The sequence below is a fragment of the Anomaloglossus baeobatrachus genome, chromosome 3 (genome assembly GCF_048569485.1).
Source record: "Anomaloglossus baeobatrachus isolate aAnoBae1 chromosome 3, aAnoBae1.hap1, whole genome shotgun sequence".
NCBI lineage: Eukaryota > Metazoa > Chordata > Amphibia > Anura > Aromobatidae > Anomaloglossus > Anomaloglossus baeobatrachus.
The window spans coordinates 606,360,657-606,432,745 of NC_134355.1; positions in this window are offsets into that span (position 1 = coordinate 606,360,657).

Sequence of the window (72,089 nt, forward strand, 5' to 3'; positions counted from 1 at the left end):
GGTGTTTAACCCCTCCACGGGTAGGGTGATACACCAGGACTCGGTGATGATGGTTGGGATGTGCTGCTGGGGGAGGTAAGGGTCACGTTCGTACTCAGTCCAATAACGCTGACACCGACAACTGTAGTTAACCAAAGTTCTGGGCACCGCTGCCGCTGAGGGGGAGCATGCCTGGATCCCGTGCCCTTTGGTGTCGCTTGTTAGCCTGTGACCTTTAACCTTGGCACCTGTTTCCTCTTGTTGGTCCCTTTAGCTTGAAACGATCGGTTCCCGCTCACCACTATGGCAACTGGGTGAGCTTGCTCTCAGGGTTCACGCTTGGGATTTTCTGGACCGTGTAATGGGAAAGTCCTATCTCCCTCGTTGCGCTAGTACCCCGATTTTGGAGCGGGTGGAGAACGGATCTTGAAGGCTCCGTCCTCGTCGAGTAAATTGTCAGGACGCCTGAAGCTACTCCCTAACCTAGGGTCCACGTACCCCGTCGTGCCCTGGCCCCTGCCCGGTGATGGCACAAGGCCGCCGGCTGTCCTCCTAGAAAGTCCGTGCCCCTTGTCACGATCACCTGCGACCGGGGTTCCAGCTCCTACCAGGCCCAGACCAACGTCCGCCACCTAGTAGTACTAAGGAGCCCTGTTCCTGACCTCCTCTCTCTTTCACCTCCAACACTACACTCTCCTCCTCCACACTCCTGACCCCTCCCTTTACCAACCCCCAGGTGGGCGACCCTATTCCACTCAGGCTGTCCCCTGGTGTGTCTGGTGGGTGTGGTGCGGAGTATTCCTAGGATTTTAATCAGCTTGATCTTAGCAACACCAAAGGTTAGTGATCTGTAACCAAGGAGGAGATGGGTACTGTACAGAAGGGCAGATTGCACAATACCCTGTGACGTCCTGATAGGCCAGGGCATCACACATGTCTGCATGGGGCCCACAGAGGCTCTTTCGCCCAGAGCCCATGAAAACCTGGAGCCGGCCCTGCTTCTGAATATCCTTTTTATAATGTGGAGCCCAAAACTGGATTCCATATTCTAGATGTGGCCTTACAAGTGATTTATAGAGGGGTAACAATACGTTGGGATCCCGGGATCTAATTTCTCTTTTTATATACCCTAATATCTTGTTTGCTTTTGCAGCTGCTGCCTGACATTGAGTGCTGCTGCTCAGCTTATATGTAACCAGAATACCCAAGTCCTTCTCTTGTTCTGTAGTCACGAGTTTACTTCCATTGAATGTATACGCAGCTATAGGATTACTCCGTCCTAGGTGCATTACTTTACATTTATCAACATTAAATCTCATTTGCTTCCCCTCATCTTCCCTCTCTCACACACTGGTCTCCATCATCGCCCCTCTCGCACAGACCACTTCCCATCATACCCGCTCTCGCACAGACCACTCCCCATCATCCTTCATCAATCCCAGACCGCTCCCCATCATTCCCCTTTGACAAACTACACCCCATCATCCCCCCTCTCTCACAGACCACTCCCCATCATCCCCTCTCGTGTACAGACCACACCCCATGATCCCCTTCTTTCACAGACCGCTGCCCACTATTTCCCCTCTCTTACATACCGCTCCCTATCATCCCACTCTCTCGTAGTCCGGCTCCCCATCATCCTCTCTCTCACACAGTCTGCTCCCCATCATCCCCCCTCGTGTACAGACCACACCACATCATCCCCCTCTCACACCACTCCCCATCAAACCCCTTCTTGCACAGACCACTCCCAATCTCCCATCTAACACAGACTGCTGCCCATCATCCTCCCTCTCGCATATACCACTCCCCATCATACCCCCTATCGTACAGACCACCCCCCATTATCCCCCTCTTGCACAGACTGCTCCCCATCATCCCCTATCAATCCCAGACCGCTTCTCATCATCCCCCGTCTCTCACAGGCCACACCCCATCATCCCTCCTCGTGCACAGACCACCCCCAATCATCCCCCTCTCTCAAAGACCTCTCCCCATCATCCCCCCTCTCTCACAGTCCGCTCCCCATCATCCCCCCTCTCTCACAGTCCGCTCACCATCATCCCCCCTCTCTCACAGACCGCTCCCCATCATCCCCCCTCTCTCACAGTCCACTCACCATCATCCCCCCTCTCTCACAGACCACCCCCATCATCCCCCCTCTCTCATAATCCGCTCCCCCATCATCCCCCTCTCTCACAGACCGCTCCCCATCATCCCCCCTCTTGCACACAGCGATCTCCTCCTCTCCTTCCCTCGTGACAGAATGTGAGGGAATAAATAACACCGGACCCTCCAAAATCAAGATGACATTTCTCCAGGTTATATTTTAGATTTTATTGTAAGGCAATCCACCATGGAGTGTAACGTTTCTGTCCTATGTTTGGATCTTCATCAGACACTATAAAGACAATATACAATCAATACAACAGGAAGAATCAAAAATATATATATACTAAAAATCTCTGCAAATATATACTAAGATAATAGCTCCTGGCAACATCGTCTAATAAGATTTATAGGTGACATATATCATACATAGAATTCACATAGCAGAGGTGTAGCTAGGGGTTCAGCTCAGAGGGGGCGAAACTTCTGAATGGGCCCCTAACCAGGTAACCATATTTACAACTATGGTGTTGTGACGCCCTGGCGCCGCCAGGTGGTCACAGAAGGGTACTACACTCTACATAACACCTTCCCACACCAGGTCCCACCAGCCACAAAATCCTAGCCACCCCCCTCAGGGTAAGAAGGACACACCAGTGGGCAGGACCAGGCGGATTTGGAGCACCCACCTAGTGGTCTTGAGGATCCGGGGGCGTAAACACAATAGATTAAGTTTGGAGTTGGAAGTGGGAGGTCAAGTGGAGAGGAGTGACAGTGACAGACTGTCAAAAGGAAAGCTGAGCCTAGTGGAGGGTAGACAGGGTAGTGGCCCTGGTCTACTGGCTAGGTGGCAAGCAGTGGACCGTGTCCAAAGGTGATGTGAGTCCGGTCGCGGGAAATCCAAAGTGGACTGGGGCAGGGTTGGAGCCCGCCGGTACCGACAGCGGAGATCCGGTCCGGAAACCGTGCACAGACGGGGTACCTGGACCCTCGTTAGAAGTTGGTTGCAAGACCCTTCTCTAATTCACCAGGCCGGGAGCAAGGTTGCAGGCCTTGCTCCAGAAGTGTTAGCCCAGATAGAGCGAAACGGCAGACCACCGCGGGGGATAGGGTATCCGCAAACACCCACTGAAATCACAACGGGCAGTTTTCGCAGGCACATCTCCCAACCAGAAGATACCGAGAGCGGACTTCCCCGTTCCATACGGAGTTGTCCAGAAGTGAAAAAAAGTACAAAGTGCCGGAGGAAAGGATATCGGTACACCAGCCGGGTGTGGGACCCGAGTACAACCGAACGTGGCAGCTGGCCACTGACACCTTGGTTTACCAACAGACTCGTGTGCGATTATTCAACAGAGAGTACACCAACATCCCCCGGTCCGGCCCGGCGCGCTACCTCCAGCCCACATCGCTCCCCATATCTTGGACCATGAGCCCCGGGGCATCCACCCCTACCCACGGAGTCGGGGTCACGTTGTTAGTGACGCACATCCGGCGTCATTAACGATATCGCAGAGTGTGATACTTACCAGCGACCTTAAGCGACCTCAAAAATGCTGAAAATCGTTCACCATGGAGAGGTCGTCCCAAAACCAAAAATCAGTAATGGTTGATTATCGATGTTGTTCGTTGCTCCTGCGGCAGCACACATCGCTGTGTGTGACACCGCAGGAGCGAGGAACGTCTCTTTACCTGCCGCCGGCCGCAATGCAGAAGGAAGGAGGTGGGCGGGATGTTACGTCCCGCTTATCTCCGCCCCTCCACTTTGATTGGCCGGCCACTTAGTGACGTCGCGGTGACGATGCTGTGATGCCGAACGTCCCTCCCCCTTGAGGGAGGGATTGTTCGGCAGTCACAGCGACTCCGCCGACCAGGTATGTGCGTGTGACGCTGCAGTAGCGATAATGTTCGCTGCAGCAGCGATCACACGAAATCGCATGCACGACGGGGGTGGGTGCTTTTGTGTATAATATCGCTAGCAATTGCTAGCAATATCATAGCGTGTAAAGCCCGCTTTAGGGTGGCTTTACACGCTACGAGATCGCTAGCCGATGCTAGTGATGGCGAGCGTGATAGCACCCGCCCCTATCGTTATGCAGATATGTGAAGATCGCTGCTGTAGCGAACATTAGCACTACGGCAGCGTCACACGTACTTACCTGCTCGGCGACGTCGCTGTGACTGGCGAACCGCCTCCTTTCTAAGGGGGCGGTTCGCTCGGCGTCACAGCGACGACACTAAGCGGCCGCCCAATCAAAGCAGAGGGGCGGAGATGAGCAGGACGAACATCCCGCCCACCTTCTTCCTTCCTCATTGCTGGCGTGTGGCAGGTAAGGAGAGATTTCTCGTTCCTGCGGCGTCACACGTAGCGATGTGTGCTGCTGCAGGGATGAGGATCAACTTCGGCCAAACAACAGCAGCGATAATTGGAAGAGGACCCCCATGTCAACGAGGAGCGATTTTGGACATTTTTGCAACGATCCAAAATCACTCCTAGGAGTCACACACAACGAGATCGCTACAGCGGCCGGATGTGCGTCACAAGATCCGTGACCCCAACGGGATCGCTGTAGCGATTTCGTAGCTTGTAAAGCCCACTTAAAGCCTCATGCAGATGTGGCTAGAAGTATGCCAATCGCACTCTTGTGGTCACATGACGGCCGCTCTCACCACCAGCTCTGGAAAACCCTGACAGTGCACTGTGCGCTTGCTATGAGGATTCACAAGTCTGCAGTCACAGGCCATTAAACAGCTGGTGATCGGCTTCATATAACCAAACAATCCACTATCATTTCAAGGGAATCTGTCACCAGGTTTTTGCTCTTTTATCTGAGAGCAGCATCTCTAATGTGTCTGTGTGTGCATGTATGATGTGTATCTATGTATGTCAGTGTGTCTGACTGTATAGATTTATGTCTGTTTATCTGTATTTTTCTTAATTTCTCTTTAAATACCGTATTTATCGTTTTATAAGATGCTTCCCAAATTTGGAGAAAAAAATAAAAATATGGGGTCTGTATTAGAATCCAGTGGTGTCTTACCAGGAAGGGGGGCTGGTAGAGGAGCCGGGGGCGGTACTGGAGTACGGCGATGCTGTGAGTGGTACACAGAGGGGCCCAGATACTCACTGCATGGCTGCTCTGTGCGGCGGGCGGTAAGGCACCGGCCATCCCAAAGATGTTGGCGGTGAGGGCTTCTTCAAATAATGATGGGCGGAGTCCGCGTGTGCGCAGATGAGAGCTTGAGCCGAGACCTCCATCTGCGCACGAGACGACTGTAGGCTTCAGAAGCCCTCACCGCCAACATCTTTACAATGGCCGGTACCTTACCACCCACCACACAGAGCAGCCCCGCACAGAGCAGAGCCGCAGTGAGTAGAGCAGCCCCGCACAGAGCAGAGCCACTCTGCACAGAGAAGAGCCACACTAAACAGAGTAGAGCCACCCCGCACAGAGCAGAACCACACCAAACAGAGTAGAGCCACCCCGCACAGAGCAGAGCCACACCAAACAGAGTAGAGCCACACCAAACAGAGCAGAGCCACACCAAACAGAGCAGAGCCCCGCCGCACCGCACAATGCAGAGCTGCGCCGCACAGAGCAGAGCCGCACAATGCAGAGCGAGCAGCACAGAGCAGAGCCGCACAATGCAGAGCTGCGCCGCACAGAGCAGAGCCGCACAATGCAGAGCGAGCAGCACAGAGCAGAGCCGCACAATGCAGAGCTGCGCCGCACAGAGCAGAGCCGCACAATGCAGAGCGAGCAGCACAGAGCAGAGCCGCGCCGCCTGACGCACAGAGCAGCGCTGGCAGCACACCGCATAGCATTGCCTCTGCCTTCTTTGACTCCTCTCCCCCACCTCTCGGTAAGCTACATTCGAATTTTAAGACGCACCCCTCATTTTCCACCCAAATATTTGGGAGGAAAAGTGTGTCTTATAATCCGAAAAATCCGGTAAGTATATACGTATGTCTGTATGTGTATGCATCTATATTATTATAGCGCCATTTATTCCATGGCACTTTACATGTGAAAGGGGTGTACATAATAGGGACAAGTACAATAATCATAAACAATACAAGGCACAGACCGGTACAGGAGGACAGAGGACCCTGCCCGCGAGAGCTCACAGTCTACACGGGATGGGTGAGGATACAGTAGGTGAGGGTATGTATGTGTGTGTGTCTGTGTGTGGATGGGGCCCACTGAGACTCTTTCACCCGGGGCTCACAAAATCCTGGAGCCGGCCCTGTCTGCATCCCTATATGTGATCAGCCAGTACCCCAACTTATCCTTCTCTCAAACCCCCTGCACCCCTTCACACCATAATGCCAGAGTCTGCACCTCTCATATGCACTCTCCATCTTCCCTCATTACCAGTCAGGAGTTCCCATCTCCTTCAGGAATCAGTATCTCCTTGCTTTCTATAAGGCAAAACTGTAGCTCCTCCCACTCGGTCACATGGGCATGACATCATCGCAGGTCCTCTCTACAACACTAGGGTGTAGTTTCGTCATCTGGGCAGGAGTTTCTGCTCTGCCCCTGCAGCACTCACAGGTGAAAGCTCCTTGTGGCCCCCTCTGAGCACAGGGTAGCTACGCTACTGTATAGGAGTCATATATCTGCTCAGTGGTGTAACTAGAGTTTGATGGGCCCTGGTGCAAAGTTTGGACCGGGGGCCCCCCTCCACATACATCGACACTTAGGGTACGGAATAATGACACTGACACTTGGGTCATGGCACAATGACGCTGACACTTGGCTCTTACCCTCAGCACCCAGCTTTCCCATGATCTGAAATCCCTCTATCAGCACCCAGCTTTCCCATGCTCTGATATCCATCTTGTTCTTGGCACCCAGCTTTCCCATGCTCTGCCATATATCTTTCCCTCAGCACCCAGCTTTCCCATATCAGAGCATGGGAAAGCTGGTTGCTGAGAGAAGATGTACAGCAGAGCATGGGAAAGTTCTCCAAATACTATAATGGCCCCCACATAGCCTTCCATATAGTATAAAGGGTCCCACATAACCCTTCATATATTAGAATGCAGCCCCATAGTCCTCCATATATTAGAATGATTCTCCCATAGTCCTCCATATATTATAATTCACCACATAGTTCTCCATATTTTATACTTCACCACACAGTCCTCCATGTTTTATAACACACCCGCATAGTCCATGTATAAGGTAGCCTCCATAGTCCTCCATATATTATAATGTAGCCCCCATAGTCCTATATGTATTATAATGCAGCCCCATAAATGTTCATATTGTATTATGCAGCCCCATAATCCTCCATGTATAATGTACCCCTATATTCCATGTATAAGGTGTCCTTTATTTCGTATTATGCAGCCCCATACTCCTCCAGGTATAATGCACACCTACTCCATGTATAAGGTGTCCTTCATGTTTATTATGCAGTCCCATAGACCTCCATGTATCATGCAGTCAGCACCCCCAGGGCCTCCATGTATCATGCAGCCAGCCCCCCCAGGGCCTCCATGTATCATGCAGCCCCCCCAGGGCTTCCATGTCTCATGCAGTCAGCCCCCCCAGGGCCTCCATGTATCATGCAGTCAGCCCACCCAGGGCATCCATGTGTCATGCAGCCAGCCCTCCCAGGGCCTCCATTTGTCATGCAGCTGGCCCCCCCAGGGCCTCCATGTGTCATGCATCCAGCCCCTTCAGGGCCTCCATGTGTCATGCAGCCAGCCGCCCCAGGGCCTCCATGTGTCATGCAGCCAGCCGCCCCAGGGCCTCCATGTGTCATGCAGCCAGCCCCCCCCCCCCAGTGCCTCCATGTGTCATGAAGCCAGCAAAATAAACAAACAAGTACCTCTCTTCTCCTTCCGACCGCGGTAGTTACGCCCCTGCCCTCATACAGCCTGCACCCCCCATATCACACACACTACACCCCCATATGTCACACACCCTGCCCCACATATCTCACCCTGCCTGTACCCCAACTCGCCCCTCTCTCAAACACTCTGCACCCCTTCACATCCTTCTGTCACAGTCTGCAGCCCTCATATGCCACTCACCCTGCACCTCCCCTCATGTCCCCCCTCCCTCTCATGTCCCCTCTTTTCTTATTACCAGTCATCATGTGTCCCAATCTCTTTAAGAAATCGATATCTTCTGGTGCTTTCTGCGGCAAACCTGTGTCTCCTCCCACATAGTCACATGGGCATGACATCATCGAAGGTCCTGGCAGGATGGATTCCGTCTTCTGGGCAGGAGCACTTCTGGTGGGCCTCTCCAGATCAGGGGCCCCTCTGCCCCCTGCTGACATCGGGCCCCCCTGACTCACAGGCCGGCCCCCTGGTAGTCGGCCACTACACAGCGCATCTCCTCTCTTACAGACAGGAGCCGGCTCTGCAGAGCGGCTGTCGGGCCCCCATAACCCTGCAGGCCCACTTGCAGTGGCGACCTCTGCGACTGCGGTCGTTACGCCCCTGAATAAAACGTCAAGACTGGGCCAAGAAACATTTTAAGACTGATTTTTCAAAGGTTTTATGGACTGATGAAATGAGATTGACTCTTGATGGGCCAGATGGATGGGCCAGAGGCTGGATCAGTAAAGGGCAGAGAGTTCCACTCCAACTCACACGCCAGCAAGGTGGAGGTGGGGTACTGGTATGGGCTGGTATCATCAAAGATGAACTTGTGGACCTTTTTGGGTTGAGGATGGAGTGAAGCTCAACTCCCAGACCTACTGCCAGTTTTTTGAAGATAACTTCTTCAAGCAGTGGTACAGGAAGAAGTCGGTATCGTTCAAGAAAAACATGATTTTCATGCAGGACAATGCTCCATCACATGCATACAACTACACCACAGCGTGGCTGGCCAGTATAGGTCTAAAAGATGAAAAAATAATGACATGGCCCCCTTGTTCACCTGATCTGAACCCCATAGAGAACCTGTGGTCCCTCATAAAATGTGAGATCTACAGTGAGGGAGAACAGTACACCTCTCGGAACAGTGTCTGGGAGGCTGTGGTGGCTGCTGCACGCAATGTTTATCGTAAACAGATCAAGCAACTGACAGAATCTATGGATGGTAGACTGATGAGTGTCATCATAAAGAAAGGTGGCTATATTGGTCACTATAATTTTTTGGGGGTTTTGTTTTTGCATGTCAGAAATGTTTATTTCTCAATTTTGTTATATTGGTTTACCTGGTGAAAATAAACAAGTGAGATGGGAATATATTTGTTTTTTATTAAGTTACCTAATAATTCTGCACAGTAATAGTTACCTGCACAAACAGATATCCTCCTAAGATAGCCAAATCTAAAAAAAACCACTCCAACTTCCTAAAATATTAAGCTTTGATATTTATGAGTCTTTTGGGTTGATTGAGAACATAGTTGTTGATCAATACTAAAAAAAATCCTCTAAAATACTATTTGCCTAATAATTCTGCACACGGTGTAAAATAAAGAAATTGAATAAAGAAACGTATTTGGTGTCACTCCATCAATAACAGTCATGTTTGTCAAAATATAAAATTAATCAACCCATATTATAAACAAAATGAAGATATAAAAATCAAACTGCAAGAAATGGGGTTCTTTTTGCTCACAACTCCCTAAAACGTGCAAAAAATATCAAAAATGTATCTATCCCAAAATGCTATTAAATAATGATGGGTGGCCACAGGACAATGGACCCGCAGATATATCCGCAGGCACGTCCGCAGGTTTACCGCAGCAGCTCCACGGAATCCGCAGCTATCCATTGCTGCAGGATTCCAGCGAAATATCTGCTGTAAACCTGCGGACATTTGTGCGACTTACCTGCAGATGTCCCGCCCTTTATCTCCATAGTAGAAAGGCGGAACCTCCACAGCTATTTCTGTAGGAATAATTGACATGCAGTTACGAGCGGCTGCGGGACAGCAGCATATTCCGCAGCCGCACATTCCGCAGCATTGATACAGCACTCCCCAAATCCCAAAGGATAACTAGGATAACATGGGGAGTGTCTGTACTTGCTTAAACCTGCGGATTTATCTGGAAAATCCAGATAAATTCGCGGGTTTTCGGAGGCAAAATATGCGTGTACATCTCCCGTGGGCACATAGCCTAAAAGTCCAGATTAGCGCGGTTTCAAAGGTATTCGAGTGCCGGGCCTGGAATTCCACGTATTGTTTCGGACCCGGTAACTTGGGAAATTAAAAAAATTAAAGAAAAAATAAAGAAAAATAAAAATTAATCAATCACTGCAGACTTACCAAGTCTTCGGCGTGGCTGTAACTGCTTCCGCGGCCGCACATTCACTTACAGGGCTGCTTATTATCACTCATCCACTCATATGCAAAGCAGTGCATATGCAATGAAGGTAAATGAGTGGCCCAGGAAGTGATTGAGAGGCCACAGGAGAGTTACAGCCATGCTGGAGACTAGGTAAGCATGCAGTGCTTACTCTTATCCCCCAATCCCTAAGTTCTACCACCATTTTTAATCTCCAGATTCTGGTCCCCATAGACTTATATGGGGACCAGCATCTTGCCCGGTACCGGACTTTTTTTTAGTCCTGGTTATCTGCGAGTCCGTCCATCAATTTATTCAATTAATAAAACCATTAGTTCAGGGCATAAAAAACAACCACAACTCCACTGACAGCAAAGTAAGTACGTTATGGGTCTTGGAAATATAGACCAACATTTTTTTTTATAAACTTTGACATTTTTTCATTATTTAAATAAAGGAAAAAAAAAAATCTAACTTTGGTATTACAGTAATCATGCTGATTTAGAAAACCATTTTTCTTGGACATTTTAACCATTAAATCGAAGTTGTAAAAACAGAGCCCAATATTCAAGGGTGGAAACGCAAATATGGCCATGTCAACGGTAAAATAAAAAATAATATGGCTCTTAGAAGAAGAAAAGGGAAAAATAGAAAGACAAAATAAAAAAAAAAATCATTATCTCCTTAAGGGGTTTTAAAAATGTGTATGCTGCCAAAAAAGACAAAAGTATTGTAGGAGTGATACCTACAGTACAGACCAAAGGTTTGGACACACCTTCTCATCTTTAGGACAACTGTTAAGAGGAGACTTTGTGCAGCAGGCCTTCATGGTAAAATAGCTGCTAGGAAACCACTGCTAAGGACAGGCAACAAGCAGAAGAGACTTGTTTGGGCTAAAGAACACAAGGAATGGACATTAGACCAGTGGAAATCTGTGCTTTGGTCTGATGAGTCCAAATTTGAGATCTTTGGCTCCAACTACTGTGTCTTTGTAGAAAAGGTGAACGGATGGACTGTACATGCCTGGTTCCCACCGTGAAGCATGAAGGAGGAGGTGTGATGGTGTGGGGGTGCTTTGCTGGTGACACTGTTGGGGATTTATTCAAAATTGAAGGCATAGAGAACCAGCATGGCTACCACAGCATCTTGCAACGGCATGCTATTCCATCTGGTTTGCGTTTAGTTGGACCATCATTTATTTTTCAACAGGGCAATGACCCCAAACACACCTCCAGGCTGTGTTAGCGCTATTTGACTAAGAAGGACAGTGGTGGGGTGCTACGCCAGATGACCTGGTCTCCACAGTCACCAGACCTGAACCCAATCGAGAGGGTTTGTGGTGAGCTGGACCGCAGAGTGAAGGCAAAAGGACCAAGTGCTAAGCATCTCTGGGAACTCCTTCAAGACTGTTGGAAGACCATTTCCGGTGACTACGTCTTGAAGCTCATGAAGAGAATGCCAAGAGTGTGCAAAGTAGTAATGAAAGCAAAAGGTGGCTACTTTGAAGAACCTAGAATATAAGACATATTTTCAGTTGTTTCACACTTTTTTAAGTATTTCATTCCACATGTTTTAATTCATAGTTTTGATGCCTTCAATGTGAATCTACAATTTTCAGAGTCATGAAAATAAAGAAAACTCTTTGAATGAGAAGGTGTGTCCAAATCTTTGGTCTGTACTGTATATTGGCTGACCAGAAAAATTATCTTTGCAAGGTTTCGGGGCACAGAGGCTCCTTCTTAAAGCAGGTTACAAATAAATTAGTGAGTCAAGAGCACAACATTTAAGAGATGTTACAACCGGACATTTGTGTATGGGGTGGATGGGGTGGTGCCTTCTAAAGATAAAGTCATAAAATTAGATGACACTAGTCTTTTATGGTCCAAATCATGTGAGAACATGACCTCTTTCCAAAAACCTCACCCCTCTCCGCTGCCATGATTACTTGTTGAGAGAATCACAAAAAATGTCTAAAACACAAAATCATTGCGACTATCAAAGTTTTTTGTTAAAAATTGCCCCAGAATTCTTCTTAAGTCTTGCCTATTGAATCTTGATTGTGATAGAAATTGAAAAATTGTAAAAAGAGGCCTCTGTATGGAGAACTGAGCAGTTTTCTTTCCCTTTATGTTGCGAAATATATTAATATATTTACAAACATTTCATTTGGCAAAGTTCCATGTTACCATGGTAACCGCCGCCAGTCTTTAACCTACAGCCTGGATGTTGGTGCTCAATGTACTAAATTCACAAATCTGTAAAATGAGTAGACGGGGCATCCGAGACCGTGGAACCATGTTTAATTGAAATGTCAATCTAGCTTTACATCCTCAAGTGCATAGACTACTGCTTTGTACTTTGTTACGACCATTTAGGAATACCCTTGCTCTGAAAAGCTGCACTAGTAGTCTGTACAATATTTAGAAAGGTGTTATGTGTCAAAGTAACATTCACAATAATGCCATGACTAGGGATGAGCAAACCCGAACTGTAAAATTCAGGGTCCGTACCGGACACTTTGTGTTCAGTGCTGAACAACGAACACAGACTTTTGACTGTACGTGCAGTTCCTGTTTGGGTTTGTCACCCAAATAAAGCTTGTTGAAAGATTGCAGAGCAGCCTATCAGCAAGCTTTTAGGCTGTGGACAGTTCCGGAGCCTTTGCAGTCATTCTAAATATTGGCATGGCTGTGACTGGCCGGCGCACCCCGTGACTCGGCCTGTGTAAAGGCAGTGCCATTTTGCCTTCACAAGAATAGAGGGAGTATGCTGCTGGAGTGAGGGACAGTGATAGGTGCATGTTGTCATAAAAACAAATACATTGTAGGGATAGGACACTGTAGAAGTAAGGGACAGTAATAGGTGCATGTAAATTAAAATCCAGCACAGCGCTGCAAAACAGCAGTGTACTGGCCATGTAATCTATTAGCTCAGTCTTCCAAAATTCATAGTGTGAACAGCGTACCTTGCTGTGGCAATATCTCTGCAACTTTATACTGCGTTGCATCTCTTACAGGCTTTTCTATAATCATTCTCTGTATACAGGCCTTGAATTAGTCTGAATTTGTTTGTGTGCCAAAGAATGAGGAGAACCTGTAATAGGGGACGTGGCTGTGGTGATGCTGCTGGTGGCGTAGCTGCTTCAGGGTAAGGACATAGTAGATGTGTTCCTGCTATACTCCAAACTGAAACACCTTCCTCCTCTGCACTCAGGCTGCAGGCCGGTCTTTGTAATTTCTTAGGCCCGAGAGCCACTGCATGAATGGTGAGGCCAAAATGTTGTGGTGGTTTTATACTATATGGCTACCAGTGCCTTTAGCTCCATTGCATTGTTTTCCATCCAGTCCACACCTAAAAGCTCAGTCGTCTCTTATGTTCCATGGTCATCTTTCTTGCACCTCAACCCATTCAAAATCAAACAAGCAGTGGGAGCCCCAAGTAATGCAGCAGTCACTCATTCTTTTTGGTGACTCTGATGGCTGGGGTCCAGTGGCCCAATCACTTGGCCCTGGTCCAGAGGTGGAAGGGACCGAGTGCACCGACGCCCAAGCACTTGTTGTGGCAGAGGATGAGTCCGTGGTAGGGCTGTCTTCGGACCACCAGAGCACATTTCAGAGGATGATGAAACACAGGTGCAAAATACTGTGGCTTTCGTCAGTGTGCAGACTGGAAAGGAGGGCAGGGCTAAGGCATACCTCCCAACTTTTAAAGAAGGAAAAGAGGGACAAAGTTTGCGGCGCGCGTAGCGCGCCGCGGCAAATTTTTAGGCCACGCCCCCTAACCACACCCATTTCACAGTCACGCCCATATCCACTCCCCATCCACACCCATTCAGCACAAACACGCAGGCAGCCGGCGGGCCTCCAGCACGGACACGCAGGCAGCCGGCGGGCCTCCAGCACGGACACGCAGGCAGCCGGCGGGCCTCCAGCACGGACACGCAGGCAGCCGGCGGGCCTCCAGCACGGACACGCAGGCAGCCGGCGGGCCTCCAGCACGGACACGCAGGCAGCCGGCGGGCCTCCAGCACGGACACGCAGGCAGCCGGCGGGCCTCCAGCACGGACACGCAGGCAGCCGGCGGGCCTCCAGCACGGACACGCAGGCAGCCGGCGGGCCTCCAGCACGGACACGCAGGCAGCCGGCGGGCCTCCAGCACGGACACGCAGGCAGCCGGCGGGCCTCCAGCACGGACACGCAGGCAGCCGGCGGGCCTCCAGCACGGACACGCAGGCAGCCACAGTGAGGCGGCCGGTCGCCTTCACAGACAGGCGGCCGGCCGCCTTCACAGACAGGCGGCGGGCCGCCCGCACAGAGAGGCGGCCAGCCGCCCGCAGAGAGAGGCGGCCGGCCGCCCGCACAATGAGGCGGCCGGCCGCCCGCACAGACAGGCGGCGGGGGGCGCCCGCACAGACAGGCGGCAGGGGGGCGCCCGCACAGACAGGCGGCAGGGGGGCGCCCGCACAGACAGGCGGAAGGGGGGCGCCCGCACAGACAGGCGGCAGGGGGGCGCCCGCACAGACAGGCGGCAGGGGGGCACCCGCACAGACAGGCGGCAGGGGGGCGCCCGCACAGACAGGCGGCGGGGGGCGCCCGCACAGACAGGCGGCGGGGGGCGCCCGCACAGACAGGTGGCGGGCCGACCGCACAGACAGGCGGCCGGCCGACCGCACAGACAGGCTCCGGCCGGGGGTGAGGGGGGAGGGAGGGAAATCAGCGCTGGGGAGATTAGTTTACTGTACCAGCAGCAGCACAGGCAGCGCTCCTCTCTATGCCACGTCTACTAGGATGGTAGGAGGGAAAAGCAGGGAGGCGGAGAGTGGGTGGGCGGAGCCCGGGAGCCGGCCGTCCCGCCCGTGGCAACGGGACAAACAACGTAAAGCGTGAAAGTCCCGCTGTATCCGGGACGGTTGGGAGGTATGCAGCATGTTAGAATGTGTACATAAGATCCCGCTGGTGGTGGCCGCAGCTTATAGGCCCCAAATCTGGTGACAGGTTCCCTTTAAAGTGAACCTGTCAGGTGCAATATGCACTCAGAGCCAGGAGCAGTTCTGGGTGTATATTGCTAATCCCTGCCTAACCGTCCCTGTATACACTAGCATAGATAAAGAGATCAGGAACAAATATTTTTAAAGATCTTATATCTTATGCTAATGAGCGCGGGGACTAGTCACAAGGGCGTTACTTCACTTGGCTAGTCGGCTCGCATAGCATGTTAGCATGTTATTACGCCCCTGTGTGAGTACTAACACGCTATATGAGCCGACTAGCCAAGTGAAGTAACGCCCTTGGGACTAGTCCCCGCGCTAATTAGCATAAGATATAAGCTCTTTAAAAATACTTTTTCTATAGATGCCTTTATCTATGCTAGTGTATACAGGGACAGTTAGGGAGGGAATAGCAATATACACCCAGAACTGCTCCTGGCTCTGAGTGCAGATTGCACCTGACAGGTTCCCTTTAAAGGGAACCTGTCACCAGAAATTTAGCAAAAAAAATAAAAGATTCCCCCTCTGCAGCTCCTGGGCTGCATTCTGGAAAGGTTCCTGTTGCTATTGTGCCCCCTTTGAGACCTAAAATAATACTTTATGAAGTCTTACCTTTTTGTATGCAAATCTGTTTTTATGGTCACGGGGGCGGGCTGCCTGGCGTCCGTTATTCCCCCTCCTGCTGTTGTACGCCGTCCCCCATTGCTCATTTCCATACATGAGGACGCCTTCCTCATGTAACTGTCCTCCTGAAGTTTTGTGCATGCCCAGTGCCACTCTCGCGGGAGTGAGCACTGTGCAAAGTGTGAACGCTTTTGAGGTGATTGCGCAGGCGCGAGATTATGGGCGGCGCTGTGATTGTCATCAGCAGCGTCATCCAAGTACCTGCCCATAATCTCGTGCCCGCGCTTCTCACTCTGCCTCCACCGTTATGCGCAAGCACTGGCCATATGAACCACGTTACCTATTACCATGGGCGCGAGATTATGGGCGGCGCTGTGATTGTCATCAGCAGCGTCATCCAAGTACCCGCCCATAATCTCGTGCCCGCGCTTCTCACTCTGCCTCCACCGTTATGCGCAAGCACTGGCCATATGAACCACGTTACCTATTACCATGGGCGCGAGATTATGGGCGGCGCTGTGATTGTCATCAGCAGCGTCATCCAAGTACCCGCCCATAATCTCGTGCCCGCGCTTCTCACTCTGCCTCCACCGTTATGTGCAAGCACTGGCCATATGAACCACGTTACCTATTACCATGGGCGCGAGATTATGGGCGGCGCTGTGATTGTCATCAGCAGCGTCATCCAAGTACCTGCCCATAATCTCGTGCCCGCGCTTCTCACTCTGCCTCCACCGTTATGCGCAAGCACTGGCCATATGAACCACGTTACCTATTACCATGGGCGCGAGATTATGGGCGGCGCTGTGATTGTCATCAGCAGCGTCATCCAAGTACCCGCCCATAATCTCGTGCAAGCAGTAATAGGTAACATGGTTCATATGGCCAGCACTTGCGCATAACGGTGGAGTCAGAGGGAAAAGTGCGGGCACGAGATTATGGGCGGGTACTTGGTTAACGCTGCTGATGACAATCACAGCGCCGCCCATAATCTCGTGCCTGCGCAATCACCTGAAAAAGCGTTCACATGCGCAAAACTTCGGGAGGACAGTTACATGAGGAAGGCGTCCTTGTGTATGTAAATGAGCAATGGGGGACTGCGTAAAGCGGCAGGAGGGGGAATAACGGACGCCAGACAGCCCGCCCCCGTGACCATAAAAACACATTTGCATACAAAAAGGTAAGACTTCATAAAGTATTTTTGTAGGTCTCAAAGGGGGCACAATAACAACAGGAACCTTTCTAGAAGCAGCCCAGGAGCTGCAGAGGGGAATCTATTACTTTCATTGTGAAATTTCTGCTGACATGTTCCCTTTAACTGGTAGGGGAGCCAGGATAAAGCAGAGCTGAAGCTGTTGGGAAGCTAGGACCCAGCAGCTCTACAGGCAGGAGACCACTGATCGGTAATAGAAGCCTGCAGATGCCACTCTGCATAGGTTATTGTCACTGCTATCTGCAGGAGAGAGGAGTGCTGATTGCACGGTCTCCTCAGCTTCCTGATTCCCGTGTATCTGCAGCAGTGAGAAGCCGCACACGGGGAGTCAGAGAACAGCTGCAGAGAAACGCAGGCTCCGGGACTGGGGGGGGTCGGCTCTGGTGCAGGGGGGGGGGCTCTGCTGCAGGGGGGGCGGCTCTGCTGCAGGGGGGTCGCTCTGCTGCAGGGGGTGATTCATACCTCAGCAGCAGTCACAGGAGTAGGTGCGCGCTCGGCTCTGTAATGAATAGTAGAAGGGAGAAACAGCGAGGCGGGGCTACAGTGGGTGGGTGGAGCCGGGACAATCAGCCTCACGGGCGGGGCCCGGGATCAAAGGCTCAGAAGAGGGACTGTCCCGCTGTATCCGGGACGGTTGGGAGGTATGGCTAAGGAGTGGGGGAAGTCGATGCAAGGGCTAACGACAAGGTGCTTGACCCCAGCTGGAGCAAAGCCATGATAGTGACATGTGCAGTGCCAATGAAGAGGAGGCGTACAGGCAGACGAAACAGCAGCACAACAAAAGAGGGAGCAAGGGACAAAAGGCCTGTGGATGGGACCTAACTAGTAAGTCGGCTTCAACCACCCGTCATGCTAGTTCAAAAGAGTTACCTGGTATGGCATTAGTTCCAGGAATGTCCTGATGACAAGTGAGTGTTGGTTTGCAAGATTTGTCATGTCATACAAGCCTGAAGCGAGAGAAAAATCTTTTCAAGCTGAGCACCCCCTGCATGATGCATCATCTGACTTCCAAACACGAGTTGCAGTCAAGTAGTTTCCTCGTAGGAAAGAACTGAGGCTCCTCCTGCTCCCTCTTCTGCTGAGCTGTTGACCTCTTCAGCTGTGGTGTCAGTATCATGCATCTGCACACGATCATCAGGGCCACCTTCCTCCCCACAAGCAGATGATGTGGCAACAATAGCACCACCTCCAGCATCACCTATTATATCCACACTGTCCCATGGAAGTCTGCAGCTCTCCATCTCCCAATCCATCAATATAAATGTGCTGCCCCCGTGCCAGCAGCCGGTGCTGCTCAGATCCGGATCTACGGTGCGGCTCGAGGGGTTCTCCGGACCAGGGGGTCACGCGGACACTCTGAATAAAAGGGGACGTATTTATACGGGGTTGGTTGGAAAATGTCTGTGACGCCACCCACGGTGTGTGGTGAGATGTAGCACCACTGCTGCCGTTGCGGGCCTTCCCGGGGACGCTGGGCTGGCAGCTGGATGTTAACCCCTCTATGGGTAGGGATGGATGTCCCGGGGCCTGATGCCTCTATGCCGAGGAGGGTGATTGCAGGGGCTGGCACACCCTGCCAGGCCGGGGATGTTACTCACAGTCAAGTCAAGCACACAAGTCTTGTGGTAAACCAAGGTGATGGTGACCGGCTGCCGCAGATGGGTGTATCTGATCCCACACCCGGGCTGGTAGTCAAAGTCTCTCTCGTCTGCACTCAGTGTTTTGTAGGTAGGATTTCCCGGTCTGAAACGCGGGAGTCCGCTCCCGGTCCTTTGGTTGGGAGCCGTGCCTGTCTGATGCTGACCCTTGGGATCTACGGGCCCTGGCGGTTGCCCTATCCCTCTCTGTGGGTGGTTGTCCTGCCCTCAATTGGTTAATTAGCTAGGCCGTTGGTGCCGGTCCTGGATTCAGGGTCCATGTACCCCATCTGTGCACACGAATTCCAGGTTGGTTCTCCGGTGTCGGTATCGGCGGGCTCCAACCCTGTCCCGGTCCAACTCGGCAACTCCGCGCAGGAATCTTCCCGTCTCCTGCAGACTCTGGCTACCGTCTGCCACCTAGCCAAGGTGTCAGGGCTCTGACCCTGGCACCTGTCAGCTTGCACCTCCACTCCAAACTTAACCCTCAACTAATCTGACAGTTTTCCCGCCCCGGGCTCTCCAGACCCCTAGGTGGGGTCTTCCCTGTCTTTCCCTGAGGGGAGTGACTAGGGTTTCAGGTCGGCTGATTTAACCCTTCGTGGGATTGGTGTTATGCGGGGGCTTACATGTTCATCTACCTGGTTTTCCAGGGCGCTACATTCCCCCTTGGTTGAATACAGGCCGTCCGTGGACTGTCCGACCACCACCATTTATTTTTAGCGGGAACTGAAAAGTAGAAAAGACAAATTTACAAGTATAATTACATATTTACATTTTCTTCCCTTACAGGAGGCACATTTAAATGGAACGGGAGGGACCAGGCCACCTTCTTGTTGCTCCCACCCAAACAAACCTGACCCTGGTGCCACCCCTAAGAACTGGGTGACACCCCTTTTCCCAAGTCCAGGAACGGGTCCGGGTGACGCCCACACGGGCCGGGTAAAAAGTTCCTTACCCGGCAGTCCTTGCAAGGGGTTCCCTAGTCCGGGGACCCCTGGCCTGGAGGTTAGTCACCGGTTTTGGTGGTGACTGGGCCTCGGCCGACTCTACCACAGGCCCTTCCTCAAATCTGCCTCTCCAGTGGCTGCCGTGAGCAAGAAGGGTAGCCATGAATTTAAAGCTTGTAAATACCACTGCTGGGACAGCCTCCTCCTGCAGCTTTCCCATGGTTCACTGTCGGTCAGCACAAGTCCCCAATGCCACCTTCACTCACGGGCGGCACTGTCCAAAAGACTCCGTCTTCAGCTTCCGACGGTGCGGGTACAACTGCTCCTCTGGACCGGGCTCCGCCCTGCACCTGGGGCTCCGACCCCCGATGGCCTCTTCACTTTCAACTTGCAGGGGTGAAGACATTCAACAAGAATGGAACGCTGCATCATTTAATTTCTCAACTGCCCTGCCACCCCCACCTGCTGTTGTCGCGAGTGGCGGGGCGCTGCGCTCGCTAACGCTCGGGTCCGGCGCTGCTGCTGCTGCTCGGTAGCTCGAGCGGTGGGCCGGATCCGGGAACTCGAGCGGCGGTCCTCGCCCGTGAGTGAAAAGGGGGTGGTTTGTTTGGGGATTTAGTCCGTGACGCCACCCACGGGTTGTGATGAAGATGGGCACCACCGCTGCTGGTGACGGGGATCCCGGGAGCGATGGTAGGGAGCAGCTGGGATGTTGTTTTCCCCTCCATGGGTAGGGGTTGGTGGTGCCGGGGCCCGGTGGTGTGACGGGGAGGCAGGGTCGGTGAGGTGAAGGGTTGCAGGGACAGCGAGGCGCGATGCCGGATGGCACGGGTGTACTCACTCAGCAATGGATGCACAAAGTCTCCGGTAAACCAAACGGCTGGATGGACGGGTCCCGCAGCCGGCTGCAGTGTCTCTCCCCGGACAGGTGATGGTGGCTGTCTCTCCCTGCACCTTTGTGTACTGTGATGATTCCAACGGCTTCCCAACGGTAGTCCGCTCCCCGGTGTACAGATACCGGAGGAGCCCGTTTTGCCCGCAGGCGCTGGCCCTTGGACTTCTAGCCGGTGGCGGTGGCTGTATGTCCTCACGGTGTGAGTGGTTGCCTTCAATCGGGACTTGGTTGTTAGGGAACCCCGGGGGTTCCTGTCACATTCGGATTTGACTATTGTCGTTGGCTCCAAGCCTGGTCGGGGTCCGATGGCACTGCCTGGGTGTGCCTAGCTTCACTCCGTTCCCCGGTCCGGTACCGGTGGGCCACCACCCAACCCCGGTCCTTACGGTTCTGTAGAGTTCCACCTACTCCTGCAGATGGCCAACACCGTCTGCCAACCTTGCTCTCAGTGCCTGGGCTCCAACCCAGACACTTGCAGTACGTGACCTCTCACTTTCACCTCCTGAACTATCTGCTGCTTTTCCCGCCTCCAGGCCTGTGAACTCCTCGGTGGGTGGGGCCAACCGCCTGGCTCCGCCCCACCTGGCGTGGACATCAGACCCTGGAGGGAGGCAACAAGTGTTTTGGCTCTGACTAATGTAACTGTCCGGGGGTGGGGGGGTGTGTGTGTTTTGTCTGTAGCTACCTGGCTAGTCCAGGGCACCACATACCCCTTGGTAAAATGCAGACCATCCGCGGGCTGCCCGTCCATCACCGGTTTTATTTTTCTTCAAAAACTGTAAAAATATAAATAACATGTAAACGGTAAACATATCAACATAAGCATTCTTCTGGTCACTTTAATCGTTGCACATATAAAACACTTTTAATACTGACGGACGGACGGACGGATGTCTTCCGCTCTCCCACCCAAACAACCTAGCCCTGATGCTTCCCCTAAGAAGTGGGCAGCACCCCTTTACCCCAGTCCAGATCCAGGTTACCCGAGTGGGAACGGGCACGGTATCTCGCACCTGGCTGTCACTTCAATGGACCCCACGTCCAGGGGGACCCTTGACCCCCGGAGGATGGCTACCGATCCTGGTGGTGGCCGGGCCCCAGTATGCTCTGCTTCGGGCCCTTCCTCCAATCTGCCTCTCCGGAGGCGGCAACGGTATCCATCCCACAACATTATTTACAGGCCCACAAGTTTGTGGGTAGCCTGCTAGTTCTCGGCCATGTCCATGAGTAGTTCCTCATGTGGGTATGGGGGTGAACTTATCAACAGGGCAACTCCAGTCCCAACGGGGACGGTTCTCTTCTCGGACGGTAATCAGGTGATTTTTCAGATTGATTAACTGTGCTGAGGGTCCCAACGGGGGACAACAGGGTGCAACGGTGGACCGCTGCCTTTATTGCTCACTTCCGTACTCCTCACCCGGCTCCAGTTGAAGAAACACGGGTTCCAGCCCCTCCAGCGCATGGCAGGCGCGACGAGGAAGGGCTGCCCGGTATCCATTATTTTCGCTCTGAGGGATGTAAGTGGCCTCCATGTCATACAAGCCGAAGATTCCCTCCTCCTCCAAGACAGGCTCCGTATCAGCCCCCGATCTGCTGTCATCTGACTCCAGGGGGTTAATGACGGGACCCGGCAGGACAGCAACGGTTTCTAGCTGAGCCCAGACTGGTGGTTCTTCTAAGTCAACCGCTCCAGCTATTGATTCGCTGGTGTCCTCTCGGGCATCCGGGCCCTGGCGGGGCAGCACGGACTCCGCCACCTCCATCGGGGATGTCGGCCTGAGTGGGGCCGTATGGGCAGCCAGCACGGGTGATGGAGCGGGCTCTGCTGGGACAAGAGGTAGACCGAGTCCTTCAGCCGCAGCGGCCGGTCCCTCAGGGACACAATGGCGTGGGTCACTCACCAGCTCTTCTAGCATGGCCTCTATTTCATGCGCCCGCACGACCGCAGCCAGCTCCTCCATCTCAGCGGTCCAGCGATCCAGCAGGTCCCGTACCTGGGCCCGGTTACGACAGCACAGCAGCATCACTTGCATTTTCAGCCACGCCGCCGTCCCGGGGGCAGGCTCCAGAGACTCAGGCCTCTCAGGTGGTACGGACATGTTGTAAGCTGCTTCCAGGAACCGGGTATATCTTGCAGAGTCCTGGCGTCCCCGGTCTTCCCGGCCTCGGCTACATTAGGCAGGTTTTTCACCCGCCCCCCCTTGGTTCTCTTTAGCACTTCCGCTTGTTGGGGGCGGGGGCTTCGCTTTTCGCGCCTTCCCTGCTCGGGAAGACGCTCGAGCGGGAAATCTTCGCGCCAAAGATGGCGGCGCTTCAAATTTTTCAGCCGGTCGCCGCCGGCGGAGACCACAAGGAGCACTTCTACTGGTAAGTAGATCGTTTCTATCCTGTTCGTGACGCCAAGTTGTCGCAAGCGGCGGGGCGCTGCGCTCGCTAATGCTCAGGTCCGGCGCTGCTGCTGCTCGGTGGCTCGAGCGGTGGGCCGGATACAGGGACTCGAGCGGCGGTCCTCGCCCGTGAGTGAAAAGGGGGTGGTTTGTTTGGGGATTTAGTCCGTGACGCCACCCACGGGTTGTGGTGAAGATGGGCACCACCGCTGCTGGTGACGGGGATCCCGGGAGCGATGGTAGGGAGCTGCTGGGATGTTGTTTTCCCCCTCCATGGGTAGGGGTTGGTGGTCCCGGGGCCCGGTGGTGTGATGGGGAGGCAGGGTCAGTGAGGTGCAGGGTTGCAGGGACAGCGTGGCGCGGTGCCGGATGGCACGGGTGTACTCACTCAGCAATGGATGCACAAAGTCTCCGGTAAACCAAACGGCTGGATGGACGGGTCCCGCAGCTGGCTGCAGTGTCTCTCCCCGGACAGGTGATGGTGGCTGTCTCTCCCTGCACCTTTGTGTACTGTGATGACTCCAATGGCTTCCCAACGGTAGTCCGCTCCCCGGTGTACAGATACCGGAGGAGCCCGTTTTGCCCGCAGGCACTGGCCCTTGGACTTCTAGCCGGTGGCGGTGGCTGTATGTCCTCGCGGTTGCCTTCAATCAAGACTTGGTTGTTAGGGAACCCCGGGGGTTCCTGTCACATTCGGATTTGACTATTGTCGGCGGCTCCAAGCCTGGTCGGGGTCCGATGGCCCTGCCTGGGTGTGCCTAGCTTCACTCCGTTCCCCGGTCCGGTACTGGTGGGCCACCGCCCAGCCCCAGTCCTTACAGCTCTGCGGAGTTCCACCAACTCCTGCAGACGGCCACCACCATCTCTCAACCTTGCTCTCGGTGCCTGGGCTCCAACCCAGACACTTGCAGTACGTGACCTCTCACTTTCACCTCCTGAACTATCTGCTGCTCATTCCCGCCTCCAGGCCTGTGAACTCCTCGGTGGGTGGGGCCAACTGCCTGGCTCCGCCCCACCTGGTGTGGACATCAGACCCTGGAGGGAGGCAACAAGGGTTTTGTGTCTGACTAATGTAACTGTCCAGGGGTGGGTGTGTGTGTGTGTGTTTTGTCTGTGGCTACCTGGCTAGTCTAGGGCGCCACACTGTGCAGATGGCCTCCTCCGGGAAACATGAGGATGTTCAACAGGGGTGACGGGTTCTTTAAACAGTTAACTTTTAACTTTAAACTTGTAACTTTGTGGGTAGACTTACGGGTTCCGCTACCACTGCTGCATAGGGCCATATGGCTCACCCAACGACCTGGAAACAGCATCCCTGGACCAGTTGCAATACATCCTGGGACTGTGGACCTCCATCGGGAATGATGGTGGTACCGCTGGTGATACCGTCTCTTCCAGGTGTCCTCCGGTCACATCGGGGTATGGCTCTGGCTCTGGGCAGGTCAGCGTGGCTGGAAGGGTCTGCGTTCCTTTCTCTTGACGCGATGCCGTCTGGACTGATTGACTCTCGCGAGCCTATACCACGGCCACCATCCTCTGGACCTCCGCTTTCCAATCCAGCACCTGTTGCAGCGACTGGGCTCGCACCCGGACACAGAACCTCGCTAGTTCTCGCTCCAGCCAGGCGGCGGTCCCCTGTGGTAAGCGGTCTGATTCTTGCTCCTCAGTATGGAACGCCACTCCGCCTCTGCCACTTCTCAGCATCGCCACTCCAGCGGCAGGCGCTGCCCCGCCGTTCACATTTGGCGCGGACATCCTCCCGCTGCTCCCCCTTGGTTTTTCGGGAGCAGTCCTTCTATGCGACTTGCTAGTTTCGATTTCGGCCTCAGGGTTTACCTTTCGGCCTTGCTCCCAGGGGGCGGGGCTTCAGCTTTGCGCCCTTTCTCAGGAATGAAGACACTGGGTTGTTGTTGCTTTCGCGCCCAAAAATAGCGGCAAACATGGCAGTTTTCAAAAATTTTGTAGCGGAGCACCGTTGACAGTCCAGAACAAGGCGCCCTTTCAACGGGTAAGTGAATGGGTAAGAATCCTGTTCGTGATGCCAGGTTTCGGGGTGTGCCGCCCTAGTGCCAGCAGCCGGTGCTGCTCGGATCCGGATCTACGGTGCGGCTCGAGGGGTTCTACTGACCAGGGGGTCGCGCGGACACTCCTAATAAAAGGGGACATATTTATACCGGGTTGGTTGGAAAATGTCTGTGACACCATCCACGGTGTGTGGTGAGATGTAGCACCACCGCTGCCGTTGCGGGGATCCCCGGGGACGCTGGGCTGGCAGCTGGATGTTAACCCCTCTGTGGGTAGGGAAGGATGTCCCGGGGCTCGATGTCTCTATGCCGAGGAGGGTGATTGCAGGGGCTGGTGCACCCAGCCAGGTCGGGGATGTTACTCACAGTCAAGTAAAGCACACAAGTCTTGTGGTAAACCAAGTTGATGGTGGCTGGCTGCCACAGACGGGTGTATCTGATCCCACACCCGGGCTGGAAGTTAAAGTTTCTCTCCTCTGCACTCAGTGTTTTGTAGGTAGGACTTCCCGGTCTGAAACGCGGGAGTCCGCTCCCGGTCTTTTGGTTGGGAACCGTGCCCGTCTGACGCTGACCCGTGGGATCTGCGGGCCCTGGCGGTTGCCCTATCCCTCTCTGTGGGTGGTTGTCTACTTTTCGGGATTAAAGGCCGCTTTACACGCTGCAACATCGCTCAAGCGATCTCGTTGGGGTCACGGAATTTGTGACGCACATCCGGTCGCTTCATCGATGTCTTCGCGTGTGACACCTACGAGTGATTTTGAATCGTCGCAAAAACTGTCAAAATCGCAAACATGCCCCCCTATTCTCGAATATCACTGCTGCTCGGTGTACGAAGTAGTTTGTCGCTCCTGCGGCAGCACACATCGCTATGTGTGACACCGCAGGAACGAGGAACCTCACCTTACCTGCGGCCGGTCGCAATGAGGAAGGAAGCAGGTGGGTGGGATGTTACATCCCGCTCATCTCCACCCCTCCGCTTCTATTGGGCGGCGGTTCGGTGACGCTGCTGTGACGTCGCTGTGACGCTAAACGAACGGCCCCCTTAGTAAGGAGGCAGTTTGCCGGTCACAGCGACGTCGCAGAGCAGGTATGTGCGTGTGACGCTGCCGTAGCGATAATGTTCAGTACTGCAGTGATCACACGATATCGCATGTACGATGGGGGCGGGTGCTTTCGCGCTCGACATCGCTAGCAATTGCTAGCGATGTCGTAGCGTGTAAAGCGGCCTTTAGGTTGGGACAGGACCTAAAATCCTGCCCTCAATTGGTTAATTAGTGTTACGTCTGGGTGGTGGAAACACTGGACCGTACACCGATTTCCCCTGAGGAGGCAGCCAGGCTGGTCACCCCGCCAGAGGGTCCTGATGTACGGCAGCCGAAGCACTATTGGTAGCTGGACAGTCCGTAGGGAAGGAGGAAAGGTGGATGGCGCTGAGCACACGAAGTTCTGGACGGTAGTCCGGGTGACGAAGCTCAGGGTCCGAGGCCGGGTTGTAGGGTCAGGCGGGATCCGGAACCTGCTGAGCGATGGAACGGGTCACCGAACGGAGCCAGGGACTGGAGACTGGCGGAGCTGCAGAGGTGGTGGAACATCCGCCGAAGTCACCGTCAGGGTCCAGGGATGGACTTGGTTCGGAGCTTGGTTGCGAGACAGACAGGATTAATATAAAGCAAAGCACAGGGCAAAGCAATACGGGGACCTGAACACTAGCTTGCTAAACACGTAGAACAGGCCCCGCCCCACCTGGAATAAGAATCCTCTTATACCCTGTACCTGCAAGCCAATATCCTGTTTCTGGGTGCTGGCCCTTTAAGAAAGGGTGAATGACCGCGCGCGCGCCCTAACGCGCATGCGCGAGGCCTGAGTGCCAGATACCAGGGAAGGAAGCAGCGCTGAGGAAGCAGGAGTGCCGGGCAGGGTGTCCTGTGATGCAGAGGGACGCCTGGAGCGGGAACGCCTGTAGGATCCCGGCGAGGAAGAGGGAGCAGGAGAACCGGGAGCGGGAGTGGTGAGCGGAGCGCGCCGTCGGGAACCGGGAGGCCTGCCACGGGGACCGGGGAGCGCAGCACGGGGACCGGGGAGCGCAGCACGGGGACCGGGGAGCGTGACAATTAGCTAGGCCGTCGGTGCTGGTCCTGGTTTCAGGGTCCAAGTACCCCCTCTGTGCACACGATTTCCGGGTCGGTTCTCCGGTGTCAGTACCGGCAGGCTCCAACCCTGTCCCGGTCCACCTCGGATCCCCGCAGCCATCTTCCCATCTCCTGCATACTCTGACCACCGTCTGCCACCTAGCCAAGGTGTCAGGGCTCCGACCCTGCCACCTGTCAGCTTGCACCTCCACTCCAAACTTAACCTTCAACTAATCTGACTGTTTTCCCGCCCCGGGCTCTCCAGACTCCTAGGTGGGCGGTCCCTATCCACCTGGTCCCGCCCACTGGTGTGTCTGTCCTTCCCTGAGGGGGGTGACTAGGGTTTCAGGTCGGCTTATTTAACCCTTCGTGGGATTGGTGTTATGCGGGGGCTTACATGTTCATCTACCTGGTTTTCCAGGGCACTACATAAAGAGGAAATACCACCCTAGTCATCAATGAGCCCTGGCCCTGAATTACAGCATTTCCAAAATGCTTGCCTTTGAAGTGCTACCATTCAGGCTGGTGGAGATGTACAGTTTCCAACAAATTATGTCTGTGGCTGTACCGTAGTACGTTGTTCCCAGTCACCACTATTTTTCCAGGCATGCCATCCTTACCCTAGACAAACATGTGGTGGAAAAAAATCCGTAAGTGGAAAAGTCCACATAACTATGGATACTTGGAACAGTAAACCCAGACAGGGATACTATATCTCTCTAACTGCACACTGGGTTAACATAGTGGCAGCTGGGCTAGAGGCTCCTGGTGTTCAAACGCATGTCTTACCAACACCTCAGATTGCTGGACGTTTGTCGCTGGCATAAAGCAACAAACAGATGAGTGTCTGGTGATGATAGACCTACAGCCCGGTGAGATGGTGTGTGATAATGGCTTAAATCTCACTGCAGTTCTGGGCCACTTCAAAGTCACTTCGGCTTTTCCGCTCACTGCCTCATATGAGATGTACCAACACGTTGGAACTCCATGTTGCATATGGTGGATAGACTATGTGAGCAGTAGCAGCCAATAGTGGTGTATCAGCTGCAGCACGCATGGCAGAAGCGCTCTGTGGACCAACACCACTTCACTACCAATGAGTGGGCCTCTATGCAGGACCTGTGTGCCGTGATGTGCTACTTTGAATACTCTACCAACATGGCTAGAGCTAATGACACCACAATCAGCATCACTATAACGATTTTAGGCCTGCTGCAAAAAACACTGGAAGCCATAATGGACAAGGAGGTGGCAAAGGAGGAAGATGAGCAGGAGGAAACAATGATTCATTTTTCTGGGCTGTTGTCTATACAGGGCTCCGGGGTAGGGTTTCTGGGCCAAAAGCAGACATGTCCACAACTTTTTAGCCAGGGGACAGTTTCAGAGGAAGAGGTGGATGAGGAACCGTCTGCCCAGCAGGGTGGTCGGCAGGTTAGGTCAGGGGCATCACTGCAGCGTGGTTGTGGAGATACAGAGGAGCCAGTCCACACACCAGCGACTGAGGACAGCTCGTTGTTGACTCTGGGAAACCTGGCACACATGAGTGAGTGCATGCTGTTGTGCTTATGCAATGACCCTCGCGTTGCAAGGATTCTGACCAGTGGTGATTACTGGGTAGCGACCCTGCTGGAACCACGCTACAAAGACCACGTAGCATCACTACTTTTGCCACTGGAGTGGGATCGAAAAATGGATGAATATAAGTCCAAGCTGTCCTTATGGCATTCCCAGCAGACATCAGTGGCTCGGTGGAACAACAAGGCGGCGTAGGAAGAGGAAGAGTAAGATAACAATACAATTCGTGAGGGAGGGCCATGATGGCCGCAATGTGACAACAATTCATGTGCAGCTCTCCACAAAATCTAGCAACAGCATTTGCAACGGTACGTACTGCCAGGAGTCAGCGTTTAGCAAACGTGCTGGACATGTACATGTCCACATGTATCTCAGTGCTAGCTGATGGTTCTGCACCATGGTTTTACGCCTCCTCCTTCTCCTTTGCCGTCTCTTCCACCGCCACCGTCATGTCCACTTGAACCTAATCCACTTTGTTGTCCTCCGGGTTCCTTTTTTCTGTTTTTGTTGGATTCCAGGTTCAGGTAAGTAAAGATTAAACAAAGTTAAAAGTGAAAAAATGACAAAATTATTACAAAACCCCCCAAAATATTCCTCTTGTCTATCAGGGTCTTCTTATGTAGTTTTTTTTTTAACATTAAACCTAAAGGCAATGTGCACCAGGATCTGTATGCTTAATTTTCCCACAAAATTGTATCTGTCACCAGTGTGCAGCCAGTTCTGCCTTACTTTATTCCTAAAAAATAGCTTTCTCCACTTAGCACCAGGATGCGTGACCTTCAATATTTCAAAATATTGACTTTCTGCCAATGTAAAGCCGGTTCTGGGGCCTTTCTTTATAACCTAAAAAATAGCTGTCGCCACTTAGCACTAGAGTTGAGCGCGGTTCGTGGTTCTCCAGTTTGCGGTTCGAGTGATTTTGGGGGCTGTTCTAGATCGAACTAGAACTCGAGCTTTTTGCAAAAGCTCGATAGTTCTAGTTACATTCGAGAACGATTCTAGCAGCAAAAAGCCAAGCTAATTACTAGCTGGCTTTCCGCTGTAATAGTGTAAGTCACTCTGTGACTCACACTATTATGAAATTTCAGAGTATAGGGTGCGGGAACAGCGCATTCAGATCACTGCTGCTGGGATAATGGCGATCGCCATTTTTTTCCTTGTCTTCCTTCCCTAAGCGCGTGCGTGTAGTGGGGCGGGCCAGCATGTCAACCAATCCCAGACAAACACACAGCTAAGTGGACTTTTAGCCAGAGAAGCAACGGCATGTGTGATAAGATGTGCATGTCACATGTCCCTGCATTATAAAAACGGGTATCTGCCCGTCAGGACGCCATTATCTGCCTTCTGCGTCTGGGTGTCAGTCACCGCTGGCGTAGCTCCTGTCTCCGATACTGCTGTGTACGCTCTACAAACAGCGCTATACAGAATAGGGATATAAGTTTCTATTAGCCCTTGTAAGGGCTAATAACAGCAAGCTCAGAGTCATAGGTGACAGTTAGGTCCGTGAAAACAGATTTTAACAGCTACAGATAAGAGTGTCTGTGTAGCTAAGGTCAGGGACTTCCTCGCTTCATTTCCCCATTAGGAGGGATATAAAGTGAGGCTTCCTTTCCTCTACACAGACCCACAACCCTGCCACTGTACCCTCCTGCCCTTTGCACACTCAAGCTCATTGTTACTAAGCCATTATACTAGCAAACACTGAGTAAACTTAGTGGCATCCTAAAAGTGGCTGTTGGACTTCCATTAGTGTCCCACTAGTGCAAATCTGTTTGCAGCACCTCTGCATTGCACACTCAAGCTCATTTTTACTAAGCCATTATACTAGCAAACACTGAGTAAACTTAGTGGCATCCTAAAAGTGGCTGTTGGACATCCATTAGTGTCCCACTAGTGCAAATCTATTTGCAGCACCTCTGCATTGCACACTCAAGCTCATTGTTACTAAGCCATTATACTAGCAAACACTGAGGAAACTTAGTGGCATCCTAAAAGTGGCTGTTGGACTTCATTTTTGTCCCACTGGTGCAAAGCTATTTGCAGCACCACTGCATTGCACACTCAAACTCATTTTTACTAAGTTATTATACTAGCAAACACTGAGGAAACTTAGTGGCATCCTAAAAGTGGCTGTTGGACTTCATTATTGTCCCACTGGTGCAACGCTATTTGCAGCACCACTGCATTGCACACTGAAACTCATTGTTAATAAGCCATTATACTAGCAAACACTGAGTAAACTTAGTGGCATCCTAAAAGTGGCTGTTGGACTTCCATTAGTGTTCCCCTTGTGCAAATCTATTTGCAGCACCTCTGCATTGCACACTCAAGCTCATTTTTACTAAGCTATTATGCTAGCAAACACTGAGGAAACTTAGTGGCATCCTAAAAGTGGCTGTTGGACTTCATTATTGTCCCACTGGTGCAAAGCTATTTGCAGCACCACTGCATTGCACACTGAAACTCATTGTTACTAAGCCATTATACTAGCAAACACTGAGTAAACTTAGTGGCATCCTAAAAGTGGCTGTTGGACTTCCATTAGTGTCCCACTAGTGCAAATTTATTTGTAGCACCTCTGCATTGCACACTCAAGCTCATTGTTACTAAGCCATTATACTTGCAAACACTGAGTAAACTTAGTGGCATCCTAAAAGTGGCTGTTGGACTTCCATTAGTGTCCCACTAGTGCAAATCTATTTGCAGCACCTCTGCATTGCACACTCAAGCTCATTGTTACTAAGTCATTATACTAGCAAACACTGAGGAAACTTAGTGGCATCCTAAAAGTGACTGTTGGACTTCATTAATGTCCAACTGGTGCAAAGCTATTTGCAGCACCACTGCATTGCACACTCAAACTCATTTTTACTAAACTATTATACTAGCAAACACTGAGGAAACTTAGTGGCATCCTAAAAGTGGCTGTTGGACTTCCATTATTGTCCCACTGGTGCAAATCTATTTGCAGCACCTCTGCATTGCACACTCAAACTCATTGTTACTAAGCCATTCTAATAGCAAACTATGCTGCCAGTTTAAGGGCCGTAGTTGCATTGTCAGGGATAGTTATTGTTGTTTATTCTGCTGTTAATAAAGATAGACCACCGCTGAAATCTACACCACCTCTCAATTTTTACTACCACATTTTAAGTGCACAATCTTGTGGCAATCAAAATGAGTGGCAAAATGACAGAGGCTGGTGGAAAGGGGAAGAAGCATGTTGGAAAAGGAAAAAAAGGATTTGTCCGTGGGGAAGGTGGCAAAGCTCCATTAACATCTGCTGAAGATAGACCATCTTCCAGCAAAAGTAAGATCTCTACTACTTACTGTGGACAATCCGATGTGCTCCCTTTTTTACGGACACGAACAACTGGAACAAAGGTTGATGATGGCCAAAAAAAGAAAATGCTTGAATGGATTTCAAGTGGTCCAACAAGTGCCCTCTCCACCACCTCAACTACCACATCCAAAAAACACCAGTCATCTGAGTTGTCATCCCAATCACACTTGCTTTCTCCCAGCTCTGAAGTCTCCATCCGCCCTGCACAGTATGGTGGAACTGAGATGACTGAGTCTGCAGAGCTGTTCAGTCACACTATAGCCTGGGAATCAGAGGTCTGCTCCCAAGCTACAGTGAGTACAGACCAGGAAATGGTCTGCAGTGATGCCCAGAACCTTTGTGACTCTGATTCAGAGGAACATACTGATGACGATGAGACGCAGATACCAGATTGGGATGACAACTTAAACATTGGTTCTCGTCAGGAAGAGGCTCGGTCTGAGGGTGAGGGGAGTGCAAACACAAAGCTTGATGAGGAAGTTCTAGATCCCACCTACTGTCAACCAACAGTCAGGCACTCGAGGAGGTCAACAGAGGCGGTGGAGGAGGATGCTACTGACGACGAAGTTACCTTGCGCCTTCCTGGACAGAGGAGTAGTACTGGTAGCACGTCTACAACTGCATCCTCAGCCACCACTCTGCCTCTGAGCACTAGTCGGGGGGGCTCAGCAGGTCGCATGCCCTATAAGCCTTGCCTAGCCTGGACCTTTTTTGACATAGCAAAAGATTGCCCAAATCATGTGATATGTAAAATTTGTCGTGATTCTGTTAGTAGAGGGCAAAACCTCAGGAGTTTGACAACTTCTTCCATGAATCGTGACATGAATAAATATCATATGTCCCAGTGGGAAGCTCACCGTGCTGCAATGCGGTCTAGCGGAGCGAACCATCCACCGCCTGCCCCTTCAAGTGCATCCGCGCGCTCTTCATCTTCTAGGACTGTGGGGACAGTTGCCACACCTGGTTTTCCACGCACAACTTCCACCACTGTAACTGCAACAGACAGTTTGCTTGGTAGGTCGTCAGTTGGTTTGGAAGGGGAAACAAGTGAGTGTGCTCAGACATTGATAGCATCAACGTTGGATGAAGGCAACATCATGTCTACGCCTGCACTTTCCTCACAAACCTGCATTTTTTCAGGGACACCCTACTCACCACCGTCTACACACAGCAGCCAGATCTCTGTCCCTCAGATGTGGACAAATAAAAGGCCATTTCCTGCGACCCATGACAAAGCTAAGTGGTTGACTTTATTCCTCTGTAAGCTCTTGGCTACCGAAATGCTGCCTTTCTGCCTGGTGGACACACAGGATTTTAGAGACCTTATGTCTGTCGCTGTCCCCCAGTACCAGATGCCCAGTCGCCACTACTTCTCTAAGAAAGGTGTGCCTGCGCTACACCAGCATGTCGCACACAACATCACTGCTTCCTTGAGAAACTCTGTGTGAATGGGTGCATTTCACCACCGATACTTGGACCAGTAAGCATGGACAGGGACGTTACATGTTGCTGACTGGGCACTGGGTAACTATGGTGATAGATGGTGAAGGGTCTGCTGCACAAGTCTTGTCATCCCCACGACTTGTGTGTCAATCCTCTGTCTGTCCAAGTTCCGCCACTACTTCTGCCTCCTCCACCTCGTCTGGGTCCTCCACCTCTGCCCCAAGCCTGCCTGGTCAGGCCACCAGCGTTCTAACTGTGCAGAAGGAATCACACACCCCTCATTACTATGCTGGCAGCAGAGCGCAATGGCATCAGGCGGTCTTTAGCTTGAAATGTCTTGGAAATAAGAGTCACACAGCGGCTGAGTTGTGGGCAGCTCTGCGGTCCGAGTTTAATAAATCGTTGTCTCCACTCAACCTGCAGCCTGGTAAGGCCGTGTGCGACAATGCTGCAAACCTGGGTGCGGCCCTTCGCCTGGGCAAGGTGACACACGTGCCTTGTATGGCTCACGTGTTGAACCTTGTTGTCCAGCAATTTTTAACACACTATCCCGGCCTAGATGACCTTCTGAACAGGGCACGAAAACTGTCTGCTCACTTCCGCCGTTCAACCACCGCTGCTGAGCGACTTGCATCGCTCCAGAAGTCTTTCGGCCTGCCGGTTCATCGCCTGAAATGCGATGTGCCATCACACTGGGATTCGACTCTCCACATGTTACAGCAACTGTGGCAGCACCACCGAGCCCTGATGCAATACGTCATGACGTATAGCCTGAGCCAACGAGATGCAGAGGTGGGGATGATCACCCTGATGGAGTGGTCTCAGATCAAGGACCTATGCACCCTTCTGCACAGATTCGACATGGCGACGAATATGTTTAGCGCTGACAATGCCATTATCAGCATGACAATTCCAGTCATTTACATGCTGGAGCACACGCTAAACACTATTCGGAGTTAGGGGGTGGGACAACAGGAAGTGGAGGAACTACAGGAGGATTAATATGCGCAAGAGACAACAACATCACCAAGGTCCAGACGTTCATCATCAACAACGCGGCAGGCATGGGACCATGGGGGACAGGGATCAACAAGGGCGCATGGTAGCAGGCGAAATGTTGAGGAAGGTGCTGGAGAACATGAAGAAATGGAGGACGAACTGTCCATGGACATGGAAGACTCAGCGGATGAGGGAGACCTTGGTCAAATTTCAGTTGAAAGAGGTTGGGGGGAGATGTCAGAGGAAGAAAGAACGGGTAGCACCTCTATGCCACAAACACAGCGTTGACTTGGTCCGCATGGCTGCGCAAGACACATGAGTGCCTTCTTGTTGCACTACCTCCAACATGACCTTCGTATTGTCAAAATTAGAAGTGATGATGTCTACTGGCTTGCCACACTATTAGATCCCCGGTACAAGTCCAAATTTTGTGACATAATTCCAGCCATAGAAAGGGACGCACGTATGCAGGAGTATCAGCAGAAGCTATTACTCGATCTTAGCTCGGCTTTTCCACCAAACAACCGTGCAGGTGCAGGGAGTGAATCTCCCAGTTGTAACTTGACAAACATGGGACGGTCTCGTCATCTTCAACAGTCTACCCGTACCAGTAGGACCGTATCTGGTGCTGGTAACAGCAATTTTATTGAATCTTTTCATAATTTTTTTAGACCATCCTTTGCAAGGCCACCAGAGACAACAAGTCTGACACATAGTCAACGGCTGGAGAGGATGATACAGGAGTATCTCCAAATGAACATTGATGCCATGACTTTGCAAATGGAGCCTTGCTCATTTTGGGCTTCAAATCTTGAAAAATGGCCAGAGCTCTCCACTTACGCCTTGGAGATTTTGTCGTGTCCAGCTGCCAGCGTTGTCTCTGAACGTGTCTTCAGTGCTGCTGGGTGTGTGCTGACAGATAAGCGCACGCGTCTGTCCAGTGACAATGTGGACAGACTAACGTTCATCAAAATGAACAAGTCATGGATCCACAAGGAATTCACTACCCCTGTGTCATCCTGGGGAGAGTAAATGCTTGTGGATTTGGAATGTGCTTGATGCAAATCTACCTGTGACGTGTACAACTGGGGCACAAGTGCTGCCACTGAAGGGGTGGGTGTGTGTGTGGCCCAATTTTTGGAAAAAAGGGAGACTCCGCTTGGAGTAACCCTTGCTTACATTGGTTTTAAAAATGATCCAAGATGAACAGAGCTGGGATCAGGAAAGACTTAGCTACCTACCCCGGTATCATCCTGGGGACGGTTAAGTATGGCGTATTTTTGAATGTGCTTGATGCAAATCTAGCTGTGAAGTGTACAACTGGGGCACAAGTGCTGCCACTGAAGGGGTGGGTGTGTGTGTGGCCCAATTTTTGGAAAAAAAGGGAGACTCCGCTTGGAGTAACCCTTGCGGTGTTTTACATGATTTTAGAAGGGCGTGCCATGCCTATATCTGTGTCTCATCCTCTTTTCCTTGTAACGCTGTTTTGTTTAAGCATGAGAATTTGTTCTTGTCACTTTCCCATGTGTTTGTGTTGTGTTGTGAGTTGTTTGTCACCTTTTGGACACCTTTGAGGGTGTTTTCTAGGTGTTTTTATGTGTTTGTGATTGCCTCCCATATTTTCCTATGCGGTTCGAGTGGTTCTCCGAACCGGTTCGCCGAACCGAACTCAAACGAGACCTCCGTTCGACGAACCGAACTCGAGCCGAACCACGGCCGGTTCGCTCATCTCTACTTAGCACCAGTGTGTGTGGCCTGTTTTTCCAAAAATAGACTTGTTGACAGTGTGGAGTTAGTTCTGTGGCTGTCAAATGTGTAAATTAGAAATTGCAATACACCTCCAAATGATGACAGCTTGAGGTTGCATCACGCAGTTTTGCAGAGCATTGCTAAACAGCAGCACACAGTAAGTGTAATCTATTTGATTAATAAATAAAAAATGAGTGGGTACAGCATGTCTTGCTGTGTGTAGAGTTATGAAACCATTTTTTATTGCATGATGCAGTACTGCAAAAACTGCAGTGTGGTGCTGGTTCTGTGGCCTTACTTTATTCCTAAAATATGGTTTTCACCATTTACCACCAGAATGTGTGGCCTTCATTTTTTCAAAATATTGACTTTCTGCCAATGTGAAGCCAGTTGTGTGGCCTTACTTTATTCCTAAAATATAGCTCCCGCCACTTAACACCATGGTATAATGTTTGTGTTAAAAAATAATGGACTGGTTGACCTCTGCATCGGTAGAACATGTGCCATCCCACAGTCCATCTTGGTCCCGGCCTACATAATGCTCACCTAGTGTGCCGTCTGGGAAATGTAGCATCCTTGGCCACAGGCACTTGACCATGTTGTGGTCATTAAGTGGTATTTCCCAGTAACTGCATTGGTCAGGGCATGGGTGATGCTATGGGACATGTACTGGTGTAAGGCAGGGACGGCACACAGTGAAAAATGTATACCTAATGTCCACCAGATAGTCAGGTCAGCCTGATTGCCCTCCAAAATTTATGAGTGAGGGCTGCCTGTTGGCCCTCTCATAATAAAGAGTGAAGGCCGCTTGAGGGCTCTCTATAAATTTGGAGTGAGGGCCTCATGAGGACCCTGTTTATATAGTGGAGGAGGAGCAGGACAAGAAAAATAATTAACCATGAACCATATACCCTTTTTTGGGTGGGAAAAGGTGCATGGGAATACACCAGAAAAAAAGGAACACCTAACTAGAGTTGAGCGCGGTTCGTGGTTCGTGGTTCTCCAGTTCGCGGCTCGAGTGATTTTGGGGCATGTTCTAGATCGAACTAGAACTCGAGCTTTTTGCAAAAGCTCGATAGTTCTAGAAACGTTCGAGAACGGTTCTAGCAGCCAAAAAACAGCTAAATCATAGCTTGGTTTCTGCTGTAATAGTGTAAGTCACTCTGTGAATCAAACTATTATCACATTTCAGTGTATAGTGTGCGTGAACAGCGCCTTCAGATCACTGCTGTTTCTATAATGGCGATCGCCATTTTTTTTTTTTTTTTTTCTTGTCTTCCTTCCCTAAGCGCGCGCGTCTTGTGGGGCGGGCCAGCATGTCAGCCAATCACAGACACACACACAGCTAAGTGGACTTTGAGCCAGAGAAGCAACGGCATGTGTGATAGGATCTGCATGTCACATGTCCCTGCATTATAAAACCGGACATTTTCTTCACGAACGCCATTATCTGCCTTCTGCGTCTTTGGTGTCAGACATCAGTGTCGCAGCTCCGTCCTCCTGAGTCCTATAGCCGATACAGCTGTATGCGCTGCATACACAGCGTTAGACAGCTTAGGGAGAGCACATTCTAGCAGTCCTTTTAAGGGCTCAAAGCGGCAGGGTCAGAGCCATAGGTGACAGGTCCTGCAAACAGCAACAGCGTCTGTGTAGCCCAGGTCAGGGATTTCCTCCCTGCATTTCACCATTAGGAGGGAATAGAAAGGCAGGCTTCCATTCCTCTACCCAGAGCACCACAATCCTGCCACTGTACCCTCTTGTCCTCTGCACACTCCAACTCATTCTAACTAAGCCATTATACTAGCAAACACTCAGTGTACCTAGTGGCATCCTATACGTGGCTATTGGACTTTGCTTTAGTCCCACTAGTGCCAAGACATTTGCAGAGCGCATCTGCCTGCGTTGCACACTCCAACTAATTATAACTAAGCCATTATACTAGCAAACACTCAGTGTACCTAGTGGCATCCTATACGTGGCTATTGGACTTTGCTTTAGTCCCACTAGTGCCAAGACATTTGCAGAGCGCATCTGCCTGCGTTGCACACTCCAACTAATTATAACTAAGCCATTATACTAGCAAACACTCAGTGTACCTAGTGGCATGCTATACGTGGCTATTGGACTTTGCTATAGTCCCACTAGTGCCAAGACATTTGCAGAGCGCATCTGCCTGTGTTGCACACTCCAACTAATTATAACTAAGCCATTATACTAGCACACACTCAGTGTACCTAGTGGCATCCTATACGTGGCTATTGGACTTTGCTATAGTCCCACTAGTGCCAAGACATTTGCAGAGCGCATCTGCCTGCGTTGCACACTCCAACTAATTATAACTAAGCCATTATACTAGCAAACACTTAGTGTACCTAGTGGCATCCTATACGTGGCTATTGGACTTTGCTTTAGTCCCACTAGTGCCAAGACATTTGCAGAACGCATCTGCCTGCGTTGCACACTCCAACTAATTATAACTAAGCCATTATACTAGCACACACTCAGTGTACCTAGTGGCATCCTATACGTGGCTATTGGACTTTGCTATAGTCCCACTAGTGCCAAGACATTTGCAGAGCGCATCTGCCTGCGTTGCACACTCCAACTAATTATAACTAAGCCATTATACTAGCAAACACTTAGTGTACCTAGTGGCATCCTATACGTGGCTATTGGACTTTGCTTTAGTCCCACTAGTGCCAAGACATTTGCAGAACGCATCTGCCTGCGTTGCACACTCCAACTAATTATAACTAAGCCATTATACTAGCACACACTCAGTGTACCTAGTGGCATCCTATACGTGGCTATTGGACTTTGCTATAGTCCCACTAGTGCCAAGACATTTGCAGAGCGCATCTGCCTGCGTTGCACACTCCAACTAATTATAACTAAGCCATTATACTAGCACACACTCAGTGTACCTAGTGGCATCCTATACGTGGCTATTGGACTTTGCTATAGTCCCACTAGTGCCAAGACATTTGCAGAGCGCATCTGCCTGCGTTGCACACTCCAACTAATTATAACTAAGCCATTATACTAGCACACACTCAGTGTACCTAGTGGCATCCTATACGTGGCTATTGGACTTTGCTATAGTCCCACTAGTGCCAAGACATTTGCAGAGCGCATCTGCCTGCGTTGCACACTCCAACTAATTATAACTAAGCCATTATACTAGCACACACTCAGTGTACCTAGTGGCATCCTATACGTGGCTATTGGACTTTGCTATAGTCCCACTAGTGCCAAGACATTTGCAGAGCGCATCTGCCTGCGTTGCACACTCCAACTAATTATAACTAAGCCATTATACTAGCAAACACTTAGTGTACCTAGTGGCATCCTATACGTGGCTATTGGACTTTGCTTTAGTCCCACTAGTGCCAAGACATTTGCAGAACGCATCTGCCTGCGTTGCACACTCCAACTAATTATAACTAAGCCATTATACTAGCACACACTCAGTGTACCTAGTGGCATCCTATACGTGGCTATTGGACTTTGCTATAGTCCCACTAGTGCCAAGACATTTGCAGAGCGCATCTGCCTGCGTTGCACACTCCAACTAATTATAACTAAGCCATTATACTAGCACACACTCAGTGTACCTAGTGGCATCCTATACGTGGCTATTGGACTTTGCTATAGTCCCACTAGTGCCAAGACATTTGCAGAGCGCATCTGCCTGCGTTGCACACTCCAACTAATTATAACTAAGCCATTATACTAGCACACACTCAGTGTACCTAGTGGCATCCTATACGTGGCTATTGGACTTTGCTATAGTCCCACTAGTGCCAAGACATTTGCAGAGCGCATCTGCCTGCGTTGCACACTCCAACTAATTATAACTAAGCCATTATACTAGCAAACACTCAGTGTACCTAGTGGCATCCTATACGTGGCTATTGGACTTTGCTTTAGTCCCACTAGTGCCAAGACATTTGCAGCACGTCTGCCTGCGTTGCACACTCCAACTAATTATAACTAAGTTACATTGTCAGGGATATTTATTCTTTATTATTCTGCTGTTAATAAAGCTAGACCACCACTGCAATCTTCACCACCTCTCAATTTTTACTACCACATTTTCAGTCCACAATCTTGTCGCAATCAACATGAGTGGCAAAATGACAGATGCTGGTGGAAAGGGGAAGAGGCGTGGTGGAAAAGGCAAAAAAGGTTTTGTCAGTGGGGAAGGTGGCAAAGCTCCATTATCATCTGCTGCAGATAGACCATCTACTAGCAAAAGTAAGATGTCTACTACTTATTGTGGACAATCCGATGTGCTCCCTTTTTTACGGACACGAACAAGAGGAACAAAGGTAGATGATGGGCAAAAAAGGAAAATGCTTGAATGGATCTCAAGTGGTCCAACAAGTGCCCTCTCAGCCACTTCAAGTACCGCATCCAAAAAACACCAGTCCTCTGAGTTGTCATCCCAATCACACTTGATTTCTCCCAGCTCTGAAGTCTCCATCAGCCCTGCACAGTATGGTGGAACTGAGATGGCTGAGTCTGCAGAGCTGTTCAGTCACACTATAGCCTGGGAATCAGAGGTCTGCTCCCAAGCTACAGTGAGTACAGAACAGGAAATGGTCTGCAGTGATGCCCAGAACCTTTGTGACTCAGATTCAGGCCGTGAGGACCAAGTTTCTGAGCATAATGTTGACCCTTTGTCACAAACTGTAACACCTGTGGTTATAGACAATGAGGAACATACTGATGAAGATGAGACGCAGATACCCGATTGGGATGACAACTTAAATATTCGGTCAGGGCAAGAAGAGGCTCGGTCTGAGGGGGAGGGGAGTGCAAACACAACAATTGATGATGACGTTCTAGATCCCACCTACTGTCAACCCCCAGTCAGGCACTCGAGGAGGTAAACAGAGGCGGTGGAGGAGGATGCAACCGACGACGAAGTTACCTTGCGCCTTCCTGGACAGAGTCGGAGCACTGGTAGCACGTCTACAACTGCATCCTCAGCCACCACTCTGCCTATGAGCATTATTCGGGGTGGATCAACAGGTCGCATGGCCTCTAAGCCTTGCCTAGCCTGGTCCTTTTTTCACATCGAAAAAGATCGCCCAACTCATGTGATATGTAACATTTGTCATGATTCTGTTAGTAGAGGTCAAAACCTCAGCAGTTTGACAACTTCTTCCATGAATCGTCACATGACTAAATATCATAAGTCCCGGTGGGAAGCTCACCGTGCTGCAATGCGGCCTAGCGGAGCGAACCATCCACCGCCCGCCCCTTCCAGTGCATCCGCGCGCTCTTCATCTTCTAGGACTGTGGGGACAGCTGTCACACCTGTTTTTCCACGCAAAACTTCCACCACTGTAACCGCAACAGGCAGTTTGCTTGTAAGGTCGTCAGTTGGTTTGGAAGGGGAAACAAGTGAGTGTGTACAGCTCTCTCAGACATCGATAGCACCAACGTTGGATGAAGGCAACATCATGTCTCCGCCTGCACTTTCCTCACAAACCAGCATTTTTCCAGGGACACCCTACTCAACACCGTCTACACACAGCAGCCAGATCTCTGTCCCTCAGATGTGGTCAAATAAAAGGCCACTTCCTCCGACCCATGACAAAGCTAAGAGGTTGACTCTATCCCTCTGTAAGCTGTTGGCTACCGAAATGCTGCCTTTCCGCCTAGTGGACACACAGGATTTTAGAGACCTTATGTCTGTCGCTGTGCCCCAGTACCAGATGCCTAGTCGCCACTACTTCTCTAAGAAAGGTGTGCCCGCGCTACACCAGCATGTCGCACACAACATCACCGCTTCCTTGAGAAACTCTGTGTGTGAACGGGTGCATTTCACCACCGATACTTGGACCAGTAAGCATGGACAGGGACGTTACATGTCGCTGACTGGGCACTGGGTAACTATGGTGATAGATGGTGAAGGGTCTGCTGCACAAGTCTTGCCGTCCCCACGACTTGTGTGTCAATCCTATGTCTGTCCAAGTTCCGCCACAGCTTCTGCATCCTCCACCTCAACTGGGTCCTCCACCTCCGCCCCAAGCCTGCCTGGTCAGGCCACCAGCGTTCTCACTGCGCAGAAGGAATCACGCACCCCTCATTACTATGCTGGCAGCAGAGCGCAACGGCATCAGGCGGTCTTTAGCTTGACATGTCTTGGTAATAAGAGTCACACAGCTGAGGAGTTGTGGTCAGCTCTGCGGTCCGAGTTTAATAAATGGTTGTCTCCACTCAACCTGCAGCCTGGTAAGGCCGTGTGCGACAATGCTGCAAACCTGGGTGCGGCCCTTCGCCTGGGCAAGGTGACACACGTACCTTGTATGGCTCACGTGTTGAACCTTGTCGTGCAGCAATTTTTAACACACTATCCCGGCCTAGATGGCCTTCTGAACAGGGCACGAAAACTGTCTGCTCACTTCCGCCGTTCAAGCGCCGCAGCTGAGCGACTTGCATCGCTCCAGAAGTCTTTCGGCCTGCCGGTTCATCGCCTGAAATGCGATGTGGCGACACGCTGGAATTCAACTCTCCACATGTTACAGCGACTGTGGCAGCACCGCAGAGCCCTGGTGCAATACGTCATGACGTATAGCCTGGGCCAACGAGATGCAGAGGTGGGGCAGATCACCCTGATGGAGTGGTCTCAGATCAAGGACCTATGCACCCTTCTGCACAGTTTCGACATGGCGACGAATATGTTTAGCTCTGACAATGCCATTATCAGCATGACGATTCCAGTCATTTACATGCTGGAGCACACGCTAAACACTATTCGGAGTCAGGGGGTGGGACAACATGAAGGGGAGGAACTACAGGAGGATTCATATGCGCAAGGGACAACAACATCACCAAGGTCCAGACGTTCATCATCACCAACGCAGCAGGCATGGGACCAAGGGGGACAGGGATCGACAAGGGCGCATAGTAGCAGGCGAAATGTTGAGCAAGGTGCAGGAGAACATGAAGAAATGGAGGACGAACTGTCCATGGACATGGAAGACTCAGCGGATGAGGGAGACCTTGGTCAAATTTCAGTTGAAAGAGGTTGGGGTCAGATGTCAGAGGAAGAAAGAACGGGTAGCACCTCTATGCCACAAACACAGCGTGGACTTGGTCCGCATGGCTGCGCAAGACACATGAGTGCCTTTTTGTTGCACTACCTCCAACATGACAGTCGTATTGTCAAAATTAGAAGTGATGATGACTACTGGATTGCCACACTATTAGATCCCCGGTACAAGTCCAAATTTTGTGACATAATTCCAGCCATAGAAAGGGACGCACGTATGCAGGAGTATCAGCAGAAGCTGTTACTAGATCTTAGCTCGGCTTTTCCACCAAACAACCGTGCAGGTGCAGGGAGTGAATCTCCCAGTTGTAACTTGACAAACATGGGACGGTCTCGTCATCTTCAACAGTCTACCCGTACCAGTAGGACCGTATCTGGTGCCGGTAACAGCAATTTTATGGAATCTTTTCATAATTTTTTTAGACCCTCTTTTGCAAGGCCACCAGAGACAACAAGTCTGACTCATAGTCAACGGCTGGAGAGGATGATACAGGAGTATCTCCAAATGAACATCGATGCCATGACTGTGCAACTGGAGCCTTGCTCCTTTTGGGCTTCAAACCTAGAAAAATGGCCAGAGCTCGCAACTTACGCCTTGGAGATTTTGTCGTGTCCAGCTGCCAGCGTTGTCTCTGAACGTGTATTCAGTGCTGCTGGGTGTGTGCTGACAGATAAGCGCACGCGTCTGTCCAGTGACAATGTGGACAGACTGACGTTCATCAAAATGAACAAGTCATGGATCCAGAAGGAATTTACTACCCCTGTGTCATCCTGGGGAGAGTAAATGCTTGTTGATTTGGAATGTGCTTGATGCAAATCAAAACATCCTGTTTGCAACTAGGGCACAAGTGCTGCCACTGAATGGGTGGGTGTGTGGGGCCCAATTTTTGGAAAAAAAGGGAGACTCCGCTTGGAGTAACCCTTGCTTGCTGTGTTTTTAAAAGAAGCCAAGATGAACAGAGCTGGGATCAGGAAAGACTTTGCTACCTACCCTGGTGTCATCCTGGGGACGGTTAATTATGGCGTATTTTTGAATGTGCTTGATGCAAATCTAGCTGTGAAGTGTACAACTGGGGCACAACTGCTGCCACTGAATGGGTGGGTGTGTGGGGCCCAATTTTTGGAAAAAAAGGGAGACTCCGCTTGGAGTAACCCTTGCTTACATTGTTTTTAAAAGAAGCCAAGATGAACAGAGCTGGGATCAGGAAAGACTTTGCTACCTACCCTGGTGTCATCCTGGGGACGGTTAATTATGGCGTATTTTTGAATGTGCTTGATGCAAATCTAGCTGTGAAGTGTACAACTGGGGCACAACTGCTGCCACTGAATGGGTGGGTGTGTGGGGCCCAATTTTTGGAAAAAAAGGGAGACTCCGCTTGGAGTAACCCTTGCTTGCTGTGTTTTTAAAAGAAGCCAAGATGAACAGAGCTGGGATCAGGAAAGACTTTGCTACCTACCCTGGTGTCATCCTGGGGACGGTTAATTATGGCGTATTTTTGAATGTGCTTGATGCAAATCTAGCTGTGAAGTGTACAACTGGGGCACAACTGCTGCCACTGAATGGGTGGGTGTGTGGGGCCCAATTTTTGGAAAAAAAGGGAGACTCCGCTTGGAGTAACCCTTGCTTGCTGTGTTTTTAAAAGAAGCCAAGATGAACAGAGCTGGGATCAGGAAAGACTTTGCTACCTACCCTGGTGTCATCCTGGGGACGGTTAATTATGGCGTATTTTTGAATGTGCTTGATGCAAATCTAGCTGTGAAGTGTACAACTGGGGCACAACTGCTGCCACTGAATGGGTGGGTGTGTGGGGCCCAATTTTTGGAAAAAAAGGGAGACTCCGCTTGGAGTAACCCTTGCTTGCTGTGTTTTTAAAAGAAGCCAAGATGAACAGAGCTGGGACCAGGAAAGACTTTGCTACCTACCCTGGTGTCATCCTGGGGACGGTTAATTATGGCGTATTTTTGAATGTGCTTGATGCAAATCTAGCTGTGAAGTGTACAACTGGGGCACAACTGCTGCCACTGAATGGGTGGGTGTGTGGGGCCCAATTTTTGGAAAAAAAGGGAGACTCCGCTTGGAGTAACCCTTGCTTGCTGTGTTTTTAAAAGAAGCCAAGATGAACAGAGCTGGGATCAGGAAAGACTTTGCTACCTACCCTGGTGTCATCCTGGGGACGGTTAATTATGGCGTATTTTTGAATGTGCTTGATGCAAATCTAGCTGTGAAGTGTACAACTGGGGCACAACTGCTGCCACTGAATGGGTGGGTGTGTGGGGCCCAATTTTTGGAAAAAAAGGGAGACTCCGCTTGGAGTAACCCTTGCTTGCTGTGTTTTTAAAAGAAGCCAAGATGAACAGAGCTGGGATCAGGAAAGACTTTGCTACCTACCCTGGTGTCATCCTGGGGACGGTTAATTATGGCGTATTTTTGAATGTGCTTGATGCAAATCTAGCTGTGAAGTGTACAACTGGGGCACAACTGCTGCCACTGAATGGGTGGGTGTGTGGGGCCCAATTTTTGGAAAAAAAGGGAGACTCCGCTTGGAGTAACCCTTGCTTACATTGTTTTTAAAAGAAGCCAAGATGAACAGAGCTGGGATCAGGAAAGACTTTGCTACCTACCCTGGTGTCATCCTGGGGACGGTTAATTATGGCGTATTTTTGAATGTGCTTGATGCAAATCTAGCTGTGAAGTGTACAACTGGGGCACAACTGCTGCCACTGAATGGGTGGGTGTGTGGGGCCCAATTTTTGGAAAAAAAGGGAGACTCCGCTTGGAGTAACCCTTGCTTGCTGTGTTTTTAAAAGAAGCCAAGATGAACAGAGCTGGGATCAGGAAAGACTTTGCTACCTACCCTGGTGTCATCCTGGGGACGGTTAATTATGGCGTATTTTTGAATGTGCTTGATGCAAATCTAGCTGTGAAGTGTACAACTGGGGCACAACTGCTGCCACTGAATGGGTGGGTGTGTGGGGCCCAATTTTTGGAAAAAAAGGGAGACTCCGCTTGGAGTAACCCTTGCTTGCTGTGTTTTTAAAAGAAGCCAAGATGAACAGAGCTGGGATCAGGAAAGACTTTGCTACCTACCCTGGTGTCATCCTGGGGACGGTTAATTATGGCGTATTTTTGAATGTGCTTGATGCAAATCTAGCTGTGAAGTGTACAACTGGGGCACAACTGCTGCCACTGAATGGGTGGGTGTGTGGGGCCCAATTTTTGGAAAAAAAGGGAGGCTCCGCTTGGAGTAACCCTTGCTTGCTGTGTTTTTAAAAGAAGCCAAGATGAACAGAGCTGGGATCAGGAAAGACTTTGCTACCTACCCTGGTGTCATCCTGGGGACGGTTAATTATGGCGTATTTTTGAATGTGCTTGATGCAAATCTAGCTGTGAAGTGTACAACTGGGGCACAACTGCTGCCACTGAATGGGTGGATGTGTGGGGCCCAATTTTTGGAAAAAAAGGGAGACTCCGCTTGGAGTAACCCTTGCTTACATTGTTTTTAAAAGAAGCCAAGATGAACAAGTCATGGGTCAGCAAAGACTTTGCTACCTACCCCGGTGTCATCCTGGGGATGGATAAGAATGGCGTATTTTTGAATGTGCTTGATGCAAATGTAGCTGTGAAGTGTACAACTAGGGCACAACTGCTGCCACTGAAGGGGTGGGTGTGTGTGGGGCCCAATTTTTGGAAAAAAGGGAGACTCCGCTTGGAGTAACCCTTGCTTACATTGTTTTTAAAAGAAGCCAAGATGAACAAGTCATGGGTCAGCAAAGACTTTGCTACCTACCCCGGTGTCATCCTGGGGATGGATAAGAATGGCGTATCTTTGAATGTGCTTGATGCAAATGTAGCTGTGAAGTGTACAACTAGGGCACAACTGCTGCCACTGAAGGGGTGGGTGTGTGTGGGGCCCAATTTTTGGAAAAAAGGGAGACTCCGCTTGGAGTAACCCTTGATTGCTGTGTTTTTTATAAATGATCCAAGCTGCACAGAGCTGGGATCAGGAAAGACTTAGCTACCTACCCTGGTGTCATCCTGGGGACGGTTAATTATGGCGTATTTTTGAATGTGCTTGATGCAAATCTAGCTGTGAAGTGTGCAACTGGGGCACAAGTGCTACCACTGAAGGGGTGGGTGTGTGTGTGGCCCAATTTTTGCAAAAAAGGGAGACTCCGCTTGGAGTCACCTTGCGGTGTTTTACATGATTTTAGAAGGGCGTGCCATGCCTATATCTGTGTGTCCTCCTCTTTTTCCTTGTCCAGCTGTTTTGTTTTCGCATGAGTATATGTCCTTGTCACTTTCCAATGTGTTTGAGTTGTTTGTCACCTTTAGGACACCTTTGAGGGTGTTTTCTAGGTGTTTTTCTGTGTTTGTGATTGCCTGCCATTGTTTCCTATGCAGTTCGAGTTCGGTTCGTCGTACGTTCGACGAACCGAACTCGAACGGGAGGTCCGTTCGGCGAACCAACCTCGAGCCGAACCGCGACCGGTTCGCTCATCTCTACACCTAACCCTTGGCCTGGGAACTTGCTGTGTGTGGGTGCTCTGAAGAACAGTTGTCCATCTTCTGCCTCTGGCCACACCACTGCCTCTTCCTGCCAGTTGCGGTGCTGCTGATCCCGCTACCTCTGCACTGGTGTCCTTGGTCTGCATGGCACCTTGACAAATTGGGTCAGTGATTTCATCATACACCACCTCATCTTCCACTTCCACACCCTGGTCCTACTCCTGACTTGTTGACTGAACAACATCACTTGATGGCAACTGTGTCTCATCATTACTGATAGATTGAGTTAATAATTGCAATTGCATACCATCATTTTCTACTGACCATGGCTGCTCAAATATTTGGGCATCACTACATACGATCTCCTCATGTCCCTCTTGAAACATTCAGGGCAAGAGGCCAGAATCAATCAAAGGAAATGTAAACATTCACTCTTCGGAGTATTTGAGTGTGGGATCACTTGCTTCTTCAGACTCGACATGGTGGAAAGAAGGAGGATCAGGTTGAGGATTATGTCGTCCAGACTCTTGGCTACTGAGTCTGGACAGTGTGGAGGACTGGCTGATGCTGGGAAACAGACTGAAGGCATTAATTACCATTCAACTGACCACCTGTTCACATTGTTCTGGCTTCATGAGTGTTGTCTCGCATCCCCCTACAAAGTAGGACAGGAAGCTAGGTCTTGTGGATGACTGCAAACTGTAAATTGTTTTGTTTTTTGGGGGTTTTCTTTTAAATAAAAAAAATTTAGCCCTAGAAAAGAATGATGGCCCTAAAAAATTAAGAGTGAAGCCCACCTGGAGATAAAAAAAAAAATTCTGAAACCCCTGTTTCAATCTGTTTGATGCTTCAGGGCTGCCTGAGGCCCTGAGCCAGCACAGGAGGAACTGCTGCTCACCTGAGTACTGGCCTCTAATCTGGAACTCTTTGTTGTTGTCCATAGAAGTCCCACTCCTTCTAAATGTAAATGTTTTCTGAGGTCCTACTCTACGTGTGTTCCAGGGTGTATTGGAGTACCTTCTGTGGAGATATGAGGGTCAGTGGGTGCTCTCATCTGCTGTCCGGCCACCTTTAGAAAGACAACATGGCCCAGGGCTCATCCCAACTGAACACCCAACCTCCTTAACTGTGGACTGAACACTACTCAGGCAACACAGGGTGAGGGAATCACAATATTAAGACTTTATTGGATCCTCAAACAATTAACGGCACATAGCACATAACCAACAAAACACCAGAATGTAACCGGCAACAGTTTCTCACCATTCCGCTGGCTCACCAGGGATTAAAATGTTCGCGCCTCAGAGCTTCCAGGGCTACTTACTCCAAACCAGCAGCACCCCGCTTTCGGCGGGCACCTACCGAGAATGGAATAACTCCAGATTTAGAAAACTGGCTGAGGGCTGCAAAGCCTGTAGTCAGGTGACGGGATTGTCCTAAGCTGGATTCCTTCCTTAGGTAGTCCTTGATATCTCAGCCGAATCCTTGCATTTGATGCTGAAATCCATGTAGTTTTTTAATCCAGGTTCGGTTATGGCTTGCCAATCGGATCCGCAGATCCTAGATTGGTATCATATAGCAAGAGTCTACCCGGTCAATGGCAGTGCTCCATCTCATACCCCTGAGCTCTCCATTCAGACCATTGGGGTCTTCACGATTGGTGGATAAGACTGGGCTCTTATTGGCTAGATTTCAAGCCGTATACAAAATATCCCTAGTAGGTATAGTCTCTGGCCGAGATGAGGGAGAGAAAGCTAAGTTACATCGCATCTAGCAATACACATAGTAATACAATGGGAGGTTTGCATAATTGATTTGTCTGGGTATCTGACCTTCACTGGCCAAGGAAATTACACTAGACTCCTAAGAGTGTTGAAGAAACAATGAGGGGCTTATCCCCCATTTATAAACAAATATCATCATGTCTTGCTGTATTTTAAGAAACTTAACCCATGCTAGGCACTGACAGAGTCCATCTCGTCACACCTTCTTCTACTTTTTGCTAGCCCCTGCTCATAGTGCATATGATTTATCAGTCTAGAAGCCCCACTCCTTCCAAATGGGGAAAAAAATGTTTTCTGAGGCCATCATTTATATGTATTCCAGGGTGTATTGTGACTCGCCCACCCCAGGGCTATGGGACACCCGGTGCCGGGCCGGACTAGTCCGGTGGTAGTCAGTGGTGGCTGGGCCCGGCTCCGTGGCCCTGGTGGGTGTCAGTAGAATATGTGGCTTGATGAATAAAGTTTGTGTTCGTGACGCCACCTGTGGTCTGCGGCTATTAAGCCGCCGCTGCTGTGTGAGGCCTCCGGGGTGATGTTATGGCAGCAATGGTGGTACTGCTCCCCACAGGTGGAGCGGAGCCCCGGGGACACTGTTAGTGCTCGTGAAAGTCTATGGGGTTGTGTGGCTAACACGGTGCAGGGCCGACAGGCAATGAAAGAACCAGGCACAAACAACAGTCTCTTTACCTTTTCCTCTTTTACTTTGGGAACAGTCCAGTCCTGGGAGACCGGTACAGGTGGTGATGGGGATCCGGTCGGCCTGGAAGTACTTGGGGTGATCTTTCTGGCCAGCTGAGTATGAGGCCTACTCCTGTACTTTTCTTTGTTATGATAGGACCCTGCTTCTCTGAATCCAGCAATGGCCCTCTTTGCTGCTGGGACTGATGGTACGTCCCTTTCCCTCTGTAGCAGGCTGCGCAGGCCCTCTCTGGTGCTTCTCTGCTGGAGTCCACACCGGGCCCTGATGCTGCAGCTGTACCTTTGGGATGTTTTTGGGCCAGGTGCTTGCAGCTCTCCTGCCCTTCGGATTCGGCTACCAGGGAGTATGTTTAAGCCCTGGTGGCCACAGACTCCGATGTCCGAGTCTCTCCGGTGCCTCTCAGCTACTCCTGCTTCCCTGGGCCAAGCTACACTAGCTCTAGGCCCCAGTTCCACAGGACAGCTCACTCTGCGTCTGCTTCCTTCCACTTCTCTCTACAGACTGACCACTCCTTCCTCCCCCAGGCCAGACTTGAGGAATGCTCCCTGGAATTCCAGGTTCAGAGCTCCCCCTGCTGGCCGGAGGGAGAACTGCGTTGGGTGTTAAACTTGCTGGCCAATGGACCTCCCCATTACCTCCAGGCTCAGCATTAACCCTTTGGAAGGTCAATGCTGTTGTGGCAACCAGGTCCTGGGGCGCCACACTCCCCCTTAGTTAAATTCAGTACTCCCGGACTGTGGAAAACAAAACAAGACATATATGTTACAACCTTAAACAACTTTAAGAGTCCAGTGTGGCTCCCAGCCGGGTGTCCATTACACTGCTCCATGGGGGACCCACCGCGATAAAACCCCCAACGTAGGCTCTGGGCGTGCGTCAGAGCATTGATGACCCCACTCTATGCACGCCGGATGGGTTTTTCTTCAGGGGTACTGAGCACACTGGTGCTAACTATGAACAATTTAGGTGTTGGCCACCCATAGTCCAGTGGCCCAATTGTCCATTTACTTAATCACCTAAGACAAAAAGCATTTTATACACAACATTACAGACATTTCACATAACTATTTACATTCTGTTAGGTATTTTACTTTCTATGTTCTATACCTTGGAGGGGGCTGTCCCCGAGTGCTACGTTGGGACCGGCGTAGCTCTGAGGTTTGTCCCTGACTACTTAGAGTGTCTGCCCCCCCCGTGTGATTGGTAGGCCTAACCCTGACAGGGATGCATGTTGGTTGCCTACGGGATCTCAGATTCGCCAAGGGTACGGCAGTTTCACCACTGGCAGGGGGTTGAACCTCCTGTTCCACTGCTGGCGTGTCATCTCGTGTTGGAGCGGACGGTTCTTTAGGTGGATCTGGAACCTCTTCTGTTTCTGGCTTGACCAACTGCGGGAACGTCAAGACTGGTACCACTATGGCATTGTTTATTCGGGTCCAAGTTTTGGGGAATTTTCCAAGGATTGTTTGGATCATCTCTTCCTCTTTTTCTTGACTTTGGGGACTTTCTTGTACTTCTTCTACTTCTTTTTGGGTTCTGCACCGTTCAGGGCACGCTTTCAGGCGGTCCCGAGAAACTGCTTGATAGGTCTTGCCTTCATCCTTGCTTATGAGGCATACCTTACTATTGTCAAAGTTGGAGGGGATAATGGTGTAGGGTTCATTCTCCCACTGATCATCCAATTTATGCGCCCTCCGCTTCTTCTTGAGGACTTGTTCTCCAGGTGCTAAGGGAGTTGCTAGAGCTGTTTGATTGTAATGCTGCTCTTGTCTCGTTCTTGCTTGAGACAGGCTCCTTTCTACGCATTCCTGGACCTTACGGTACTGCTGCTGCCGCTCTGTATCCCAATCCTCTATTTACTGAACCGCCTCAGGTGACACAGTCCCCATCTCAAAGTCTACAGGTAACTTGCCAGGTCTGGCTCGCATCAGGTAAGCAGGGCTGCAGTTGGTCGAATTTACAGGGATATGGTTGTACAAGTCTACCAGATCTGGTAACTTTTCTGGCCATTGGTTTCTTTCTTCCAAAGGTAGAGTCTTGAGCATATCAATAACCACATGGTTCATCTTCTCGCACAATCCATTGGTTTGGGGGTGGTACGGTGTGGTTCTGATTTTCTTACAACCGTACATGTTACAGAACTCTTGGAACACTTCTGCCTCGAATGCAGGACCCTGATCAGTCAGTACCCTTTCAGGGTAACCGTGAGGTCGACAAAAGTATGCCTGAAATGCTCTAGCTGCTGTTCTGGCTGTCTGGTCCTTCACGGGCACTACTACCAGGAAACGAGAGTAATGGTCCACAATGGTGAGGGCGTACACATAGCCTGACCGGCTTGGTGTTAACTTCACGTGGTCCAGGGCCACCAACTCCAGGGGCTGCTTCGTGACAATTGGCTGTAGGGGAGACCTCTGGCTGGCATCATCTTTCCGCCTCAGGTTACACGGACCACAGTCTCGGCACCACTTCTCGACTGTCTTTCTCATGTGCACCCAGTAGAACCGATCACGGAGTAGGGTCTCCAACTTCTTCCACCCGAAGTGTCCTGCATTATCATGATAAGCTGCTAGGACCATTGGAGCATCCCTCTGCGGGACCACTATCTGCCAGACGAGTTCATTCGTTCGCCAGTTGACATATCTCTTGCAGAGCTTGCCTTGGTAGGTGAACAGTCGTCCCCTCTCCTTCCACAGCTGCTGGGCTTCTTCTGGAGCATCTGGGCCAAGATGGGTCTCAGCTTGTGCTAGCTTTTCTTTGACCAATCGCACGGCCGGGTCACCGTTCTGTGTCTCTTCCCAATTATGGTGGAGTAATGGGTTGACCGAGACCTCGTGCTGGCTCGAGCGCTTCACTCCTACAGCATGCTCACACTGGGAAACACCTTGGTGATGGAAAGCCGGTAACTCTATCTCTTCGAGTTCATCCAGGTCTTCTCCAGACTCGGGTAAGTGAGGCATTCTGGACAGCGCATCAGCATTGTTATTCTTCTTGCCAGCCCGATACTTGATGGTAAAGTCAAAGTTAGACAGCCGGGCCATCCATCGCTGTTCCAACGCACCTAACTTGGCTGTTGCCAGGTGTGTCAACGGATTGTTGTCCGTGAAGATGGTGAACTTGGCCGATGCCAGATAGTGCTTGAAGCGTTCAGTCACTGCCCAAACAATAGCGAGGAACTCCAGCTTGAAGGAACTGTAGTTTTCTGGATTCCTTTCTGTGGGCCGAAGCTTCCTACTGGCGTACGCAATCACCCTCTCTCTGCCTCCCTGCACCTGGGACAGAACTGCTCCCAGTCCCACGTTGCTGGCGTCTGTATACAGTACAAACGGCTGGCTGTAGTCAGGGTAGGCCAGAATTTCTTCTCCCGTGAGAGCCCCTTTCAGCCGGACAAAGGAGGTTTCTAGTTGGCTGCTCCATTCAAATGGAGGGCTCTGCTTCTTAGCCTGCTTTGGCTGGCCCACCAGGAGGTCTTGAAGGGGCGCTGCTATCTTGGTGAAACCATCAATGAACCTTCGGTAGTAGCCCACCAGCCCAAGGAACTGCCGCACCTCCTTTACCGTTGTGGGTCTTGGCCAGTCCTTGATTACGGTGACTTTCTCCGGATCAGGTGCCACACCTTCTGCGCTGACCACATGACCCAGGTACTGTACCTTTGGCTTCAAGAGGTGACATTTGGACGGCTTTATCTTCAGGCCATATTTCGACAAGGACTCAAACACTTCTGCTAAGTGCCTCAGGTGGTCTTCATAAGTCTTGGAGTAGACTATGACGTCATCCAGGTACAACAGCACGGTTTCAAAGTTGTGGTGACCCAAGCAGCACTCCATCAACCTTTGGAATGTCCCTGGGGCGTTGCAGAGCCCGAATGGCATACAGTTGATCTCACAGAGGCCCATTGGTGTCGTGAATGCAGTCTTCTCCTTGTCCGCCTCTGCCACGGGAACCTGCCAATACCCACTGGTGAGATCCAAGGTGGAGAAATAGTTAGCTGACTTTAAGGCTGTTAGTGACTCCTCTATTCTGGGCAGTGGATAAGCATCTTTATGTGTAATGCGGTTAATTTGCCTGTAATCTACACACATTCTCATTGTACCATCTTTTTTCTTTACGAGCACTAGTGGAGCTGCCCAGGGGCTACAACTATCTCTGATAACCCCAGCCTCCTTCATTTCCCGTAACATTTCTTTGGCACGCTGATACTGTGCGGGGGGTACAGGGCGGTATCTCTCTTTAATGGGATGATGATCACCCGTGGGGATTTGATGTTTAACCCCTTTCACCTGCCCAAAATCTAGGGGGTGTTTGCTGAAGACCCGCTCGTACTCCTGTACCACCCGGTAAACCCCATGATTTTGGTGTGAGGGGGTGGAGTCGGTGCCCACATGTAATTTTTGGCACCAGTCTTCCAGCTGCCCCTTGGAGCCATTGTCTTCCGCCTGGTCGGACGGGATCAAGGGTTCCACTGCTTTGATGGTATTGTTGCTGACAGTGTACAGTTTTGCTACAGTGGCGTACCGGGGCAATTTGGCTTCCTCCTCCCCACAATTCAGGACACGGACGGGTACTCTCCCCTTGCGAACGTCTGCTACCCCTCTGGCTATCAGGACTCCAGGCCTACTGTCTGAATACACCGGTTCTACCAAGGCATGGTAATCCTGACCCCTGAGGCCTATTGCTGCCCGACACCATATCAACATTTCACTTCTTGGGGGTATTGCAATGGGGAGGGGGTCACTTACCCTCACACTGCCAATTTCTCCTCCGGCCAGCTCTACTTGCTGCCTCCTCATCAGGGCTCTGATCTCCCTCTGTTGGGCACGCTGCTGCCCGGAGCTGGCAGTTTCAGACGCCTGTTGCAACAAAATTATCACTTCGGCAATACAATTTTCTATCACATTTGTACCAATGGTTAGCAGTGGGTCAGATTCTTTGCGATCAATATCTACAATTATCATCCCCTGACATGGCAATTCTACCCGCCCCACTTTAATGGTTACTTCTTTGTACCCAATTTGAGGTAAGGGCTGATCATTACTGGCCACAATTGTTAAATCATCATCTGGGCCATGGTCAATGTCTGAATCAGCCCAATATCTTTTGTACAGTTTTTAGGGGATGGTTGTTACCTGGGACCCCATATCCAGGAGGGCATTCAAAGGGATCCCATCCAGTACAATAGCACAACATACTTGCTACGGCTGGGGGTTGAGCCGGGCTTCCTTACACCTGGGGGTCGGCTCCTGGCCCCAGGCTCGGCCCATTTAAAGGACAGTGTCGTGTAATGTGACCCACCTGGCTGCAGCGGCGGCAGATCGGTTGTCCCGTTGAATCATACCGGTCTGTGTCTTTGCCTCGGGTCGGCGGAATCCTCCTCTGTCGCATCCATGGGACGTCATCTGGGCTGGAGGCCAACTCGATTCTTGCAGGTGATGGGGTCACTTGTAGAGACTGCACGGTCTTGGCAAGGGCAGATACAGTCTTGGTCAGCTCCCGGACCTGCTGTCTGAGCTCTGCAGTGGGATCCTTATCCAGGGACTGCGCCTCGGCCCCTGCAGCAGCTTGTGTTGCAGGCACCACCCCGGGGTACGTGATAGCAAGAGGCCGGAGGGATACTGGGTCATTCGGTGTAGATTCTCTCAGTACCCGGATGGCCTGGTCCTTAAACTTTGCAAAGTCCAGAGCAGGGTTCTGCAGGACCATGATACGCAGCTGGGTCCTGTGGGCATCTGACAGGAGCCCCTCTATGAACTGCTCAGTTAGGAGTTTGTGTTCTTCACGTACACTCTCTGGGTCCACCTGTTTAACTGCTTTCAGGGCCTCCTGCAAGTTTAAGGCATAGTCCCTTATGCTGTCTGTGGCCCGTTGTTTGCACCCAAAGAATCTCATCTTTATTTCTGCTGCGGTGCGGGTGTCAAAAGTACTCTTTAGCTTGGCCAGTATCTGGGTTGCTGTCCCTTTATCTGTATCAGGCCAGGACTTCACTTCACGCTGGGCCACGCCGGCTAGCTGCCCCATTAATATGCCCACCTTCTGGCTCTCAGTCAGAGGATACACCCGGAACAAGCTGTGCAGACTTTCTCTGAAGTTGCTCAAGGTATGGGACTCCCCGGAGTACTGCGGCAGCCATTCCGCTCCCGGGATGTACGGCATTGTGATCGGCATTACTGGCGCTACAGCGGGGGCTGGGGCGACGGCGACTGGGATTGCTTCGGCTGGCGCCGTGGCGTCTCGGGCTATGGCAGCCACCTGCCCTCCCTCCGAGTCGGACATCTTTCTCCCCCTTAGTGAACCTTACCAGGCTCCGTTCACTTTTCAAATTCCCTTCTGGGTCGCGCGGGGTTAACAGCGCTCTGCTCTGATGGCGCGCTCCCTTCGCGCTCTTTATCAGGCACGCCCCCCTTCTTCCTGCGCTCAGCGAGGCTTATGGCGGCGGCAGTTTGCAAACAGTAACACAGTCTTTTAAGCACAGTTTCTGCAGGCGCACAGTACCCGGTGGGACCGGGCACGAAATCCTGTTCGTGACGCCAAAGTTGACTGCCCCACCCCAGGGCTATGGGACACCCGGTGCCGGGCCGGACTAGTCCGGTGGTAGTCAGTGGTGGCTGGGCCCGGCTCCGTGGCCCTGGTGGGTGTCAGTAGAATATATGGCTTGATGAATAAAGTTTGTGTTCGTGACGCCACCTGTGGTCTGCGGCTATTAAGCCGCCGCTGCTGTGTGAGGCCTCCGGGGTGATGTTATGGCAGCAATGGTGGTACTGCTCACCACAGGTGGAGCGGAGCCCCGGGGACACTGTTAGTGCTCGTGAAAGTCTATGGGGTTGTGTGGCTAACACGGTGCAGGGCCGACAGGCAATGAAAGAACCAGGCACAAACAACAGTCTCTTTACCTTTTCCTCTTTTACTTTGGGAACAGTCCAGTCCTGGGAGACCGGTACAGGTGGTGATGGGGATCCGGTCGGCCTGGAAGTACTTGGGGTGATCTTTCTGGCCAGCTGAGTATGAGGCCTACTCCTGTACTTTTCTTTGTTATGATAGGACCCTGCTTCTCTGAATCCAGCAATGGCCCTCTTTGCTGCTGGGACTGATGGTACGTCCCTTTCCCTCTGTAGCAGGCTGCGCAGGCCCTCTCTGGTGCTTCTCTGCTGGAGTCCACACCGGGCCCTGATGCTGCAGCTGTACCTTTGGGATGTTTTTGGGCCAGGTGCTTGCAGCTCTCCTGCCCTTCGGATTCGGCTACCAGGGAGTATGTTTAAGCCCTGGTGGCCACAGACTCCGATGTCCGAGTCTCTCCGCTGCCTCTCAGCTACTCCTGCTTCCCTGGGCCAAGCTACTCTAGCTCTAGGCCCCAGTTCCACAGGACAGCTCACTCTGCGTCTGCTTCCTTCCACTTCTCTCTACAGACTGACCACTCCTTCCTCCCCCAGGCCAGACTTGAGGAATGCTCCCTGGAATTCCAGGTTCAGAGCTCCCCCTGCTGGCCGGAGGGAGAACTGCGTTGGGTGTTAAACTTGCTGGCCAATGGACCTCCCCATTACCTCCAGGCTCAGCATTAACCCTTTGGAAGGTCAATGCTGTTGTGGCGACCAGGTCCTGGGGTGCCACAATTGCAATTCCTTCTTTCAATTTTTTATAGGCCTTGCACTTAGAGCATTGGCTTCCCCAGTCTAGAAGTCCCACTCTTTACAAATGAGAAAAAAAATTCAGAAATGTCATGGACAAGATTCCATTTTTTCCCTGACTGAAGTGGAAAATTGCTGTATTTTTGAAACAAGGAGCACCAGCAATGAGGAAGTGCAAAAACACAGTAAAAACGTTATGTGTGAACATAGCCTACGGGGTTGAGGAGGTGATTTTTCTCTTTTTTAAATTTGCTTTATATACAAGTCATTATACAGGAAGGAATGTTTCCTAATATTATTCCATGTGAAATCCATGTGATCTTTGATTTGGTAAGTTTTATTGTCAGTCCATAAAAGTGGCGTAATACTCTGACAACATTGTTCCCAGCAGCAACCAGGGAATCAGAGATATGTTGCGGCATCTTCCCCATGCTATTGCATTTGAGCATGTTTTGTTTTATACTTTTCAGGGCTTTTACTGCCCCCCAGACCTCCTGCTAGGCTCTGCAGGAAAAATGCTTGAGTTTCCCATTGACTTCCATTATGTTCATTACTCAAGTTGAGCACCTGAGCAGTCCGACATGCTCGATACGAGTAATGAGCACCTGAGCATTTTAGTGCTCATTCATCACTAATGATAATGATTGCAAATGGAAACAAAATTTTCCTGCTATCTTAGATTAAGGAATAGAGATGAACGAACCGGTCGCGGTTCGGCTCGAGGTCGGTTCGCCGAACGGAGCTCCCGTTCAAGTTCGGTTCGTCGAACGTTCGACGAACCGAACTCGAACTGCATAGGAAACAATGGCAGGCAATCACAAACACATAAAAACACCTAGAAAACACCCTCAAAGGTGTCCAAAAGGTGACAAACAACTCACAACACAACACAAACACATGGGAAAGTGACAAGGACAAATTCTCATGTGAAAACAAAACAGCGTTACAAGGAAAAAGAGGACGAGACACAGATATAGGCATGGCATGCCCTTCTAAAATCATGTTAAACACCGCAAGGTGACTCCAAGCGAAGTCTCCCTTTTTTCCAAAAATTGGGCCACACAGACACCCCTTCAGTGGCAGCACTTGTGCCCCAGTTGTACACTTCACAGCTAGATTTGCATCAAGCACATTCAAAAATAGGCCATACTTAACCGTCCCCAGGATGACACCGGGGTAGGTAGCAAAGTATTTCCTGATCCCAGCTCTGTTCATCTTGGATCATTTTTAAAAAACACAGCAAGCAAGGGTTACTCCAAGCGGAGTCTCCCTTTTTTCCAAAAATTGGGCCCCACACACACCCACCCCTTCAGTGGCAGCAGTTGTGCCCCAGTTGTACACTTCACAGCTAGATTTGCATCAAGCACATTCAAAAATACGCCATACTTAACCGTCCCCAGGATGACACCGGGGTAGGTAGCAAAGTCTTTCCTGATCCCAGCTCTGTTCATCTTAGATCATTTTTAAAAAACACAGCAAGCAAGGGTTACTCCAAGCGGAGTCTCCCTTTTTTCCAAAAATTGGGCCCCACACACACCCACCCCCCCACCCCTTCAGTGGCAGCAGTTGTGCCCCAGTTGTACACTTCACAGCTAGATTTGCATCAAGCACATTAAAAAATACGCCATACTTAACCGTCCCCAGGATGACACCGGGGTAGGTAGCAAAGTCTTTCCTGATCCCAGCTCTGTTCATCTTGGATCATTTTTAAAAAACACAGCAAGCAAGGGTTACTCCAAGCGGAGTCTCCCTTTTTTCCAAAAATTGGGCCCCACACACACCCACCCCTTCAGTGGTAGCAGTTGTGCCCCAGTTGTACACTTCACAGCTAGATTTGCATCAAGCACATTCAAAAATACGCCATACTTAACCGTCCCCAGGATGACACCAGGGTAGGTAGCAAAGTCTTTCCTGATCCCAGCTCTGTTCATCTTGGATAATTTTTAAAAAACACAGCAAGCAAGGGTTACTCCAAGCGGAGTCTCCCTTTTTTCCAAAAATTGGGCCACACAGACACCCCATCAGTGGCAGCACTTGTGCCCTAGTTGCAAACAGGATGTTTTGATTTGCATCAAGCACATTCAAAAATACGCCATAATTAACTGTCCCCAGGATGACACCGGGGTAGGTAGCAAAGTCTTTGCTGAACCATGACTTGTTCATCTGGGCTTCTTTTAAAAACAATGTAAGCAAGGGTTACTCCAAGCGGAGTCTCCCTTTTTTCAAAAAATTGGGCCACATAGACACCTTGTCAGTGGCAGCACTTGTGCCCTAGTTGCAAACAGGATGTTTTGATTTGCATCAAGCACATTCCAAATCCACAAGCATTTACTCTCCCCAGGATGACACAGGGGTAGTAAATTCCTTGTGGATCCATGACTTGTTCATTTTGATGAACGTTAGTCTGTCCACATTGTCACTTGACAGACGCGTGCGCTTATCTGTCAGCACACACCCAGCAGCACTGAAGACACGTTCAGAGACAACGCTGGCAGCTGGACACGACAAAATCTCCAATGCGTAACTGGAGAGCTCTGGCCATTTTTCTAGATTTGAAGCCCAAAATGAGCAAGGCTCCATTTGCAAAGTCATGGCATCGATGTTCATTTGGAGATACACCTGTATCATCCTCTCCAGCCGTTGACTATGTGTCAGACTTGTTGTCTCTGGTGGCCTTGCAAAGGAGGGTCTAAAAAAATTATGAAAAGATTCCATAAAATTGCTGTTACCAGCACCAGATACAGTCCTACTGGTACGGGTAGACTGTTGAAGATGACGAGACCGTCCCATGTTTGTCAAGTTACAACTGGGAGATTCACTCCCTGCACCTGCACGGTTGTTTGGTGGAAAAGCCGAGCTAAGATCGAGTAATAGCTTCTGCTGATACTCCTGCATACGTGGTCCCTTTCTATGGCTTTAATTATGTCACAAAATTTGGACTTGTACCGGGTATCTAATAGTGTGGCAATCCAGTAGTCATCATCACTTCTAATTTTGACAATACGAGGGTCATGTTGGAGGTAGTGCAACAAGAAGGCACTCATGTGTCTTGCGCAGCCATGCGGACCAAGTCCACGCTGTGTTTGTGGCATAGAGGTGCTACCCGTTCTTTCTTCCTCTGACATCTCCCCCCAACCTCTTTCAACTGAAATTTGACCAAGGTCTCCCTCATCCGCTGAGTCTTCCATGTCCATGGACAGTTCGTCCTCCATTTCTTCATGTTCTCCTGCACCTTCCTCAACATTTTGCCTGCTACTATGCGCCCTTGTTGATCCCTGTCCCCCATGGTCCCATGCCTGCTGCGTTGGTAATGATGAACGTCTGGACCTTGGTGATGTTGTTGTCCCTTGCGCATATGAATCCTCCTGTAGTTCCTCCCCTTCCTGTTGTCCCACCCCCTGACTCCGAATAGTGTTTAGCGTGTGCTCCAGCATGTAAATGACTGGAATTGTCATGCTGATAATGGCATTGTCAACGCTAAACATATTCGTCGCCATGTCGAAACTGTGCAGAAGGGTGCATAGGTCCTTGATCTGAGACCACTCCATCAGGGTGATCTGCCCCACCTCTGCATCTCGTTGGCCCAGGCTATACGTCATGACGTACTGCACCAGGGCTCGGCGGTGCTGCCACAGTCGCTGTAACATGTGGAGAGTCGAATTCCAGCGTGTCGGCACATCGCATTTCAGGTGATGAACCGGCAGGCCGAAAGACTTCTGGAGCTATGCAAGTCGCTCAGCTACGGCGGTTGAACGGCGGAAGTGAGCAGACAGTTTTCGTGCCCTGGTCAGAAGGCCATCTAGGCCGGGATAGTGCGTTAAAAATTGCTGGACTACAAGGTTCAACACGTGAGCCATACAAGGCACGTGTGTCACCTTGCCCAGGCGAAGGGCCGCACCCAGGTTTGCAGCATTGTCGCACACGGCCTTACCAGGCTGCAGGTTGAGTGGAGACAACGATTTATTAAACTCGGACCGCAGAGCTGACCACAACTCCTCAGCTGTGTGACTCCTATTACCAAGACATGTCAAGCTAAAGACCGCCTGTACACACTCACTTGTTTCCCCTTCCAAACCAACTGACGACCTACCAAGCAAACTGCCTGTTGCGGTTACAGTGGTGGAAGTTGTGCGTGGAAAACCAGGTGTGACAGCTGTCCCCACAGTCCTAGAAGATGAAGAGCGCGCGGATGCACTGGAAGGGGCAGGCCGTGGATGGTTCGCTCCGCTAGGCCGCATTGCAGCACGGTGAACTTCCCACTGGGACCTATGATATTTTTTCATGTGACGATTCATGGAAGAAGTTGTCAAAGTGCTGAGGTTTTGACCTCTACTAACAGAATCACGACAAATTTTACACATCACATAATTTGGCCGATCTTTTTCTATGTCAAAAAAGGACCAGGCTAGGCAATGCTTAGAGGGCATGCGACCTCCTGAGCCCCCCCAACTAGTGCTCAGAGGCAGAGTGGTGGCTGATGATGCAGTTGTAGACGTGCTACCAGCGCTCCAATTCTGTCCAGGAAGGCGCAAGGTAACTTCGTCGTCGGTTGCATCCTCCTCCACCGCCTCTGTTGACCTCCTCGAGTGCCTAACTGGGGGTTGACAGTAGGTGGGATCTAGAACTTCATCATCAATTGTTGTGTTTGCACTCCCCTCCCCCTCAGACCGAGACTCTTCTTGCCCTGACCGAATATTTAAGTTGTCATCCCAATCTGGTATCTGCGTCTCATCGTCATCAGTATGTTCCTCATTGTCTATAACCACAGGTGTTACAGTTTGTGACAAAGGGTCAACATTATGCTCAGAAACTTGGTCCTCACGGCCTGAATCAGAGTCACAAAGGTTCTGGGCATCACTGCAGACCATTTCCTGGTCTGTACTTATTGGGGGGTGCTACTGCTATGGACAATAAGAAACACGCTGCCACTTTAAGAGACAGAAACCTCCCCGTGTTGAGGGGTAATGGAATGTTCTGCTCCCCCTGCAGAAAGTGTGCTAATGGACAGCTCGAGTGTAAGAAGAGAAGTGTGAGTTTCTGTTTTGATTTTAGAAGCGTGTGAAGGAACACACAGCCGGTGTTTTTCGGAGGATTGGAGTTTTTCTTCTGAATCGAGAGAGAGACTTGCAGATAACAGGGAACAAGCGAGTAATCGGACGCAAGAAGAAGATTTTGATCTCCTTAACCCGGCCCAAGAGAAGTGCGCACCTTCAGATGAGACTGTTGTTGGGGGGCCCCCGGGACTGGATCCTCGTCCCCAGCATCACTGTGAGTTGAATATTGTGCACATACTAGGGGCTAAAGTAGGCTTCAGTAGGTAGAACACGGCATCCGTGTGGCCCGGTTAGCAGAGGCCAGAGAGGTTACGAGTAGAGTAGCATTGTACCTGACTGTTTTTGTGTTTCTTGAACCTGTAATAGTTGGAGCACTGTGCTATTGAGCGGACCAGCTAGAGAATACAAAAGTGTTGTTAAATCACGTTTTTGCCACTGTATACCCCGTGCCTGAACCTGCCTTCTCCACATCTTTCCCCGCCTGTTAATAAATACACCCTTGTTGTTCGCACTTCGTCTTGTGTACTGTGACCTACTCTGCACTGCGGTGGTCCTCTTGGCCATCGCTTCAAGTGGCGCTGCGAGCAGGGTACGGTCACCAAGATGGAGGCAGCAGACAGCAACGGCGGGGATGCTAATGTTAATGGGGGTGCTGTGGGCACTGTTGGAACCCTTGCAAGGACACTTCCAATGGGCACCATATTTAGTGTGCTACCAAAATTCGATGGTAATAACATGGCACTGTGCGACTGGGTGTCCCGGCTGCAGAGCACCCTGAAAGTGTATAACATGGCCCAGAGCTTGAGGTGGACATCGCTTTGACTGCCCTAGAGGGAGAAGCACGTAGAAACGTCTGTCTACAACCAGAACCCACCCGTAGTACCCTGAAAGAGTTAGTTGGATTCTTGGAAGAGATCTATGGCGAGACTGCTAGCGCGGGACATCTTCGCGCCAAATTTTTTTCGAGGCTGCAGCGGGAAGAAGAAGGGATCTCTCAGTATGCAACAGCACTACAAGAAGTGTTAGCGGAGGTCCAGAGAAAGGAGTCAGATGGACTCGGCGGCATAGGCTCTACCGACCGGATACTCCGGGAACAGTTTATTCTGGGATTGCATAGCGTATCCTTGCAGCAAGCCCTGGCAGAATGGGTCCGAGCGAATCCGGCTTTTACTTTTCGTCAAATCCTAGCAGAAGCAGTAGCCCGAAGAAAAGAAGAAAGTTACGCATCTGGAGTGGTGCGCGTCCAAACCGCCCCCTCCAGAGTGGACCCAAACTGCCAGGTGGGACTGGTCCAGGTGGTGCAAGATTTACAGAAATCCGTTCTCAACGTACAGGAGAAGCTGACCCAGATGGAGCAAAGAATGAGGGACTTGTCTGGTGAACATCCCTACCCAGCTGCATCCTCCTCCTTCCAACCTGGCCCATCATACTCACGCAATAATTCCTCGGCTCTACCAATGGGGGACTGGAGGCTGCAGGCTTCCTCTCGTCAGCCACCAGAGGCACGAGGTATTCCCCAGCGAGGAGAAGACATCCACTGCTGGGGATGTGGAGGTCGGGGGCATATTGCCAGGGGGTGCCGGAATAACACTCAAAGCCAACGGAAGCCATCGTTAAACTACCAACCCCCGCAGTAGTGCGGCACTCTGCAGGGGAGGCGAGAAGGGAGGCCGCTCCATATCATAACAAACATTTGATCGCTGGTTGTCCCATCCTACGTGCTGAATTCGAGAGTGTCCCAGTGAATTGCTTGATAGATACTGGGTCACAAGTGACGACGATGCCAGAAACATATTTCAATCAACATTTCCAGACACTGGCCAGGCCAGAGAAAGAGACCCTGATCCGGGTGATTGCTGCTAATCAACAACCGATCCCGGTCACAGGAGTTGTGTGGATGAATGTTCGAATCTGTGGGCAAGAAGTGGGGAAAAAAGGGATCCTACTAGTCCCCGAGCCCATCAACGAAGATGTACCTGTAATATTGGGGATGAATGTCCTACGTGAATTAGATCAGATTATGTTCACCAAACGGGGACCCGGATACTGGAAGCAAGCTACTACACATAAGCCTACACAGGAAGCACTTCAACGGCTGATCCGCGTCTGTGGGACGCAGAAGAGTGTGCCATCTCATCAGACGGTAGAGGTCATCAGGGCTCCTGGGAAGGAACCTATAATCTTGCCTCCCGGCCGAGAAAGTATATTACACCTCCCAGTGGGAACCTATCGCAATCTCGATGGGATAGAAGTGATTGTTCAGCCTGTAGCAACCGGAAGAGTGGACCAAGAAGTTATGATTAGAGTTGAGCGCGGTTCGCGGTTCGAGGTTCTCCAGTTCGGGGCTCGAGTGATTTTGGGGGCTGTTCGAGATCGAACTAGAACTCGAGCTTTTTGCAAAAGCTCGATAGTTCTAGATACGTTCGAGAACGGTTCTAGCAGCAAAAAGCAGGGCTTTTTACAGCTACAGTGTGCAGGAGCCATCGCTGGCAGCCTGCCACAAGCTGGTAACCAAGATAAACATCGGGTATCCAACCAAAGCGCTTTGGTTAGTAACCCGATGTTTATCCTAGTAACGTGCAGGAAGCCGACACTTCCCCGCTCAGCTCACTCTGCCCCCTCCTGCCCGCGGCATGTACACACGTACACACACACACACACACACACACACGCACACACACACACCCACACACACACACACACACACACACACACATGGTCCCGCTCGGCTTACCTGCGGTGATGAAGTCCCGCCATCCCGACCTCAGCGCTGTCACTGTCCTCCATAGCCGCCGCTTGTCACATCACCTTCTCTCGCTTCCGACCCGAGACTGACTAGCGGTGACGTCACGGGCCTCTCGCGATACTTGGTGTGAAGACGCCGGTCATTGAACTCAGTGACAGGTGCTGTCAGTGTGCTGGAGATCAGCGCAGGTAATGTACCTCGCTGACAGCAGCACTTGTCATCCCCTGCAGTGACCTGGGCTGACCCATTAATGTTAGCTCAGGTCACTGCACTGCTCTCCCAGCCAATGGGGAACATCCTGCTCTTCATTGACTGGGACAGTGTGGATCGTCATGGCAACCCCTTGGATTACACCAGACCTGGATTTGTTTTTCTTTCTAATAAATTGGTTAAAGAGGGAATGTTTTGGGGAGTGTTTTTTCAAATAAAAATGTGTTTGTCGTCTATTTTTTTTTATTACTGACTGGGTTGGTGATGTCGGGTATCTGATAGACGCCTGACCTCACCAACCCCAGGGCTTGATGCCAGGTGACATTACACATCTGGTATTAACCCCATATATTACCCCGTTTGCCACCGCACCAGGGCGCGGGATGAGCTGGGGCGAAGCCCCAGGATTGGCACATCTAATGGATGCGCCACTTCTGGGGCGGCTGCGGCCTGCTATTTTTAGGCTGGGGAGAGTCCAATAACCATGGACCTCCCTAGTCTGAGAATATCAGACCCCCGCTGTCTGCTTTACCTTGGCTGGTGATCCAATTTTGGGGGGACCCCTACGTGTTTTTTTTTTAAATTATTTATTTAATTTAAAATAACAGCGTGGGGTGCCCTCAGTTTTGGATTACCAGCCAAGGTGAGGTTGCCAGCTGTGGTCTGCAGGCTGCAGCCGTCTGCTTTACCCTAGCTGGCTACAAAACTAGGGGGAACCCTACGACATTTTTTTTTTCATTTTTTTGGCTAAATACAAAGCTAAGCACCCCTTAGTGCCACATGAAAGGCACCAAAGGGTGCAAAATTACAAAATGCAGGAGAGTGGGACATTATGTGTCTTTCTGCCATTATAATGACAGAAAAGACTGATATGAAGTGCACAAGCACAAGAAAATCACCAGAGCGTTCTACGCTGTGAAAAGCAGTAGAAAATGGCACTGGAGTGAACATGTGACCGCCTCATGTAGGATGAAGCTATGGATCCTGGGTAAATTTATGCATTTACCCTCATTCAGTTTTTTTGCAGTACACAAAAAAAACGGAAGGCACACGGATGACAAACAGATGACATACGGACCGTCTACGGAACGGAAACAGATGCCACACGGATGCACCCGTGAAAAAAAACGGACTGTTTTTTGCAGACCACAAAAATGGATCGGTCGTGTTAATGTAGCCTTATTCTGATCTGCCGTTTATAAACAGCAGGCAGAAATAAGTGAATAGCGCCCCCCAGCATCAGAAAATCTCCGGGGTTTCAGGGCTAGCTGAGACCCTGGAGACCATGATTCAGGACGGTTTTTCCGGTCCCCGCTCACGTGATCACAGGTATACACCGTACACCGATGATCACGTTACAGTAAATGACAGCGCCGGTAAAAAATTATTTATCTCCCATCTGGCATGAACAAACACTTCTCCACTTCTTCTCCACTTCTTCTCCACTTCTCCACTTCTTCTCCACTTCTTCTCCACTTTTTCTCCATTTTTTTCTCCACTTTTTCTCCACTTTTTCTACATTTTTTCTCCACTTTTTCTACACTTTTTCTACACTTTTTCTACACTTTTTCTACATTTTTTCTCCACTTTTTCTCCACTTTTTCTCCATTTTTTCTCCACTTTTTCTCCACTTTTTCTCCGTTCTTTTTCTATGGTCGGTCTACCCATTAGCTCTGCCATGCATAGTGTAGCTCTACACCTACTGCACATGTTACTTTATGATTGACATCTCTTTCGTACCAGAGCTGTCTAAGCCTACTCTGACCCCATATTTGTCATTACTATATTGTCCTTGTACTGTATTATGACATTTGTATCATGTGTTTCATTTCTTGCTGTGTTGCAATTTTTTTGCTGCATCCCAATTGTACCTCTACATTGTTCGAGTTTATGTTTTTGTTCTCTCATTCTTATGTGATACTGATTATTGTCATTTTTCATGATTACATGCAGATAAGTCCAATCTGACGAAGGCTCAGGCCGAAACGTCATTTGTAACTTGTTTTGGACAAAAACATATATGCTTATGAAAAAAATTTTTTTCTTAATACGGACCAATAAAGAGTGATTTTGCATTACTATCCGTTGTGACTTACTGACTTAGCCTGGGAGATTTAGAGTGCCGAGGTTACTCACTAATTTTATCTATTATTACCTCTGAGCACCTATATACCAGTGAGCAGAGCTTCCTCTACAGTAGTTCTCCTGATTAGGCATGCCCTTACCTCATGAGCAGGGCATTGCAGCTTTGGTAGCAACCATTACGACTCTGCTGCTGTGGACCCGGGGAGAGTGAGTGCAGATTCATTGCACCCACACTCCTCACATGAAGGGTCCGCACTCCTAGAAAATGGGGGATACGTTCCCTGAGTGTCTCCCCCCCATATTCTAGACGGTCCAGAGTCGTCGTGGGACCCCTTTATTTTTTTTCTTACAATAAATTGGTGAAAGAGGAAATGTTTTGGGGACTGTTTTTTCAAATAAATTTCTTTTGTCGATTTTTTTTGTTTTTTGTTAGTACTGACAGTTTATGATGTTGGGTATCTAATAGACGCCATGACATCACAAACTGCTGGGCTTGATCTCAAGTGACTTTACAGCTAGTATCAACCCGATTTATTACCCCGTTTGCCACTGCACCAGGGCACGGGATGAGCTGGGGTGAAACGCCAGGATTGGCGCATCTAGTGGATGCGCCACGTCTGGGGTGCCTGCGGCCTGCTATTTTTAGGCTGTGAAGGCCCAATAACTATGGACCTTCCCACCCTGAGAATACCAGACCACAGCTGTCCGCTTTACCTTGGCTGGTGATCCAATTTGGAGGGGACCCTACTTTTTTTGTGTAATTATTAATATTTATAAAATAATTATAAAAAAAGAGCCTGGGGGGACCTCCACATTGGATCCCCAACCACGGTAAATCTGCCAGCTGTGGTTTTCAGGCTACAGACGTCTGCTTTACCCTAGCTGGCTATCAAAAATGGGGGGACCCAACGTCATTTTTTTTTAACTATTTTTTAAATAGAAAAAATTAATGGGCTTCCCTGTATTTTGATTGCCAACCAAGGTAACGGCAGGCAGATGGGGGTGGCAACCCATAGCTGTCTGCTTTATCTGCGCTGAGAATCAAAAATACCGCGGAGCGCTATGTCATTTTTTTTAAAGATTTATTTTTACAGCACTGTGATGTCCAGCAATCAAAATACAGGGAAGCCCATTTTGTTTTTAGTTATTTAAATAAATAATTAAAAAAAATATATATGGGCTCCCGCTGCATTTTTTGTATTGCTAGCTAAGGGTAATCCAAGCAGCTACTGGCTGCTAACCCCCACTGCTTGGTGTTACCTTCACTGGCAATGGAAAATCCAGGGAAGCATGTTTTAATTTTTTGGCCAAAAAACTACAAAAAAAGGACGTGAGCTTCGCCATATTTTTGTATGCTAGCCAGGTATAGCAGGCAGGTGCTGGAAGAGTTGGATACAGCGCCAGAAGATGGCGCTTCTATGAAAGTGCCATTTTCTGAGGCGGCTGCAGACTGCAATTCGCAGCAGTGGGGCCCAGAAAGCTCAGGCCAACCTGTGCTGCGTATTCCAATCCCCAGCTGCCTAGATGTACCTGGCTGGACACAAAAATGGAGCGAAGCCTACGTCATTTGTTTTCTAATTATTTCATGAAATTCATGAAATAATAAAAAAAGGGCTTCCTTTTATTTTTGGTTCCCAGCCGGGTACAAATAGGCAACTGGGGGTTTGTGGCAGCCGTACCTGCCTGCTGTACCTGGCTAGCATACAAAAATATGGCGAAGCCCACATAATTTTTTCAGCAAAAAACTTCTGCATACAGTCATGGATGGAGTATGCTGAGTATGCTGAGCCTTGTAGTTCTGCAGCTGCTGTGTGTCTGTATGGAGAAAAGCAGACAGCAGCTGCAGAACTACAAGGCTCAGCATACTCCATCCAGGACTGTATGCAGAAGTTTTTTGCCCACCAAAAAAATGACGTGGGCTTCGCCATATTTTTGTATGCTAGCCAGGTACAGCAGGCAGCCACGGGCTGCCTCCAACCCCCAGTTGCCTATTTGTACCCGGCTGGGAACCAAAAATATAGGGAAGCCCTTTTTTTTTTAAATTATTTCACTTATTTCATGAAATAATTAAAAAACAAATGACGTGGGCTTCGCCCCATTTTTGTGTCCAGCCGGGTACAACTAGGCAGCTGGGGATTGGAATCCGCAGCACAGGTTAGCCCGAGGTTTCTGGGCACCTCTGCTGCGAATTTCAGTCCGCAGCTGTCCCAGAAAATGGCGCTCTCATAGAAGCGCCATCATCTGGCGCTGTATCCAACTCTTCCAACAACCCTGGAGCCGGGTGGCTTGTTGGTTAATCATGAGTTAATACTGGCTTTGTTTTACTAGCCAGTATTAAGCCAGAGATTCTTAATGTCAGGCACGTTTGACCCGGCCATTAAGAATCTCCAATAAAGGGTTAAAAAAAAAGACACCACACAGAGAAAAAATACTTTAATAGAAATAAATACGCAGACACATTAGAGACTCCATCTTTATTACCCCCTGTCAGCCCTCCACGATCCATGGTCTTCTGTCTTTCTCGTTCAACAAATGCAGCTCTGCTACATCACTGCTGCATGGGGGAAGACGCTGCTTCCCGTGGAGCATTCACTCCGTGAAAGCTGCACGAGAAGCAGCGTGCAGCCTTCACTCCGTGAGTGATCAGTGCTGCTGGCTGTCAGCGGTAACGCTGACAGACGCGTTACCATAGCAACGGTGCTCTCGGAGCCGCGGTTAGCGGTGACGTCACCGCTAACTGCGTTGCTATGGCAACGGTGATCTCCGTTAATGACCGGCTGTGTCAGCCGGTCCCTAACGGAACGGGGAGTCGACCGTGTGCTAGAGCATGTCGCCGGTACACGGCGATACACAAATGTGCACCGTGTACCGGAGAGATGCACTCGCAGGTCCTACATGACGCGTCATAGTCATGTGACCAGTCTGTAGCCAATGAGATAATAGCCGCGTGACTGGTCACATGGCTATTTTGACGTCACGATAGGTCCTGCATCACTGCTTGCAGTGCCGGTCACCGGGAGGATTCAGCGATCATCGGATGGAATAGCGGCAGGAGACAGAGTGCAGGAGGGATCGCGGGGACCGGTAAGTGTTATGGCAATGTTTATTAACTGTTTGTGTACATTTATCATACATTTTTATGTGTTTGTGATTGCCTCCCATTATATCCTATAGGTTCGAGTTTGGTTCGTCGAACGTTCGATGAGCCAAACTCGAACGGGACCCCCGTTCGGCGAACCGACCTCGAGCCGAACCGCGACCGGTTCGCTCATCTCTAGTTATGATAGCTCGTACGGTAGCTGTGGTCCAACAAGGACGCGTCCCTATCAGAGCCTTGAATGTGGGCCCCGGTGAGGCCACCTTGCCTCGAGGGACGGATCTGGCCCTGGTGTACGTACATAAAGGCGAGGTAATGAGTCATAAAGAGATATCCTTATCGCCGATAGAAGGTGTGGGGTGGACCCTAGCAGTCTCTGCGAGGGCCAAAGAGATGCCATCCCCAGAGTGGAGTGGAAAGGCCATCCTCGATCAGATGGAAGTGGATGTGAATTCACTGGGCCCTGAGCGTGTGCAAGCAGTAGAAGCTATGCTGTGGGAGAACCAGGCCGCATTCACTCGCCACGCTGAAGATTTCGGCTGCACTGAAGCCATCATGCATGAGATACCGACCGGGGAAGCTCGCCCGATTCGAGAACGGTACCGACAGATCCCTCCCAAGATGTACCAAGAGGTAAAGACGTTACTGAAGCAGATGCTGGATTCAGGAATAGTGCAGGGTAGCCAGAGCCCTTGGGCGGCCCCGGTGGTACTCGTCAAGAAAAAGGATGGAACCATCCGGTTCTGTGTAGACTACAGAAAACTCAACGCTTGTACCGTTCGCGACTCGTACCCATTACCACAAATCGAAGAATCCTTGACGGCCTTGGGGAAGGCCAAGTACTTCTCCACCTTGGATTTAGCAAGCGGGTACTGGCAAGTACCTGTGGCAGAAAAAGACAAAGCCAAGACCGCGTTCATCC